The 72089-nt window shown below is 33.6% G+C and overlaps 4 protein-coding genes and 2 pseudogenes across 5 annotated transcripts; 2 read left to right on the top strand and 4 right to left on the bottom strand.

The window, feature by feature from the left end:
• Window positions 1-142: 142 nt before the first annotated feature.
• On the top strand, window positions 143-1316 carry LOC137835011 (putative glutathione S-transferase). The gene is made up of 2 exons (XM_068643301.2): window positions 143-614; window positions 699-1316. The coding sequence occupies exons 1-2, from the start codon at window positions 297-299 to the stop codon at window positions 1041-1043; spliced, it is 663 nt and encodes a 220-aa protein (XP_068499402.1). The 5' UTR covers window positions 143-296; the 3' UTR covers window positions 1044-1316.
• A 1202-nt stretch (window positions 1317-2518) lies between these two features.
• LOC137835012 (putative glutathione S-transferase) lies at window positions 2519-3858 on the bottom strand. The gene is made up of 2 exons (XM_068643302.2): window positions 3305-3858; window positions 2519-3143 (listed from the first exon to the last, which is right to left on the bottom strand). The coding sequence occupies exons 1-2, from the start codon at window positions 3617-3619 to the stop codon at window positions 2805-2807; spliced, it is 654 nt and encodes a 217-aa protein (XP_068499403.1). The 5' UTR covers window positions 3620-3858; the 3' UTR covers window positions 2519-2804.
• A 1959-nt stretch (window positions 3859-5817) lies between these two features.
• On the bottom strand, window positions 5818-9667 carry LOC137835013 (glutathione S-transferase U22). Its single transcript, XM_068643303.2, is given in 3 exon segments — window positions 5818-6040; window positions 6042-6304; window positions 9177-9667. Coding segments are annotated over 3 exon segments (654 nt in total). The 5' UTR covers window positions 9498-9667; the 3' UTR covers window positions 5818-5970.
• Window positions 9668-20891: 11224 nt separating this feature from the next.
• LOC137835010 (pentatricopeptide repeat-containing protein At1g20230 pseudogene) lies at window positions 20892-25707 on the bottom strand (annotated as a pseudogene). Its single transcript, XR_016520766.1, has 3 exons — window positions 25223-25707; window positions 25013-25085; window positions 20892-24762 (listed from the first exon to the last, which is right to left on the bottom strand). The product of XR_016520766.1 is annotated as a pentatricopeptide repeat-containing protein At1g20230 pseudogene (transcript).
• Window positions 23134-24397, top strand: LOC137833898 (pentatricopeptide repeat-containing protein At1g79080, chloroplastic-like; annotated as a pseudogene).
• Window positions 25708-35146: 9439 nt separating the features above from the next.
• LOC150027454 (putative pentatricopeptide repeat-containing protein At3g49142) lies at window positions 35147-57582 on the bottom strand. Its single transcript, XM_090302854.1, has 4 exons — window positions 57389-57582; window positions 50014-50497; window positions 35294-35304; window positions 35147-35213 (listed from the first exon to the last, which is right to left on the bottom strand). The coding sequence occupies exons 1-4, from the start codon at window positions 57580-57582 to the stop codon at window positions 35147-35149; spliced, it is 756 nt and encodes a 251-aa protein (XP_090158980.1).
• Between the last annotated feature and the right edge of the window lie 14507 nt (window positions 57583-72089).

Genomic DNA, 72089 nt, shown 5'->3' with positions numbered 1-72089 from the left:
TTCAATAATCGCAATGTTATAAAAGAGTTTATTTGAAGTTAAGGATATGGAATTTGTGATCATTCGATATATGAATTTCACTGGATTCATGCAAAATGTTTCTTAAAATAAGTATTATTAATTTATTACAATAAGTTTCAAAGTCAAGTTTAAGAAAGACATGTTGATGAATAAGTTTTGATTAAAGTATTCATTACACAGAACTAGTTTGACACCAGTATCTTTTCTATTGGTCCAAAGATAACCAAACTTTCAGATATTTGTTCACTTCAATTTCTTAGTGCAGTTGTTGCAACATGGAGGAGGCCAAGGTGGTTTTGTTAAGCTCAGGGTTCAGTATGTTTGGGATGAGAGCTAAGATAGCTTTAGCTGAGAAAGGAATCAAATATGAGTACATGGAAGAGGATCTCACCAACAAGAGCCCCTTGCTTCAAGAAATGAACCCAATTCACAAGAAAATTCCAGTTCTCATACATGGTGGAAGACCAATCTGTGAGTCCCTCATAATTGTTGAGTATATCGATATGGTTTGGCACAACAAATCTCCTTTGCTCCCCTTTGATCCGTACCTCAAAGCACAAGCCAAGTTCTGGGCTGATTTTGTAGATCAGAAGGTAGATTTCAAAATTTGAAGATAAGAACTAAGCATATATGTTCTAGAAAGCTGTTAATAACGATTTATGTGATAAATAATGCAGGTGTATCATTCTTCTAGAAGGGTGTGGATTTCAAAGGGAGATGAGCAAGAGGTGGCAAAGAAGGACTTCCTAGAGAGCCTAAAGCATTTGGAGGAGTTTCTTGGAGATAAACCTTATTTTGGTGGCGAAACATTTGGGTTTGTTGATGTTGCTCTCATTCCTTTCTATTGCTGGTTTTATACTTACGAGACCTTTGGCAATTTCAAAGTGGAACCTGTGTGTCCAAAACTTATCTCCTGGGCTAAGAGATGCATGCAGAAGGAAAGTGTATTTGAAACTCTTGCAGATGAGAAGGAGGTCTATGAGGGTGTTTTAGATTATAAGACAAAAAATTTATTGAATTAAGGAGACACTAGGTGTTTCTTAAAGCTGTAAGAATTTGCCTATGTGTGATAGACATAGCTTTTATTGTTATCACAGATTCTGCTATTTACTATTGCTTTAGTTAGGTAATCCTAATAAAATCTCCTTAGTTTGTATTGCCATTGTGCAGCAGATAGAGCACACATGTAACTAGAGGCAATGTTTTATTTTCTTATAGGCACACTACCTCCACTCTACTGTATGCTCAAATCTATTTCGCAGTGGAAGTTCAATCACAAATTTCACATTTTTCAAGGATTAATTGATAACAAGATAGAAGAGGACATATATACTTATTCATATGGTTAATGTAACAATAGATGAAAACTACAAACAAGAACAATAATAGTAGATGAAGGGGAAGCTGTTGGGTTGTGCTTCAGCAGGATAATAGTATGGCAGTATAGATGCTGGCGTCTAGGGATTTTGTATTATTTATGCAGAATTTGCTGCATAATCTGCAGTAATAGTCATTAGGAAATCTAGGCATATATTAGTCTCTACTGGTTGGTTATGTTTATGGGATGTAATGGTACTTGTATAAAGGTTGAGGCAATGTTTCTTTTAATTTATTTATTCTTTATTGATAAAAAAAATTAATAATAGTATTTACATTGTAAAAATCCTCAAATGGTTTTCTTATCATGTAGAAATGACTGTCAGGAAATGAACACTTTTAGTATTGGTTTATGCTCAAACTGAAGTTAAAGTTAGCATTTTCAAAGATGAAAAACCTGCATGCCTCAGAGGTTGATCTAGAAACAAAATAATGAAGTGGGAGAACTATTGGTGGTAGTCAAGAGGTTCAATTTTGCAGCATAAAATTTAGAACAAAATTCACATAAAACTGCTACTAAATACTCTTAAACCTTCCATAAGCATTAAAATCATCCTTTAGAGTAGCAAAACATGGCATATGTAACCGCCAAAAGGAAACTGTATAAATCCTTTTTGTTGAGTTCATACCATATATGTTTGAAGAACAAGTGTCTTTTTGATAATTAGCCGAAAATTGTAAAAGTACTCAACTCCGAGGTCAAAGGTAAATGGAACAATACCCACAAGCTGGTCACATGCAAGATGTTGCAAGCCTTAATGAAGTTCTGAACTCACAAATTTGTTTCTTCATTTTAATTATATTCCTATATCTGTTTCCCATTATAAGAATAAATTTATATTGAACTAAATCAAACTGTTTGTTAGAACTGCGAGAGAGAGTTTCTGTGAAAAACCTAACGTTTACACTAGATACAAATTCAGATACTTATTTTTTTCTGTTTTAATAAGCCAGTGTAATCCTTACAAAATCTAAATTATCATGACTGTAAGAACAAAACCACATTTTCTTTAATATATACATGCTTATTGCGGTTTCAAAACTTGTTATGAGTTTCCAAAATGAAGTTGTTTTTATGGAATTTGTTGTGGCTTTGTGCACATCCTTTTGCTGTCCGTAGTTTATGCCTAAAGAGATCATATATCTTTGACTTGCAAACCAATATCAGGACTTATATGACATCTTTATACAATTTGAGCTTAAAAGTGCTTGTTCTATTGAATCATAAATATCCATTAAAAAGAACATAAGTAGCAAAACCAAATATGCATCTTAAGTAATTCCTTTATTCAGAACACACAACACACAAAGTAACCAGAGGCAATATTTTCCTATAGGCATATACCTCTAGTCTACCCTCTGTTTCTCTTCTGGGAAACAGGCTCTTTGACCACCCTGCCTCTAATCTATCCTTTGTGTTGTCTCTTCTGGGATAAATACTCTTTGACCAACTCCTCTGAGGGAAAACTTTTGGACACACTCTCTTTTTGGGTGCACCTCTTAGCCCAAGAAATGATTTTGGGGTACTGTGCCTCGCTGATGAAATTGTCATACAAACTAAATGTATAAAAGTAACAGAACAAAGGAACAAGTGCAACATCAACGATGCCAAAGTTGTTTCCACCAAAATAAGGCTCATCCCCCAGTTGTTCTTCAAATAACTTTAGACACTCCAAAAATTCCTTCCTAGCACCTTCTCTCTCTTCTCCTTCAGTTGTCCAAAACCTCAAGGCATGCTTATATAACTATTGCACACAGGAAGTTCAGCTGGATATTATAAATTTTTCAAACATATATACGAATTTCAAAGAAAGCATGGAAGGTGTCAATGTAGTTTATTCAGGATAAAAATAAAAGAAAAAACAGTCAAAATCTAATAATGAAGCACCCGACAGAAGTAAAGTACCTCGGTGTCAACATAGTTAGCCCAGAATCTTGCTTGTGCTCTCTGGTAAGGATTAGAAGGCAACAAGGGAGATTGATCCTTCCAAACCTCGTCAATATACTCAACAGCAATTAGTGACTCACAAATGGGTTTGCCATTGTGGATGAGAACTGGTATTTTCTTATGAACTGGGTTCATCTGAAGGAGTAAAGGGCTCTTGTTGCGTAAGTCCTCTTCTCTATTCTCATACTTGATGCCCTTTTCCTCTAGTGCAATCCGGACCCTAATCCCGTAAGGGCTTAACCAAAAATTCAACAGAATCACCTCATCTCCCATTGCTGAAAGAAAACTAAAGTTGGAACCACAAGTGAGTGACACAGGAGTTGGAAAGTCAACTTAGAGAGAAGGTCGAATAGGATGATAATTGAGATGATAATAAACTATTCTAACAAAAAAAAGTCCCTATCACTGATGTTTTTGTGTATGTTGTTTCATTTGTGTGGCATTTCTTGAGAAGAGTATCAGATTCAGACGGCAATTGAGACATTAATTATAATAAACTGAAGCACTTTGTCAAGATCTGTACATAATGAGTTTAACGTAGAACACCCTCATGTAAAGATACAATTTTTTGTTTATTTTTGCTCATTTAATAACTACAATACATAGTATTTATATATGCTATGCAAAATAATAAATAAAATAAAGATTAAATTAAAAAATGTTCAATGATTATTAAACAAAGGAGAAAATTAGGGAATGTTGTTAAAGCACTTAAAAAATGGTATATTTTATTTCATTTTTTTATTGTCTTTTTAAAATTAAGTTTCTATTATATTAAAATGTTTTTATTTTGTAAAATAACTCAACTTTTTTAATAGCATAGTGAAAATATTTGTAACTTTCTTTTTACTAATATCATGTGGAGAGTATTACTATAAAATTTTAACATTTTAAATAGGTTGAGACTTTAAAGTTTTATTAATGATATATTCCATAAAAGTAAGAAAGAAAATAAAAAAAAAGTTATGAAAGGATGAAACCAAAACTTGTACAAAGAATAATTAGCCTCCAAACATTTAACCAAATCTAAACTTTGAGAGGCTTAAATGATTTCTAAAAAAAATAAAATGAAAACTAGAAGGTAAAGAATCAAACCATAGATAATCCAATATATTTAGAAGACCAATGTTAACAAAACCATCAACATATTTACCCAATTGAAAGATATAGGAGACTTCAAAACATATAGCTTAAGAAGCATTAAGAGTCTATTACCAATGAGATTTCAACCTCCACGAAACAATAACAAAATTTTGAAAAGCATGTCAAACTAAATAAGAGTCACATTCAAGCCAAACACATCTATAGTTTTTAACTATAAAAATCTTTATTACAACAATGACAATCATAAACTCAACGTCAATAGAGGACTTCATTCCTAGATAGGCAATAAATCCTTTAGCAAACTATCATCTACTACCTTTAAAAGTACCATCACTCACAACGTGACCGATACAACCTTTAGCAACACTATCAACATAACTTTTACCAACTAATTCTACATAAACCAATCTACCTTTTAAACTCTTATACTAAATTTTCTAGTCTGAACATTGAAAACCTTCAGAATGCAAAGGTCAATTATTTCATTATACATAAATTTAAAAGATTTTTCACTTATCATATGAATATTTCACTGGACCAAATGAAGCTTAGCATGAAAAAGGATAGGTTTTTCAAATCCCATCTATGATTTCTAGCTTTTTCAAATGATTCAAATAACGAATGTGGTAGCAATAGAAGATTTTTTTAAAAATATTATGGATTTGATTACAAATGGATTTTTTTTCTTTTGCATTTGCAACTTACATATCATCTTTTTTTAACCAACAAACTTACATATGAAAATTAGTAATGGAAAATTTCCTATTTCTATTACAAACAAATTTTATTTGTACGTGATATCACCGATGGAAAAGGAAAATTACACAAAGAGATAATTTCATATCTAATCTAACTACACCATTATATATATATATATATATATATATATATATATATATATTATTGATAGAAAAATATTTGCACGTAATGCACAAATAACTTTTTATATAATTGAAATACACCATTATCCAAGGATGGTACACCATTACCCATAGATGATACCTATATTCATTATTAATTTTTCTAAGTAATATTATATTAAAAGAAAATTAATTTTAAAAATAAAAAATAATTAATTAAATCAGATATTATCTTAAAAATTAAAAAAAAGTATTGATATATAAAATAATTTATATTATTAATAAAATTTATAAAATAATTTCTAAATTGATATCTATTTAACTATAAAAAATTAAATATTAATTATTTTAAATTCTACGATTAATAATTAAAAAATCTTAATAATTAATAATTTTCTAGTAATGTTAACAACAAACACCCATCTACTTATTGATGTTGCTAATGCCTATTTAACAATGGAATATTTCTTTCAAATATTCTTTTTAATTATGTATAAATAAAATTAATTAATTAATATACTTGCGCCATGATATATAACTTTTCTTTTAAATTATACTTTTACAGAAAGCAAGAATTTTGCACATCAAAATGTCTGCAAAAATATTATTTAATGGAAAGCTAAAATAAAACCAACACTTGCATACGTGGAACCTTTATACCTACTCAATGGCGAAGATCTTTCTTGTGAGCTCAGTGACCTTCTGTGGACCAGGAAGGTTATTGGCAACACTCTTTTTGGATGCACCTCTTGGCCCAATCAGTCAACTTGGGACACTCACCATCTATGTTTAGGGTCACAAAGGTTTCAAAGGATTTCCACCAAGGGTAGACTGGGACAAGTGCTATGTCCACAAAACCAAGATTCTCTCCTCCAAAATAAGTTTTATCTCCCAGTTCTTCCTCCAACAGTTTAAGGCCTTCTATCAACTCCTTCTTCGCAACTTCTCTTTCTTCTCCTTTTGACTTCGAAATCTTCTCCAAGTTATTAAATATCTATTTCACAATCACAATTGACACAAAGAGACACTTATGTTAAAGATAACAAAATATGTACTCATAAATACATAGAGATATTGTGTTAAAAGAGGTAGAAGATCCCACATCAACTAGAGATAAAAACATTTCATTATATATATAGGTGGGTGCAAACCTCACCCATGAGTCGGTTTTATGAAGTTGAGTTAGACTTAAAGTACACTTTGTAATAAAGATCATCATATACTTTGATGTTGTCAAAGTAAACATATACTTCTTTAAAAAAAATTCTTCACAAATTATTTTAAAAAAGAATTAAAAATAAAAAATTAAGAAAATTATATAAGAAAGAAATTAAGAAAAACTCAAAGCAACATTATTTACAAAGAAAAAAAAACGCGGAACACAAATCTTTCAAATAAGATTAACTAAACCACTTAATATAGGTGGTGAAGAATCTCGGTAAAACATATAAAGAAAAGATTTAATTAAGTTTTAAATCTCTTCTAAATTTAGGTATTTTTAATTGAATTTATATTAATACTAAAAAATTTATATTCTTAGATTTAGTCTCTGTCGTTTAATTTTTTCGTTAACTGAGTTACATGAGTTTGATATTTTCTATCATCTTGCTTAATTGTCTCCATGTATTAAAATAATATAAGGTTGGGTAATTAATATAGAAAGACATTATCTTTAATGTAAAACGATAAATGGTTTTATTATTTTTATTTAAAACATGTTCAATAATGAAGTTGTCATGCTCATCATGTTTTGTCATCACTTATAAGATAAATGGAATGTCTTTATCATCACCATACCACCATTGATATAGATGAAGGTGACACTCTCTTTTTATCCAATACCTTTTCGGTTAAATAATAAAAGTCATTTGATGTTTTATATTAATCATAACATCATTTTTATTAACTACATAATCTCAAATTTCTTAATAATGGAAACTAGTAAGCAAGAAAATAGAAGGAAAATGTAGCTACCTCACTTAGAGGATTCAATTGGAAAATATACAAATTTTAAGTATTTAATGGAAAAAAATTAAAATACAAAATTAAAAATATTTATATTAGGGACTTAACTAATCCTACACTACTAGAAAAATCATTAAATAGAAACTAAATTCAAAGAAAAAAAAATAATTAATTGTTAATATTGACTAAATTAGATACTAGAACAATATCTAAATTAGTTTCTATAATTAATAAATAACTTTTAAATTGGTATCTAATTAAGTGGTATCTAATTAGTTGCCAAGGTTTTAATTACCAATTAATTTGATATCAATTTAAAAATTATTTATTAATCACAACAAGTAATTTAGATATCAATGACTTTTTTAGTATCTAATTTAGATAATATAATGTTAGGACAAGCCCAATATCATAGACAAACCTAAACTCAAGCAACTATTTAGGTAACAAGGTCTCTCTGAATGAGAGAGAAGAGAAGATTTTGGTTTTATATTAGTCTTACTATAGCTTAAATTTAGTCTAAGTACAGGTAACCATTGTTCTGTCATTGGTGCTTTCATTACTTTTACCATGCCTCCCAAAACCCAAACAAAAGTTATAAATAAAATACTAAACTCCATCCAAAAATGCATATCTGCTATTGAAGCGCAGCTTGAGAACCATCACACCCGACAAGCGCTCATAGAAGCACATGTTCCCCCTCCTAGCAGGGTCCATTATTTTCAAACCACCAGCGCCATCCACACCTGCACCATGCCACCACCGTCGCCACACTGCTCCATACAGCCCCTAGAAAAACCTTTGTGCACACCATGTCGCATGCTGCAACACCCCCCGTTGCACCTTGAGCCACTCCACCACCAGCGCTCCAACCATCGCGTCGCCCAGTGCCACTTAAAACAACCTCCACGCACACCAGGCTTCACCCCACAACACCTCTACCAGCGCTTAGATCCGTTCAACTTCCAGCACCCCAACCGCCATTGCGTCGCTCAACGTTGCCTGCAACTACACCTCCCACATCCACCCCAAAGATTGTTTCTCCCGCTAACTTCATCTCTCCCGCGGATCACATCCAAATACAACCAAAAAAGAAAAAGCAACAACAATTGTACTTATTAATGAGCATTTCCATCCATAACCTTCCTTCAATCAAGTCCTGCTCCTCACTTACGTAATCCTAATTTTTAAACTACACAAACCCTACCCACCTATATTTCCACAGCCCAAATACCAACTATACTCCCATTTTCTTCCAACTCCACCACACCACGCATGCCCAATCCTAATTATGAAAAAGCACCTCCCACGCCTAAACCTAAATCACAAATGACATCCTCACATAACTTCCCCCACACTTAAACCTAATAATTATCCTACCCATTTCGAGCCTAATATTAACCATGAAGCCCATGAAAATAATACACCCTCATCTTCCTCCAATGACACCCCACCAACTAAACTTAATATTCAAAGTGTCCGGCTCCTAACCAATCACACTCATGTGACTCAATTGACTCCAAGATTCCACTTTGAAGACAAAATGTCTTCTACGACGGATAGTATTGTTAAGACAAGCCCAATACCATAGACCGACCCAAATTCAATCACCTATTTAGGTAACAGGATTTCTCTAAATGAGAAAGAAGAGAATAATTTGGTTTTATTAGTCTTCCTATAGCTTAAGTTTAGTCTAAGTATAGGTAGTCATTGTTCTATCATATAACAACTAATTATTTTTTATTTTTAAAATTAATTTTTATTTTGTTAATATTTTAGTACTTAACAAAATAAAGCACAATAATTTTAAACAAATAAATGGCTCATCATTCTATAATAAAAGCATAACACGCACAAAACAGTAAAGGAATTACAAGTAACAATGAAACAAAGAAGGGTACCTTGACGTCAACATAATCAGCCCAGAATATTGCTTGTGCTCTCTGGTAAGGGTCAGAAGGCAGCAAGGGGTTTGTGCCATTCCAAACCTCCTCAATGTACTGAACAACAATGAGAGACTCACAAATGGGCTTGCCCTTGTGGATGAGAACAGGAATCTTCTTGTGAACTGGATTCATTTGTAGGAGTAAAAAACTCTTGTTCCTCAAGTTCTCTTCTTTGCGCTCATACTTTATACCCTTTTCAGCAAGTGCAACTCTCACCCTCATCCCAAATGGACTTGGCCAGAAATCTAGCAGAACCACCTCATCTGCCATACTCATTCAACTTCAAGAACAGAAATGATCAAGAACATTGAAATACCAAACTCATTTGCATTACAAAACAACACTCGCACCTTCATATTTATAGCTAGATGTGAACTTTGAATCATTCAAATATCACTATATTACTCAACGTACCATTTGCATAATCAGAAAATCTCCTAGAGCTTAACTCCAAATAATACTATCACACGTTCTCTTTGGTTCAAAATTACGCGTATATTCTTTTGGATTTTCTCTGTTTTTACTTTAAAATCTTGACTTCTACACAAGCACGTTACTTTCAAAGTACACAGGAAAACACATATCTCAATAAACAATCAATTGCGTGTATCAAAATTGACTCAGTCGTTATGGATGCATACAATGACTTTTCATTTATTTATCATTCTTATCTTTTGGTATTACTATATTTATTTTTTCTTTAGACTCATTTCATCTCATTTTTTAACACTTATTTTTTATTTGCTTAAATTCATGTTCACACAAGCCCACCTGGTATCTGTTTTTGAAGATAATATATCACTATCCTATTATTTCGTTCGAGACTAATCTAACTCAACCAAAACATAAAGAGTCTGATTAAAAAATATCGGATCAGTATAAAAATTTATCAATTTTAAATATTTACTAATTTTAATGTTTTTAAGTCATGATCCTTATTTTTTTTCTTTAACATTAAAATAAAAAATTAATTAAGATAGTTAAAATAATTAAAATAAAAGCTAAATTAAGATAATTTAATTATTTTTAGATCTACAAATTAATTAATTTTATTAAATAATATAGATAACATAATTGTAAATGTTTATAATTTATTTTAAAGTCATTATATATTATGACCAAAAAAAAAATTATATTTGATTTTATCAGATAACCATTACTTTTTAATAAATTATATGTTTTTACTATTTTATACATGAAGACGGATTAACCATGTTTAATATATTACGAAAAAATATTATTTTTTAGTGTTTTTTTTACGTTACGAACTTTAAAATCTAAATAATTAGTATTTAAAATCTAGGTAGTTAATTAAATATCAATTTAGAAACTATTTATCAATAATAGAAACTAGTTTAGATACCAATAATTGTTTTGGCTCTAAAACAGTATCTAATTTAATCCATATAGCAACTAATTAATTTTTTATCTCTATAATTGGTTTCTATTTAATGATTTTCTAGTTGTGATCTTCCTGAATGGAATAGGTTCACATCTTTAATAAAAATATATGAGATTTTACATGCATTAGTCAACACCTCAATGACCATTACAAAACATACATATGGATCGAGATTGGATTAATTCAGCCCGCATAGGTGATGAGTACGAAAGAGGAGTAGAATAATTTATACAATTTGTGCAACATAATGCCAATAGAAGTGGTGATGGAGTAAATTTTAGGTGTCTGCGCATTAATTGTTTGAACGGGAGAAAATTGGATGTTAACAAAATTAGGGAGCACCTTTTATGTGACGAGTTTCTACGATCTTATACAACTTGGACATGGCATGGTGAATTATTACCTTTACCAAATGTGTTCGTATTCCAAGAATATGTTCAGTCCACCATTGATGATACAATGGATGATGATTGATTGGAGGACATGATTCGTGATATTGGAGCTGAGTCTTTTACAGAAGCACATGGTTACGAAAGTATGTTAATTGATGCGGAGACTCCATTATATCCTGAATCAACTAACTTCACACAGTTTTTGGTGATGTTAAGATTGATGAATTTGAAGGTAATAAATGGTTGGAAAAATAAAAGTTTCACATAATTGCTTCTGTTGTTGAAGGAAATTCTTCCAGAGGGAAATAATCTACCTAATCGTAATTATGAGGCAAAAAATATTTTTTGTCTAATGGATATGGAGTATAAAAATATACATGCATGTCCTAATGATTGCACATTATATAAGAAAAGAGTATGAATTGTTGAAAAAATGTCTGATGTATGGGTTATTGTGTTACAATTTGAAAGAAAAAAGATAAAGATAGTATAGGAAATGTGATGGCACGTACCGCCATCCAAGTGATTCTATTCAATGGAAGAAATGTGATGACGAGTTTCCCGATTTTGATAAGGAGTCAATAAATATCCGACTTGGTTTAGCTATAGATGGAATGAATATGTTTGGTAATTTGAGTATGAACCACAGTTCATGGCCTGTTTTACTAGTTATTTTCAGCTTACCTCCTGGATTGTGCATGAAGCGAAAATACATAATGTTGTTTATGAAGATTTAAAGTTACTATGGGATCAGGGTGTTGAAGTCTTTGACGATTTTTCTAATGATAATTTTGAGATGCATGCAATGTTATTTTGCACCATCAATGACTTTCTAGCATATGGGAACTTGTCAGAGTATAGTGTCATGGGTCATAAAGCATGTTCAATATCCAAAGAAGACACACTTCTCAACAGTTGAAACATGGAAGGAAAACAATATATCTTCGACATCGAAGATTTTTTAGAAGTCATCATCCTTACCGAAGGTTGAAAAAAGCCTTTAATGGACATCAAAAGACTGACAGTCCACCAACTTCATAGACTGGTATTCAGATTTATGAAAAGGTAAATAACATAGACCACACCTTAAGAAAGTAAAAAAAAAGAAGTCATTTGTGAAAAACATATGGGAGAAAAAATCAATCTTCTTTGATCTTCCGTATTGATCGAAGTTAAAATTCAGACATTGTATTGACATAATGCATGTGGAAAACAATGTGTGTGATAGTTTAATTGGTACACTTCTTAATATTAACGAGAAGACGAAGGATAGTCTAAATGCTCATTTGGATTTGATTGACATGAACATACAAGGCAATTTTGCACCAATAAAGGTGGGTAAGCGTACATATTTTTCCCTAGCCTATTACACCATGTCGAAAGATGAAAAAATAATTTTTTATCAATGTCTAAAGGGTGTGAAAGTTCCGCAAGGACATTCATCAAATGTGAAGAACCTAGAATCTATGCAACATTTGAATCTAGGTTGAAGTCTCATGATTGTCACATCTTGATGAAACAATTTCTACCAGTAGCTATTCATGGGATTTTACCGAATAATGTTAGACATGCCATAATCCATTTGTGTTCATCCTTCTCTTCCATTTGTTGTAAAGTCATTGATCTAGTAAAGTTAGGTGGAGATGTTTTTGCCTCCATCCTTTTTTGACATCATGGTTCATTTAGTTGTGCATCTAGTAAGAGAGATTAGATTGTGTAGACCGGTGTACCTAAGATTGATGTATTTTGTTGAACGGTATGTGAAAATTTTGAAAGGGTATATAAAAAAAATCATTATCGTCCAAAAGCTTCTATGATTGAAAGGTATATAAGTAGAACAAAGTATTGAGTTTAGTTCAGAGTACACATTAAAAACCAATCCAATAGGTCTTCCAGCCAACTCATGGCACAACAGGCATTCTATAAGTAACTCTTTATGTGGTTTACATGTGGTAACCAAATCTCGATCAAAAGTCTTGCAAGCATATTTGTATATACTGAATAACACTGATGAGGTTATACCTTACTTATCTGCTCATAAAGCCATTGTGAAGGCAAATAACCTAAGACAACCATAGAAATGGGTCTTAATGGAACATAATAGGACTTTCATGCCTTAGTTTAAAGATGAGGTGTTAAATAATTTAACGACATTCAAAACCTTGATTTTGTTGGAAAATGGGTTGAAGTTTGATGTCATTTATTGTACAGGTTACAAAGTTAACAAGTGTACATTTTACACCAAGTCTTTGGATGGAAAAAGTACAATTCAAAATTGTTAAGTCACTTTTGAGGTCGAGTCGATGCAATTTTCCACTTCCAAAGATGAAAATCTTGTAGTTGGATCAATGACATACTATCATGACAGAATAGATTTGAGATGTTAGTTATACTAAGTTTTTCCAACTAGTTTTCAAGTGTAAGTGAGTTGAAAATAAGAGTGGTGTAAAAATTGATGAATCAGGATTAACATTAGTTGACTTTCGAAAGATAGCTTATCGGGATGAGCCATTTATCATAGCTCATCAAGCATCTCAGGTCTTCTACTTCAAAGATCCTACGTCAAAACATTATTATGTTGTTTTAGACGGGGAAAAACAAGTGGAGGCTACTGATTATGAATTGTATAATATTGAAAAGCGACTCCCATTCATTTACACCAATGATAATGAATCAAGATGACGATGTACTTGATGATGTACATACAACCCGTAAAGACCACAAAAAAGAAATATACATATGAACATTGAATCCATTATGTATGAATTTAGTAATTCTGATAATTTTTTATATATTTCTTTTGTATGAACTTCTTCTTTTCGATTTTTTTAATGTTTGTTACCTTGTTTTTTTACACAAATATGGCTGACGATCAGACTTCATGCCCTTCTGACCACACTTCTGGAAGATTTACTAGAGACCCTATTAGACTTAAGCATCTCACATTGAGACGTGTTAGTGGTGACAGGACACCACTCACTATAGACATGATTACTAGTGTGGAATTTGGTCTTAATGTTGATATGTTGAAGAACAATCTTATAGTCTTGGCACGTGAGAAGATCCCCATCTTAATACCTTTCTGGGATCATGTGCCTGAGGTCGACCATACCATGATCTAAGAGGATATATTGGTAATGTATACATTATTATTGTTATCGTATATTTATTTTTTATATTAATTCATGAAATAAAACTTCATGGTATTTTCTTGTAGACACATTTTGATATCCCTAATGTGGAGACCTTCATATCAAAGGTTTTATCTTTGGTTGCCATTAAATTTTGTTAGTTTAAGTCAAAGCTGACATTGAAATATGTTTTTGGACCTTATAAAGGTAAAAATCATTGTCCAAGGTATGTCAATCTTGATTAGATGTATATTTATTGAAAGTCGTGAAGTTGACCAATGGACGATTAGTACAATTAGTTATTCATTTTATATATTGCTCATAGTTGAAATTATTTATTATTATCTAATTCAATTTGTTTGTTCCATTTGTCACAAGGTGTTTGGAAAAATGCTCAGGACATAGCAGTCCAGACTATGACCTCGCACCTACTGTCTTGGGAGTTTATCGTAAGCTTGAAGAAGCTATGATAAAGGAGAAGGAGAAATCACGGTTGAGAATTACTTATGAGGATGATACAGGGGTCATTGAACCTCCATCACCACCTATCCGCCACCAAAAATGGAAGCAAGCCCGTGTCAAAAGATCAGGTGCATATAGTTCTGAGAAATCACGAATAGTCATAGAAAAAATTGTAAGTTATTTTCTTTTTGCCATATTTTATGGTATTAGTTATATGAAAAACTTATATAATTTTGGGGCCTTGCAGGAATCCTTGTTTGAGCAAAGCTCCCAAGGTAATTTTGTCCCCCATACTCATGAAGATATACTTGTTGCAGCTATTGGAAAACCTGAACACCCTGACCGTGTGCGTGCTGTAAGAACAGGAGTTGGCATTTGTCAACTTTTCAGAACTGCACCACGACATTCATCCTCCTTTGAGCCTAGCCAAAAAATGATAAGTCAATTACGGCAACAAATCACTGAACATGTGACATAGGACGTGACAGACAAGGTTACTTAAAGGGTAACTCAACAAATTACTAAGCGATTGACTCAGTAGTTGAGGAAAGAGTTTCAGGAGTAGCTCCAGACCTTAAGTCTATCACAACAGATGGCTCTTGCCCAACCGCTTGTGGCTCCAACTCTCAATAACACAAAAGGGAGTTGTGCAGCTCCTACAGGATCAGGGAAAGACATTGGTGAGATAACCCAATGTGAGTTACTTGTAGAGGATTCATTCACTCCTCGAGTGGTGGTCTTAGGAAAAGTCTTTGAAGGGGTCACTACCTTACATAATGTGGCTCGCCCTCTGCTTACTGATGAGGTCACTACTGTTGTTGAGGCATTTCAGACATTCATAGCCTGGCCCTGGAACCTCTTTCAACTTATTCATGAACTCTTGGTAAAAAATTAATTTTTAATTATTAATTTATATTTATGTATTACATTAATTTAATGAAAATATTCTTTATTTTGTAGCAATCGAGTCGAAAACCAAGTCCATAAAGAAATAAGAAATTGGTTTACATTGATGACCCTATAGTTGCATACAGTTTTCAAGTGCTTTCATTGATATTTTGAAGTGAGTTTTTAGTTTTTGTAAGTTTTTCTTAAAAACTTCAACTGCTCTTGTGCTAGTGCCTTTGGCTTGAGATTCAAGGTTTTGTTAAGTGTTGCGGCTGTGAGGGTCTTGGTTCAAACTCTTGTATCTGCAATCAAGGTATTTTCCTTCCTAAACTTTTCCTTTTTGTAAAAGTGTTTGTGTTTGTACTTCTTGATAGAGTTTCTAGAAGTTAGTGTATTTCTAAAATAAAGTGTTTCAGCTTGTGATCTTGAAGGTATATTATCGACATAATCATTGTCTATAGTGGATCATTGACTATGATTTTAGATATAATCGTAGTCTATGATGACTTCATGTAGGTAAACATAGAAGACTCAAAAAAGGGTATTGGCGACGATTTTGTCCATAATTGCTACCTATACCCTCCTTTGGGTCTTCTCCGTTTTTATTTCTCTTACAATATAGGTAGCGATTCTGTTAATAACTCAGTCTATAGTTGTGTTATAGAGCATGGTTGTTTAGTTGTAGTTTATAATTCAAAATTTTATAGACGACATGCTCATAAACTATGATTCTAAAACCACTGTTTGAGGACTTTAAACATAGTTGTGTAAAAGCAATTTTAATGTAGTAAGGAAAGTAAAACTATAAAAGAACACCTAAAGATTAAGGAAAGTAAAACTAAAAAAAAAACACCTAAAGATTGACAAAGATTGATGTATTTGAGTTCTCATAGCATAAAAATTAAATTGCATTATTTGCTAAATTTCTTTGCACCTTAATTTTTGCTTTTGCGTATTGTAGCTCCACCAATTTCACCAATCATCAAATCATGTTGCCCCCACAAGAGTATTCAAAGCTTTTATTAATCAAAATCGTGTACACCACTACATGCGATTTGCAATCAACACCAAATTTTAAAGTCAATTGAACAATGCAAATTACGAGTCAATTTCCAATTTCCAAAATGCTATTGCATGTGATAAGAGGATTCAAAGACGAGGTCCAACTTGAATGGAATTTCTCTCAAATCACTTTTCCATGCATGCAAGCGACAACTCCACCAAATTAACTAAGATTGTGTTTGTTTTAAGGCTTCTACGATCGAGGAAGAAGAATCTAGGGGATATCTATGGTTTGGATTAAGGGTTGTACATGGAAAGGGAAGAGAGTGAATCCGCGTGAACAATGATTTCTCTCCCCCTAAGATACAAAGATTGAAAGGAAAGTCACGTAAGATGTTGAACATTTTCCATTTTTCCTTATTTTTCATTATGCATGGAGCATGTCACATGCTAAAATTTAGTGCATGATCGATTATGTTTGAAGAACAACTACACACATAATTGATTATGTGTATAAAAAAATAGGGATAATGGATTACGTTTGAATTACAATTACTCACATAATCGATTATGTGTATAAAAAAGTGAGGATAATCGATTATGCTTCAACTACACTACTCACATAATCAATTATGTGTATAAAAAAAATATGGATAATCGATTATGCTTGAATTACACTACTGACTTAATCAATTATGTGTATAATAAAAGTAGGCCGATTATGCTTGAATTACAACTACTCACATAATTGATTATGTGTATAAAAAATTAGGAATAATCGATTATCCCATTTGATAATCGATTAGGAGTTCTAGTTGTTGTTCTTTGTGCCAATTTAGTGGTGTGTTTAGTTGTTGTTGGGATGTGGTTAGTACTTGCAGGTGGTGTGGTATGGTTACTAACTATTGGGTGTTCTTACGATTAATAATATTATTTAAATTCAATATAAATTAATTTAATAATTATATTTTCGAAAATTATATTGATAATTTTTCTCCGAATATTTTTTACAATTATTAAAAGTTCAAAAAAAAAATTTAACACAAACATAATTATTTTCTGATAAATTTCTATTTTCTTAAAAATTGACATAATCTGGATTTTGTTACGGAGTAAGTTTCAATATAGTTTCGAAAATGATGTTTTAATTACAAACAAGTAAAACTCACAAATAAATAAATAGGGATGACAATACGGGACGGGCCATGCAGGCTAGTCTGCAACCCACCACCAAAAAGCGCAGGACTGACTCACTAGTCTAGCCCGCTGACCCATTACACATAACCTGCATCCCACACGGACCGGGGTGGGTTGGTCCGCTGATCCGCATAAATAAAAAATAATTATTATTTTATTTTTTTGCAAAAAAAAAATAAAATCATACCCCACTCACTTATCATGGCAGTGTGACCTTTATTGTATTTTATTTTAAAAAAAAAATTAATGTACTAAAAAATAGAATGTTTTATTTTAATCATCTAAAGGAATTAATATTAAGAGTGAGAGTGGGTCTAGTTATAAATAAAGTCTTATATTTAAATTTTTTTAATAAAAAAAATAATATAAAGAAGATATTTCAATAAGATATTCTTTAAAAAAATTAGTCATCTTCATTAAAATATTTTGTAGCAAAATTTTGATAAGATTTTTTGATACATTTATATACATATATAGGAAAAATAAATGCAAAACAAAATTTTAATTATTTTTAATCAAGCCTTCTAAGAACCCTCATACTTGAATTCATATTTTTATCTTAATTGAATGAATTGAAACATGGATAAAATTTTAATGTTTCAACAAGAGAAATAGGTTATTTTTATAATTAATAAAATTTTAATTTGTTTTAAAAAATACTTTCCTTACGTGGATTGGCATGCAAACTCGCATGCTACTTTTTATGTGGGGTGGGCCAGTAAAATGAACTCGCATTCCTAGTGCTGGGTTTGTGAAACGTGGGGCCTATGCGTAGCGGACCAACCCGCATTGTCCCCTATAAATAAATCATATTTTTTTAAATTATGTTTATGTGAATATGATTTTATGTTTTTCTTTATGACAACTTTCTATGTTCCACACTTCAACAAGAAACCCCAAAACACAATCTTTAAAACACGAACACCATACTTTAACCTCAAGAATCCTGAAAACGAGTAATTATATAACCAATTAATTTGTAAAGTATGCCTTACAAATTGTGAAACCATTGTCCTCTGCTCTCCTTTGTTGGCCTCTCCCTCGCCGACATAAATGGTTCTTCTTCTCTGATGCAATGTTATTTTAATCCTTGTTTGCCCGCCCCAATGATGGTGGAGTGCATGATGCGTGAAGATGAGACGGACACAAACGAAATGGAGATGAGAAGCCCAAAGAGTTTCAAAGGGAGAAGCCAAGGCTTAAGGACATAAGGTTATGCGATTCCGAGAGAAATGTAAATTTGAAATGAGAGTCTTGAAATGTTAACGGTGTCGATTTAAGGAATTAGTGGAAGGAATTTTTTTCTTTTCATTTTAATTTATAAAACTTTGAAGTAATTAATACTGGAAATAAAGAAAAAAATAATAAACATAATTTTTTAATTAGTTTTTCAAATGAAATTTAAAATTTGTGATAAGTTTATAAAATTATGAATAATTAGTTTAGTTAATTTTCATTCTTGTATGAACTGTTTTAAAATAGTTAGTTCAAATTTTTTGAAATATTTTAATAAAGTAAATTATTTTATTGTTGGTCGGTAAGTCTAATACTTTAACATTATTTAAAAGATAAGATCAAAAGACAATTTAAATATACATATTTTTCTCAATCATTTGAGACACTTTTTAATTAGACAATATATCAGAGGCAGTGATTAATCTTAATTATGTTATGTCAACAAATTTGGTGTTGCTTTTGAGAATAGAAAATGGTTCCAAAGACATTATTGTTCTCCTTTAGTCTTCGATTGAGAGGGTTATTCTGATACGCCTAATAGTCTCACGTCGCCTAGAAGTCAAAGGTCAAGGATAATTTAAATATACATTCATCTTTCAATCCTCTAAGACAACTTTTAAGGATAAAATCATGATGAAATTTCGAGCTTCAAATCAGATAATACCTCAATGCGATCTTAATAGACTTGATTGGGCCATACATTCTAACAAAAACCTTAATCGATGAGGCATGAAGAGTGCAACACGGTCACTGCAGACCTACAGTACATGGTCAAACAACAAGTGGAGGAACATTGGATCTTATAAACACTTAAAAAATTAAAGAGCAATGTGGGACTTGCATTGCATCTAGATCACTATGTGTATAGAGCTCATTTGGCTCTATCTCTTATATATAAATATATTTAGAGGTTATAGCTACAAAAATGATGTTCGAGTAGTGAATTTTGTTAAGTCTCATTTTTATTTTGCCCGTGTCTTGATCGAGCAATTATTAGTTATTAAGGGATTCACTTTTGTAATCACTCCATAGAGGCATTATTGAAGTATAGGGTGGTACATCAAGTTTCTACACTCACCCTCGGACTAATGGACGAGTAGAGCTCTCTAAAAGAGAGATCAAGCAAATTATGAAGAAGATGGTGTGATCCAATTCGAAGAATTTGAGTCACCGCCTTGATGATGCTCTTTGGGCTTATAAGACCATCTATAAAGCACCCTCTTGGGATATCTCCCTTTATATTGTTTGCTTACAAGGCGTACCACTTACATATGGAGATTGAGCGTATTGGGTAGTTAGAACTTGTAACTTAGCCTTTAACCAAGCGGGAGAGTAAATGAAGCTTAAGCTCACAAAGCTTGATGAGATTCGCTTGGAAGCCTTTGAGAACTATAGGTTCTACAAAGAAAAGAAAAGAAAAAAGGTTTTTTAATGTGGATTATTGCGGATGCGGGTTTAAACTGAGGGGCTCACCTACATACCCCGCTCTAATTGCATTGCTGCCTTTGAAAAGAAAGAAGGTATGGTTTCTACATATTCTGTTGTTGAAAGTAAGAAGATTCAAGAAGCAATCAAATGTGTAACTTTTCAATGTGCAATTTGCTGAGGATTAACAGTTTACATCAATTCACTTTGTACTAATGATTATTATTGGCATCATATGAATATATTTAATTCGTAATGTCCATGCATCAAATGAAATGAACCCAGCTGCCAGATTTTTTTTTTGTTTTTCATTTTAGCACAAGGTAGAAGGGGTGTTTCAAAATAAATAATTTCATGAATTTTGTCACCATGCTTTCCCTTCCACTGATTTTGTACAAATGAATTTCTTATTTTCCATATCTAAGTACGATGAAAGTTTTATATCAATTAAAGCAAAAAAAAAGGATAAATCAACTTATATTTATTCAGTCTATTCTATTCTATTCATAGAACTCAAACAATCAGCATAATTTTATCACAGATTAAAGGGAATAATCAGAAAAGGGTCCTCTGATATAGTTTTAACTGCATGATGAATGCACAGTGCAAGCAACCACATTGAGACATTTTCTTAGAGGAATTTGATTTTTTGCTAAGAATCTCTGACATGGGCATATGTTAGCTGACCAAACCGCTGTTGAACCTAAAAAGTTTTGAAGATCATATCCAACAAGTCTTGACAAGAAAACAACTGGATTCGAATAATCACCACAAGTCTTGCCAAGAACAATTTCCATTTCTGAAGTGATGAAACCTCAAGGAGTCTCTAACGATGATTGTCACGCCAACATCCCCAGAAATGTACTTAATGACATTGTGACAGTCACCACAAATTCCCAAATTCTTAAAATCCGTATAGATGACTGTCCATTCAAATTAAGAATCCCAAATGCCACAACAAGCCTCTCGCTGTGGTTGCAAAGGCTGGCAGCTTTTTCCTCTTGGTCAACATCTTGCAGAACATAGTCAATGTCAGGCTTATATCCAGCCAATTTCATTTTCTCATCTAACTCGTCCAAAAAAGTCATAGATTTTATCACTCTCCGTGTTATTTTTGTCTCCAACAACAAAAGTGTAAACTCTATTTCCCATTTGAAGCAAACGACAACCTGGAGTTTTTGTAATTCCTCTCTCCTTCATCAATATTTTGGTTTTTGAAGCTTCACTCCACAATTTGGCTGTGATAAGGATGTTGAATAGTGAAACATAATTTCCAGGGTTGTAGGGTTCAATCTCAAATAATTTACTGGCTAAAACTTTTGCCAACTCTACATTCTTATAAACTCTACAAGCACCAACAACTGCTCCCCAAGCACTGGCAGTTGGCTCCATAGTCATTCTCTGTATAAACTCGTATGCCTCATCAAGCCGACCAGCACGGCTAAAGACATCAACCATGCATGCATAGTGATTATCATCAGGTTCTACTTGGTGATCCCTGCCCATTGAATTAAAGATCTGGAGTCCTTCCTCTACTAGCCTTGAGTGGCTACAACCAGACAGAACACCAGTAAAAGTAACAGAATTTGAACTCATCCCTGACTGAAGCATGCTCTCAAACAGTAAAAGCACTTCTTTTCCATTCCCATGCATTGCATTAGCAATTATCATCGTGTTCCAAGCAACAACATCTTTTCTGTGCATCATACCAAATACATTCCTCGAAAGATTCAAGTCACCACATTTAGCATACATGTATACCACCGCCGTCAGGGTTGTTAAGTCCCAAACTAACCAATGCCTAAAGACATAGCAATATACCTCCTTGCCCATCCTCAAACTTTCTAAAATAGAGCAAGCCGGTAAGAAACTACTAATTGTAATTTGATTAGGTATAAATCTCATGCTTGGCATCTTCCTAAGCATCTCCACTGCCTCCTCCGTTTGCCCATTTTCCATGCAGCCCCCAATAACAGCATTCCATGTAGCTTCATCTGCTTTGATTCATTTGCTCCTCATTTGGGGAAATAGGGCAAGACCCCTTCTCATATTCTTTGTTTGTGAAGTATGTCGTTAAAACTCCATTCCAAGACACAACATCTGGATGAGGCATCAAATCAAATACTAGTCTAGCTGGTTTAACACTTAGCATACATGCTCACAAGAACACTGCAGACAAACACATTTTCCATCAACTCATATCTCATTGGAAATCCATGAATAGCCCTTCCAGACTTCAAATCAATTTCGAGCACGCTGGCAAAATGCTAGACAGTGTCACTGAATTTGGCTTCACCCCATTCCGTCCCATTTCGTGAAAAACAGCTAGGCCTTGTCTAGGAAATCCACAATTGACATAGCATGAAGACATGCAGGTCCAAGAAACCACATCTTTCACAACCAAATCATCAAAAACCCGCCTTGCACCTTCAGAGCATTTACACTTCCCATAGGAATGAATCAATGTATTGCCCAAGAAAACATCAGAAATCATCCCACATCGAATGGCATTGTCATGACCTCCTTGACTCCCAAGACATCACGAGAGGCACCAGAGGCCTTGGCAACAGCAAGAAGCACCGAGTTCTGGGATTTGATCCCACGTGCCCAAAGCGAGGCATAGATGGCCTCATGTGGAAGTCCACAAGTAGTGAGAGCTGAAATTAATGTATAACAAGTGGTCGGGTCTGGTTGAGGAATATTATCAAACAGTTGTTGGGCACGCCTGAAATCACCGACATTCAAAGCTGCATTGACGAGTCTGTGACCCAAGTGAGATGGGAGGTTAGTGGGCACAGACGGAGCCACCTTTTTTTGAAGGTGGCTGCTTCCACAAGGAGGAGGATTGAGTGTTTTATGAGTGTGAATACTGAACATAGGTAGCAAAACAGAGCAAATACTACAACTACACACTTAACACTTCATCACAGAGCAAATGCAGGCAATTTTTTGTATTCGGATTCAGCCCTCACGGATCGATAAATTTAAATCGTTTCTAATATTCTTCAATTATTAAGCTCCTTTCTTTATTTTAAAAAGGTAATTTCTTCTTCTTAAAACAAATTTCTGCAGAAAAAAAAACTACGAGGATATTGTGCAAGGAAGAGAGAACTGAAGATGCTATCAGGCTTTTCAGGGAATTGCCTGCAAAAGGGTTCACTCCTAGTGCTGTGAGTTACAACATTTTGCTGAGGAGTTTGTGCTATGAAGAGAGATGGGAGGATGCGAACGAACTTCTTGCAGAGATGGATAAACAAGGCCAGTCTCACTCGGTGGTTACTTATAACACATTGATTACTTCACTTTCATTTCATGGAAAAACAGAACAAGCTTTCCAGGTTTTGGATGAAATGACAAGGAGTGAGTTCCAGGTGAGTGCTACTAACTATAATCCGATTGTTGCCCGCCTCTGCAAGGAAGGGAAAGTGGATCTTGTTGTTCAATAGACCAATGATTCAACGACGCTGTAATCCTATTGGAACGTACTGTGCTGTTGCAATGCTGTGTGAGCAAGCTAAGGTGCAGGAGGCTTTCTTTATAATCCAAAGCTTGGGTAATAAACAGAGCAACCCTATGCATGACTTTTACAAAAACGTGATTGCAAGCCTGTGTAGGAAAGGGAACACATATGCAGCCTTTCAGATGTCATACGAAATTACAAAGTATGGATTTACTCCAGATTTCTTTACCTATTCATGTATGATAAGAGGAATATGTAGGGAAGGAATGCTAGATAAGATATTCAAGATTTTGGAAGAAAATGACGACATTCTTAATATTGATAACTATAACGCACTTATACTTGGATTTTGCAAAGCTCGGAGAACAGACTTGTCAATAGAGATATTTCTGATGATGGTTAACAAAGGATGTGTGCCTAATGAGAATACATATACCATTCTTGTTGGAGGGCTTGCTTTTGAAGAGGAGGAGACAGATATAGCAGCAGACCTGTTGAAAGAGTTGTGTGGGAAAGAGGTTCTGAGCCAAAGTACTGTTGAAAGGCTTTGTATGCAATTCAACTTCAAGGAATTAATTTGATTAGGTTGGAATTTTGATTGAATATTCGAGTAAACCAGGACGTATACAAAAAAACCATAATAACTTAATAGTCTTAATGTAAACTGAGTCATGATCATTCGGGCCAATAACAACCCAAAATGCCATGAAGATAGTAAGGAAATACAAAAAAAGTACATAATTAGATTCCTTACAAACAATCAGCATGACAACAGTCTTAATGCAGTAATCTTAAACTGAATCGTGAGATATGACTCCCTCCCTCCCAACACACCTCATGATCATTCGAGCCATAACAACCCAAAATGTCATGAACCACTCATCTAACTCCTGCTCAAGCACCTACTCATCTCTCGGCGCTTCCACCTCATGCGCTCTTTCGTTCACTGATACAAAAGGGCAACGCAAAACAATTACAAGTAATGTCTCCACACAACGATCTCAATTTACAAGTAACAAACAACGAATGAATCCATATAAATAATACATGCACAATTGTAAGAAACAAAACTAGTTAGCATCAAATTGACGAATAAAATTCAAGCATTAGTTGGGATTTTCAAGTTTTATGAAAGCAAGTGACCAACTGCCTTAATCAATAATGAATTTATTTCTGAAGTCAATGAAAATGCTTACCTGTAATATTTGTAACATTAATCTCCAGTGAACCACCTAGTAAGACAGCTGCCTGGATACACAAGCCCACTGTCTGGTTTGGGGAAATAAGATACAAATAGTTATATAAAATTCAGACAATTTCCGATAAAAAAATCATATATAAACTGAATCAGACCAGCTTTGAAAAATAAAGGACTAAAAAGGTAAAAAGCATTTATGTTGTTTTACCTCAAGAGATAAGTCTGATTCAAATCTACATCGATATCGAATAGAGACCACAAAAATCCTTTATAGAGTTATAAAGTAACGCACCGCAACGAAAGCATTGTGGTCGAAAGAATATAATATAATATATATAATGAAATAGACAGTCAAAACTAAAATTATATTATGTCTAAAGATTCAAATAATAATAATCGACGGCGGCGGCAGTCGGTGGTGGCGGCGGTCGGTGGCGGCGGTCAGTGGCGGCGGTCGGTGGCAGAGGTGACAGAGAGAGATAACAAATGGAAAATCCGCATCGCCAACGCCTCGTGGTGGCGGTGGTCAGAAAATCAGCTACCACCACTACCCAAGAAGGCACTTGCGAAAAACCAAAACCAACAAACAATATCCCCTTTTCAATTTCTACAATCAAACAGTCGAATTCCTTCAAATCAAATACAACAAAAAGCTGCGAATATCATAGACCATTTTACAGTAAAATAAACATGATGAAAGGAAATACGTTTAACCTTAGATCTCATATTGAAGAATTCTCTCAAAGGCGTCGACTTTGGGCAGAAGATGATTGTTCAAAATGAAACCGTCGGCGGCGATAAAAACTATTTTCTGTATTTACCCTAACTCTGTTCATGGGTCGGGTCGGGTTAAGTAAGGATATAATTGTAATGCTGAAAAATATATAAAGAAAATAATCATCTATACCATTATCTATACTATTATATAAAGAAAATAAATATATTTTTTAAATTGTGTAGTTTTTTAATTAATTATTCATAAAAATAATTAAATTATATATATTTTAATGTAATAAAATTGTTAAGATTTAATTAAAAATAATATTTTAGTCACTTTTAATTTATTTTAGACATTAATTTTTGTTAATAAAAATAATAAAATTAAAAACTACTTTTTTTTTCTAATTATCATATCATTATATACTTAAATTTTTTATCACTATTGTCTAGATACTTATTATATAAAACTAGATTTTGTAAAATTGTAAATTTTTTTTTTTCTCAATTTCAAATTTTAAATTTGTCTAGATACTCATTTTTTATTACTAGACTTATAAACTATTAAAAAGAAGTCCATATCACTGATTTTTCTGTGTATGTTCTTTCATTTGTGTGACAATAAGAATGTTTAGTGATTACTAAATAAAGGAGAAAATAAGAGAATGATGTTAAAACATTAAAAATTTGGTATATTTTAATTTGATTTTTTATTGTCTTTTTAAATTAAGTTTATATTATATTAAAATGTTTTTATTTTGTAAAATAACTCAACTCTTTTAATAGTATAATGAAAACATTTGTAAATTTGTTTGAGTATTACTAAAAAATTTAACATTTTAAATAGCTTTACACTTTAAAGTGTTATCAATAATATAATCCATAAAAGTAACAAAGAAAAAAAAAAGGAAGGATCAAACCAAATTCGTGAAAAGAGTAATTAGCCTCCAAACAATTAACAAAACCTAAACTCTAAGAGGTTTAAATGATTTTTAAAAAGATCAAAAATGAATATTGGAAGGTAAAGATGTAGAAACTAATTGAAGGAAATAATAGAAGGCAAAAGGTGGTAAAAACTGATTGAACGTAATTGCACGAAATTGCAAAACTACTGAATTGATTCATTCATTTTGATTTACTTCAATAATATATATAATAAAATTACAAAAACTAGAAGCTATAAAATAGAAATACTAACTGTCGGTAAACTGACCATTAATGCAATACTAACGATAAATAATTTAAGGGTAATAAAATCTGAATTAATAACCAACATTTAATGCTAATAAAATCTGAATTAATAACCAGCATCCTCCCTTAAGTCTGATTTGGAGGAACAACCTTTGTACCGACTAGGTCATCGGGTGTGATGACGTGTCTTGCACGTGCTCGGGTGGGGCGTGCTCAGTGGAATATGTAGGCTAGAAAAGATGGATGGTTCAGAGATGAGCGTGGTCGCCGGTTCTTGGAACTGGCGTTCTGCGATGAACATGGCCGGTTGTCGCCGGGTTGGCTTGTCATTGACGTATTTGGCGATTGGCGATCATGTAGCTTGACATCGTCGTAGGAAGCACGTCGCTAGATCTCCCGACAAGCCCAGATTGAGGCAGATGAAGGCCCAGAGGTGTAAGTTCAAGTGTACAACTCCAGTGAGGTGATTGTTGCGCCAGCATGGGGCGTGAAGGGTGTTTGGGTTGAGGGGACAGCTCGCCTATCAGCAACGGGATTCCCAGAGTGGACATTCGTTGATGGCGATGTTTCCTCAGCCAGAACATGCATGGCGCAGCGGTAGGGATGGTGCCATTAGGATAAGCGATATCACAGAGATGGTGCACTTTGCTGCACACGATACTCACCTTGTCAGGTGGTGTTCTAGAGCATGTCGCGCGCTAGCTCGCCCCTCGAATAAAGGACTTAGCCGCGCGACTGGTTACTTCACATGAATAACGTTCAAGTTGCCCCAGTCCAGATGACGACGCGTGTAGGGTTGGATGTTACCAGTTACTCCAACCCAGATGATGACACGTGTAGGGCTGGGTGCAATAGGGAAATGACGCTCGAGTTACCTTGGCTCAGATGATGACACGTGTAGGGCTGGGTGTTACCTGCTATCCCAGCCCAGATGGCGACACGTGCAGGGCTGGATGCGAGCCACGCGTCCAAAAGCATAACGGCCTGGAGAGAGAAGAAACCTAGCTATAAAGGTAACCTTAACAGAATTTGCAGAGGTACATTTTCACTACGGCTCATTCTGCTAGGGTTGTGTGCTTTTCAATACGGTCCTACAAAGCATATTTTCTCTCAGTTTTTTGGGTGTTCCTGTCACTGACTTGAGCGTCGGAGCGCCACCGGCCGCAGAGGCGCCATCGTGTGTTTTTCAGGTTCTCAGAAAGGCTATCTGTGGTGCGGACTTGGAGGGCACGTGGAGTCAAGCTGGTGAGGAAGACCGTGACGAGGCAACGCTCTTGTGCTAAGTCAACCGGCAGGATCAACCTTCATGCCCAACAGATCTCTTAACTTGATGTAAGCATCGATCATCAATGACTTAGTGAGAATATCTGCAATCTGATTTTCTGATCTACAGTATTCCAATTTGATCATGTTCTTCCCAACTTGGTCTCGCAGGAAGTGATATCGAATATCAATGTGTTTACTTGTTTGATGAAAAACCGGATTCTTTTCAAGATTAATTGCAAAGACATTGTCAACAAAAATCTTAATTGGAACATCTAGATTGAAACCAATTTGAGTTATGATATTGCTAAGTCAAACTGATTGACAAGCACTTGTTGTTGCTACATACTCAGCTTCACAAGTAGATAATGCAACAATTGACTGTTTCTTTGATGACCACAAGCAAACAGTCTTTCCGATCATAAAATAATTACCACTAGTGTTTTTCCTCTCGTCTGAATCTCCACCCCAATCACTGTCTGAGTATCTGACAATCTCAATTTTCTTAGATGAAGAGTAAAATAAACCAAAAGTTGTAGTACCTTTGATGTAGCGCATAATTCTCTTAACAACTTGTAAATGAACTTGTCGAGGTGACTTCATGTATCGACTGACCAATCTCACAGCATAGCATATGTCGGGTCTAGTACACGTGAGATATCTAAGGCTTCCAACAATCTGCTTAAAGTATGTTGCATCTACAGTTCGTCCATCCCCTTCCTTCGTAAGCTTAATTCCAATTTCAATTGGTGTCTTAACTGGGTTTGAATCCTCCATCTTAAATTTCTTTAAAAACTCAGCAACAAATTTCCTTTGACGAATGAAGATTCCATTGTCTCCTTATATGACTTCAATGCCCAAAACAAGGACATAAGACTGAGATCAATCATCTCAAATTCCTTCATCATGATATGCTTGAAGTCACCAATCATTTTGAGATTACTTCCTGTAAAAATCACATCATCAACATAAAAACATAAAAACATAAAATTAGCAAATCTCCATAATCATTAGTCTTTACATAAAGATTGATGGCATTCCTATGAGCTCTTCTTTGATTTTGATGATGATGGTTGCGGAAGCTTAGTGGAGGAGAGTGGAACAAGGCCTTCCTAGGAAGTATGGGTGCCTTGAAGGTGCATGAGGAGTAGTGAGGGTTGGAGTGGTTCGGCCATCTCCAATTGAGGGTGAAGGTTGAAGACTAAAAACCTAATTCTAGAGAGAATTTGGCAAGGGAGCAATTTGAATGGCACTTGGGCAGCATTTCATTACTCAAAATAGTCTTCCAAATACAAGGTGTTGGCTCCTCCTTTTATAGGCTAAGGAGGACCATAATGCAACCCTAATGCTAAACAAAATGAAATGCAAATTACATCACATGGCACATGGCCGGCCTAGTGGGGAATCCTTCTAGAACGTGACCAAATCTTTAGCAAATCTAGGTCAAGTCTCATGGAATCAAGTTTATGCTATTTACACCACAACTAATACCAAGCTACCCTTAATGGGCCTTCATGTAGCATATACAAATCTTCATGGATTCGCTTGGCTTAGACGCTCCTCCCTTTGGCCTAGACGCTCTTGGTTTGGCTTTGGATGCTCATGTCTTGGCTCTTGTCTTTTTATGTGAGGTTGTGCTTGACCCTCTTCCATCAAAGACCATGATCTGATGCACATTTTTTGAATCCAGTGGCTTGAGCAAATGAATCAATCCTTTTGTTCCAAGCTTTTGGTGCCTGTTTAAGACCATATAAAGCCTTAGTTAGTCTATACACCTTCTCCTCTTTGCCAGATTGTATGAAACCCGACGGCTACTTACATAAACTTCTTCATCAAGTGGGCCATTTAGAAACGCAAACTTGACGTCCATTTGGTGAATTTTCCATTGCCTTTGTGCAGCTAAAGCAATGATTAATCTCACTGTTTTCATTCGAGCTACAGGAAAAAATATTTCTTCGTAATCATAGCCTTCTCTTTGCTCGAATCCCTTTGCCACCAACCTTGCCTTGTATCTATCAATCTCAGCATTTGCTTTCACTTTAATCTTGTACACCCACTTCACATGAATTGCTTTGGGTCCTTTTGGAAGATCAGTGAGCTGCCATGTATTTTTTTTCTCAATCGCCATCAATTCTTCATTCATAGCCTCTTGCCATTTGGGGTGTTGAATGGCATCTGCAAGTCTCACGGGTTCTGAATCTGCAAGAAAAGCAAAGTGAACCAATTCTCCATTGTCATCAACTTCATCATCAAGATTTACTTCGCAATCTTGAAGGTGTACAGTTTGTTGTTGCTGCCTTCTTCGTTGCTCCATCATAGTTGCAATTGGAGTTGCAACTTTAGGTTGAACTGCAGGTGCTTCAAGAGTGACTCCATCTTCCGCGTCATCATTCAAAAAGTAAATATATCGTTTTTTCGAATCCATTTCAACTACTGCATTCCATTGTCATTCCTCATCTTCGAAAAATGTAACATCATGACTGACAATCACCTTCTTTGTCATTGGATTGTAGAGTTTGTATCCCCCATGCTTATATCTAATTAAAATGGTCTTCACTCCCTTATCATCCAACTTCGATCTTGCTGCCTTGGGGACATGAGCATAAGTAATTGACCCAAATACCTTCAAGTGTTTACATTGGGTTTGAATCCGCTCCATGCCTCAATCGGAGTTGTGTTAGGAACACTCCGAGTAGGTGATATGTTTATCAAATATACCGCACATGTTATGGCCTCAGTCCAAAAATAATTTGGCATACCTTTCGCTTTAAGCATGCTCCTCGCCATGTCCATGATTGTTTTATTCTTTCTCTTGGCAACTCCGTTGCGTTGAGGTGTGTAGGGACATGTTATGTTATGCTACAACCCAAGTTCTTCACAGTGCCTCTTGAACTCATTAGACTTGTACTCACCCCCTCCATCACTACGCACCATCTTAATTAGTCTGTCACTCTGTCTTTCAACAAATGCTTTAAATATTTTAAAGTAGTGGAATACCTCATCCTTGCTTTTCAATAGATAAATCCAGGTTTTCCTTGAGAAATCATCAATAAAGGTTAAAAAATACTTATTACCTATAATTGATGATATGTTCATCGGACCACAAACATCTGTATGAACAAGTTCCAAAGGAAATTTTGCACGCCAAGGCTCCTTAACAAAAGGTATCTTGTGATTCTTTCAAAAAATGCAAGCCTCACACAATTGATCAGGGTGATGAATATGGGGTAAACCATTCACAAAATTTCATTTGGAGAGATTTTCCAAACTCTGAAAATTTAAGTGCCCAAAGCGTAAATGCCACAACCATGTTTCATTATTCACTATTGCATTCAAGCACTTGAAATCACCCATATGAAAATCTACTGGAAACATGCAGTTTTTTGATAAAGAGGTTTTAAGAATCAAACTACATTTTTTTATCAAAAATTGAGAATTGATTTTCAACTATGTGCATCATGTAACCCTTTTCGGTCAGTTGTCCCCTACTCAACATATTAATTTTCATATCAGGTACATAGAAAACATCACAGATGTACTTGTGATCACTGTTCTTCAATGTGATAAGAATTCGCCCTTTTCCAGTCACCGGAACAAACCTACCATCACCGAATTTCACTTTTGTGCGAAATGAGTCATCCAAATATGCAAACAACTCCTTCTGACCACACATCTGATTTGTGCAACATGTATCCAAATACCAAGTCTGATTGTTTGGAGTTTTATTTGATGTGGTTGCCATTAGTACTGCATGATCCTCTTCATCTTGTTAGTGATTACTATCTTCTTGAGCATAATTGGCAGTATGATTATCACATTTTGATATCCACTCATTTCCATAATGGTCGCATTTATGGCAGTTATAACACTCTACATTTAATTTATTATTCATGCCTCCTCGTCCTCCACGACCACGTCCTCCGCGCCAAGAGTTATTTGAACTTCGATTGTGATTGGAACCAATGTTATTTTGCTCAGCGCCTCTATGATTCTGGCCACCACGACCTTTGTTGGAATAGCTACCACCATGTCCCCGTCCTTTGCCTTATGAACTACCGTGTTTATGATAGGAGCTACAAATGAGGTTTGTGCTTGTAAAGCTTGTTCAATTGGTTTTCCAGTCTTATTGTCATTCATCCACTGCTTATGCGCTCATAGGGAACTAGACAATAACCTTAGTGTCATTGTTGAAATGTCATTAGCCTCTTCAATTGCGGCAACATCATGTTCAAATTGTTAGAATGTATGGCTTTAAACTAGAGGGGGGTGAATGGTTTAAAGAGGGTTTTCGCAAACTTTTTAGTCTAGAATGAAATTCCTTTAAGAAAACTTGATTCAGAATTCAGTTTGCCAAAAACACAAAGCAATTTAGCACAACACCAGAAAAACAACCGGTTGTTTATACCAGTTCACAAATATAAACTGAAATTAAAGAGTTCAAGGGATAGAGGGATTGTACACAGAGGTTTATACTGGTTCACTCTTAAACCAAGAGCTACATCCAGTCTTCCCAGAAACCACTGGGAAATCCACTAAGCAATCAACCCTAGATTACTTACAACACCACCAAAGAAGTGACCTTGATCCCTCAAGACACACACTTCCTTTAGCTCAACACAAACACTACTAAGAATGTTGATCTTAACAACCTCAAGAGCACACAACACTTCTTAGCTTCACACACAAAGTTTTCTCAAAGTACAAAAGGATTACACTTGTTATAGAAAGATCTGAAATCAATACAAGATGAAAATTCTATTCCACACTCTCTTGATCAAAGCAATCTCAAAGCAAACTTCAACTCTTCAAAAGCAAAATTTGTGAAAAACTCAAATCTGTTTTTCTTTGATTAAATCTCAGTTCTTGTTTGTTACATAATCTGAACAAACTATTTATTGCTTTCAAAGACTGGTCAAAGCATTTAAAACTGGAGCGTATTCAGTTATAAAATCATTTAAAGCTTAGTCAAAGCACAAAACAATTTTCTGTTATGGTCCCAAAACAAACAATCGGTTGAATACTCAAATCAATCGGTTGTTTTGGTTTGACAGCAAGTCAACCATCAAAAGCAGTTTTCAACCTTTCTAAAAACACCTAAGTATAAAACAATCGGTTGTTTCGACAAAACAACATGTTGTTTTTCACTTAGTTTGAAAAACACTTTCAATTAAAAGGTTTAAGAATGCTTAAGCTTTGGATTCAATCAATAGTGGATTTACACAGATAATCTACCCCAGATCCTATTCTAAAACACCTCAGCAACATCAAGCACATCCAGCCTTCCATCAAACTTCAAAGGGTTTGGATTCTTCAAAGCTTGAACACACTTGATTCAACAATCTCCCCCTATTTGATGAAGACAAATCCCTGGTTGCTTGTGTTGGATTTGATTGAATCTGAAGAAGTTCCTGCAAGAAAAATTTTAAGAAAAGCACAATATCTCTGATAGAAGGTTAGAGCAAAAACAGAAACAGTATATCAGCAACATTAAAACCAGCAGAAATAAGGCTTACTTAAAAACTCATACATAACATAGAGTTTGTAGAAATAATAAAAGATAATGAAAGACAACACAACATAAAATCTCCCCCTATTTGTCTTCACAAATAGACAAAAAGAAGAGATAAAAAGATAATTGTTCCAGATTATACAAAAATAGAGAACAAAAGCACTTAAACTGATACAAGACCAAAAACAATCGGTTCTTTCGTGAATTCAACCGGTTGTTTTTCCTTTAATCATCCTTGCCATACTGGAGTTCAAAAATCTGATTCTGAACAGCTTCTATCTGTTCATCCAAGGTCATAAACCGTGTATCCATGTTGTTGAATCTGTTATATATACTCTGGAAGTTGCTTACACACAAATCATGAAGATTCCTTTGATTCTCGGCAAAACCATCAAGCCTATTTACCATGTATCTTTCAAAAGAAGACATGGATGGCATTTCATCTCCTTGATTTCTTGCCCTGGTTCCAGCACCTAGATTGGTTTCAGGTTGTTCTTTATGGTGAAAATCCATGTCAACAGCTTGATCTTCTTCATCAAAATCAGCAGTTGTAGCACTTGATGAAGCACCATGATCTCCTTCTTTGCTCACCCATTTTCCATTTATTTTGGTGAATCCCATCTTGTTAAGAGAGCCATTGTTCATCTCTTGTGTTGACTTAACCAACTCACATGACTCATCTTCAAGATTCACTTCAAAATAGAGCAAGAATTTAGAGATTTAAACAGCATAGGGATAGTGATAATCACTTAACCTCATGGTTTTTTGCATGTGTTCTTTAATGATGTGGATCCAGTTGATTTTGATCTTCTTCATGATGCAGTAGATGTATACAAGGTCTTCTTCTGTTAGGACAGAATGGTTGCTCCCCCTTGGAGTAAGAATCCAAGTTACAATAAGAGCAAACACCCTTTCATCTAGCTTTAAGCCTCCAACCGAACAAGTTCTCACTTGGGCATTTTGATTCTTCAAGCAACTCTTGTAGTATTGGACTTTGTTAAAATCCTCCACTACTCCAAGATTTTCCTTGTTGATTCTTAGACCAACATATTTCAGACCAGCAACAGCAGTCCACACATCATGAGTGATCTCCATGTCAACTCCCTTCACATGAGAAACAAGGTTGTTTTCCTCAAACTTGAGATTGGTGTAGAATACCCGAATCAAATCAGGGTATATGTTTCCCTTCATCTCCAAGAACCTTCTTAGTGATTGGTCCTTGAGCAATTTCCTCACATTGTCTAGCTTTTGGCTCTTTAGCCAATCAAAGGAAACAACTTTGGGGTTGTTGATCACCTTTGTGCTAGTTTCAAACCTATACCTTTCAATGAGCTCATTGTCTCCAGAAAACCAGCCCTCTAATCTCCCTCCAGACCTCACAGCTCTGGTTTTTACCCTCTTTGATGTAGGAGGAGTTGATTCCATGACAACAGAAAAAGGGGCAAAGAAGACTCACACAAGGAGAGCAAGAGATGTTGCAAGAGATGGCTCAATTGATTGTTCTTGTGAGGGAGAACAACTGCAACAAAATTTAAAGAAACACAGAACCAAACTGCATTCAATGATGTGAACGGGTTTCAGTCTTCAGAGAGAAAATACTTGACCAAGACCTGCACAGAAAACGTCAGAAAAAGCAGAAAATCACATGGTCATCACATGTGATCTTTGACTAGTCATAAAGTCTCTTAAATTTCCAAGATTTTGGAATATATTCCTTTATGACATGTTGTAACTTCCTCTAGAACGTGATCAGCTTTCAACACTGCTTTATTGACTAAGGATTCTTTCATAATTGAGATCTGCAACAGATAGAATTCAAAAAAGAATTAAATCCACTCTTTCACAGTGCTGTCAGAGAGGAAACAATAGGTTGTTTTGAGGAAACAATCGATTGTTTTTCTGCAGCAGCAAAATAAATTTTGAATTATCAAGAATGAGCATATAGGATTAAAAGTAGATGAAATTGAGCATTTAACCAGAGATATTAAGTATGAATATGAATTTAAAAAAACTTAAAGATAGAGATATGGAAGGTCTTATCCTTTATGATGTTCCTTCAATGAATCATATGCCTTTGATCAAGAAGCCTCTTTTGACTATTGAGAACCTTTGACTGATACATAACATTGATTCAGCTTCAATGTTAATATTTTCCTTCCAAGAACCTGATCAGATGACTCAGTTCCTCATATTCTTCTAGATTCCCTGCATGGACATGAATTCAAGCAACAAGGTTTGGTCCCCTTACAAATGTGGGTCTATTTGGTTTATTTTTATCATTTGAAACCTCAACCTTTGGGAATCCATTTCATAAAGCCTCTGGGAATAGAAAATTTCCTTATTTTGCAGAATCTAACAGAATGGACTTTCTTCATGCAATAAAAGCATGTAACAACCGGTTGTTTCGACTTAACAATCGGTTGTTTTACTAGCTGTTTTGAAAAAATCTTTGAAAACTTATCTTGCTTGTTTTGTGGATTAAAACGTAATCCAGCTCTTCCAAAAACACAGTTTTGAGATGCCAAGACATTCTCAAAGTTGGATTTTCCTTTTGAAAGCTTATCCACAGTACTAACAAGATAGTGCACTTTCTTTTCAAGATTTTCACAATTTTCACAAATGAAAGTGTCCAACTTGCAAGAAGAGTTTTTGCAATGAGTTTCTAGATTTTCAAAACTTTTTGATATTTCCAGCTCTTCTTCAAGTGCCTTAACTCTCTTTTCAAGCCAGCTGTTAAGCTCTTTCAATCGGTTGTTTGAAAGAACCAATCTATTAACTTCTTCATGTGTTTCTTGAAAAGCTTCAAGCAATTCACTATAATTAGAGAAGCACATGAACTTACATCACTTGAGCTGCATGACTCATCATCTCCTTCTGCAATCAAGCATATGTTTGCCTTTTCTTCTTCACTTGATGATGAGCTTGATGAGGAGACTTCATTCTCATCCCAAGCTATGTAGGCCCTTTTTGAATTTCCCTTATTTTCTTTGTAGCTTGACTTCTTCTCATTGCCTTCTTTATTTGGGTAATCTGCCTTTATGTGCCCTTGCTCACCACAACCAAAACTAGTATAGTTATTGGAATTAAAATCATTGGATTTTTTGTTCCATACCTTTCTTTGTTGGTGTCTTTGTTGCGGTTCCTTTTCAAGAATTTGCTAAACTTTCTAGATAGCAAACTAAGGTTCTCTTCATCACTGGATTCTTGCTTTCTTTTGTGCTTGATAGCTTTTAAGGCAATACTCCTTACATGCTTGTCTTCACTTTCTTGAACACTGAGTCTACTCATCTCCAACTCATGTTCCCTAAGCTTGCCAAACAAAGAAGCCATACTCAATGATGTTAGATCTTTTGATTTAGATATAACAATTACCTCAGGTTGCCACGACCTATCAAGACATTTGAGGATCTTGATGTTTAGCTCTTATTTTTCAAAGGTTTTCTCAAGGCTCATGAGGTGATTGATGATGTGAGTGAACCTCTTCTGAACTTCAGCAATGGTCTCACCCTTGAACATTCTGAACATTTCATACTCTTGGATTAGGGTATGCTTTCTGGCTCTTTTCACCTCATTGATACCTTCAGGAGTTACCTCCAAGGTGTCCCACATTTCCTTTGTTGATTTGCATTGAGAGACCCTGAAAAATTCATTTGAATTCAAGGCAGAAGTTATTATGTTTTTAGCAATGCAATCAAATTTGGCCTTCTTGCTTTCAGAATCAGTCCATTGAGACCAAGGTTTTTCAATGGAAGATCCATCTTTTTCAAATTTTGGAACAAAGGAGCCATTTTCAATTGCATCCCAAATACCTTTGTCAAGTGATTCCACAATGATTTTCATTCTGACTTTCCAAAATTGGTAGTTCAAACCACAAAACAGAGGTGGTCTGTTGATTGAAGCACCTTCCCCAAAAGGTAATCTATCAGCCATATAAAAACAGTTTTAGGATCACACTTGAATAAATTTCAAGAACCAAGCTCTTGATGCCAATTGTTAAAATGTATGGCTTTAAACTAGAGGGGGGGTGAATGGTTTAAAGAGGGTTTTCGCAAACTTTTTAGTCTAGAATGAAATTCCTTTAAGAAAACTTGATTCAGAATTCAGTTTGCCAAAAACACAAAGTAATTTAGCACAGCACCAGAAAAACAATCAGTTGTTTCGCAGAAACAATCAGTTGTTTATACCAGTTCACAAATATAAATTGAAATTAAAGAGTTCAAGAGATAGAGAGATTGTACACAAAGGTTTATACTGGTTCACTCTTAAACCAAGAGCTACATCCAGTCTTTCCAGAAACCACTAGGAAATCCACTAAGCAATCAACCCTAGATTACTTACAACACCACCAAAGAAGTGACCTTGATCCCTCAAGACACACACTTCCTTTAGCTCAACACAAACACTACTAAGAATGTTGATCTTAACAACCTCAAGAGCACACAACACTTCTTAGCTTCACACACAAAGTTTTCTCAAAGTACAAAAGGATTACACTTGTTATAGAAAGATCTGAAATCAATACAAGATGAAAATTCTATTCCACACTCTCTTGATCAAAGCAATCTCAAAGCAAACTTCAACTCTTCAAAAGCAAAATTTGTGAAAAACTCAAATATGTTTTTCTTTGGTTAAATCTCAGTTCTTGTTTGTTACATAATCTGAACAAACTATTTATTGCTTTCAAAGACTGGTCAAAGCATTTAAAACTGGAGTGTATTCAGTTATAAAATAATTTAAAGCTTAGTCAAAGCACAAAACAGTTTTCTGTTATGGTCCCAAAACAAACAATCGGCTGAATACTCGAATCAATCGGTTGTTTTGGTTTGACAGCAAGTCAACCATCAAAAACAATTTTCAACCTTTCTAAAAACACCTAAGTATAAAACAATCGGTTGTTTCGACAAAACAACAGGTTGTTTTTCACTTAGTTTGAAAAACACTTTCAATTAAAAGGTTTAAGAATGCTTAAGATTTGGATTCAATCAAGAGCGGATTTACACAGATAATCAACCCCATATCCTATTCTAAAACACCTCAGCAACAACAAACACATCCAGCCTTCCATCAAACTTCAAAGGGTTTGGATTCTTCAAAGCTTGAACACACTTGATTCAACACAAATATGGGAGTTAAAGACCTCAAAATCTTTTCCACCTTTGCTTGCTCCGAATGTGTTTCACCATTGGTCTTCATCTGATTTGTCAAGGCAAGAACTTTATTTATATAGACATCAACAATCTTTGTGGTTTCCATCTGCAACAGTTCATATTGGCGTCTTAGGATTTGAAGACGCACTCTTAGGGTTTGAAGGCTCACTTGCAGTTGTTGCTCCTTCTATCTGTTCAAATGTCTTGTCATTCATCCCTTGATGGATGAGATACAAAGCCTTCTTGTCCTTCTTCTTTTGGTCATGATGCGCTACTCGTTGCGCCTAAGTTGCATTATCAGCTAATGCAGACACTCCACTCTTAACGACATCCATAACTCATGATAATCAAACAAAACTTTCATCTGCACACACCACCGATTGTAATTTTTTCCATCAAGTATAGGGTTTGATAATTGGGTAGAGTTCATGATAACAAACTAGCTTTGATGCCTATTGTAGAAACTAATTGAAGGAAATAACAGAAGGTAAAAAGTTGTAGAAACTGATTGAACGTAATTGCATGAAATTGCAAAACTGCTGAACTGATTCATTCACTTTTATTTACTTCAATAATATATATAATAAAATTACAAATACCAGAAGCTATAAAATATGAATACTAACAGTCGGTAAACTGACCATTAATGCAATACTAACGATAAATAATTTAAGGGTAATAAAATATGAATTAATAACCATAATTTATTACTAATAAAATCTGAATTAATAACCAACAAAAGAATCAAACCAAAGATAATCCAGTATATTAATAAGACCAATGTTAGCAAAACCATCAACATATTTACTCAATCGAAAGATATATGGGAGACTTTAAAACTCATAGCTTAAGAAGTGTTAAAAGTTTTTTAGCAATGAGCTTTCAACCTTCCCGGAACAATACCAAAATTTTGGAAAACATGTCAAACTAAAGAGGAGTCACATTCAAGCCAGACTCATCTATAGTTTTTAACTATAAAGATCTTTATTACAACGATGACAACCATAAACTCAACATCAATAGAGGGCTTCATGCCTAGATAGGACATAAATCCTCTAACCAACTATCCTCTACTACCTCTAAAGGTACCATCACTCATAACATGACCGAGAAAACCTTTTGCAACACCATCAACACAACCTTTACCAGCTAACTCTAGACATAGACCAATCTACCTTTCAAACTCTCATATCAAAATTTTTAGTCTAAACATTGAAAAACTTCAAAATGCAAAGGTCAATTATATCATTATGCATAGATTTAAAAGATTTTTCACTTGCCATCTGAATATTTCACTAGACCAAATGAAGCGTCGACTGAAAAAGGATAGATTTTTAAAATCTCATTTGATTTCTAGCTTTTCCAAATGATTAAAAGAACGAAGGTGGTAGCAAGAAAACTAACGCATAAGTGATATGGCTAGTTCTTTCAGATAGAAAAGACAAAATATCATTAATAGAAGACCAAGACAAATTAGGAAAAACATGATTTAACCAGCCCAAACATTCATAGCAAAAAATGCATTCATAGAAGAGATGAATCAAACTTGCCTCATGATGATTGATTAAACTGGATTTGGAAGATAAACTAATGCCATATGAAAATTTTCATTAAATAGTAAATAATTATGCAACAACTTCAAAAAAAAAAAATAACGATTTAGCTTATGAGATGATATTAAACCAAATAATTTTCCCTCAATAATGAGAAATTCAATTGGTATGAATAATGGTAGAAGCAAACTTTATATTGAGTAAAATAGAATCATTCATCATCCAAACAGGTTCCTCAACCTAATCAATAATAACTATGAAATTGATGTTGTTAATATATCCTCAATATTCCTTAAAGAATTTGGTATGTACCAACCAATGCCATTCCAAACATCATAAACCTTAGACCTACACTAACATCTAAGGGTTTTTGGAATGCTAATATGCTAAGGCATAGAAATATCAAAAAGTCAAGCATCATTCTAGAAATTACCAGTGATTCATTTAAAATTTTGAAGAACTTAATCATGATAATCATTAATGTCAAGTCGAATAGACGAAGATTTATAAATAGCAACTCTTTGATTATATTTATTTAGAAAATATGCTCTCGTAACCCGAGACCAATTCAAATTACCATAACTAAAACTTTAAGCCAACTTAAGCATGTATATATTGTTTTCTTTTTTAAGATTGATCAAACCCAACTTACCATTGAATTCATCTAAATTTCTGCAACCTTCCTCCACCCCAATCTCCATCAAAAGTCAAGAAACAACACAATGCAAGAAGAAGGAGGCCATCAAAGCATAAGTCAAGGAAATTTACCTCTTCATTAGAGTTATCAAAGACGAAGTTGTCAAAGGAATTTGTGATAGTATTATCATGTATCGCCTCATCAGATTCTTTTGATGTTAGGTTATCTGTGGTGTCTTCCATGAAGCAAATGTGATCAGTCTTGGAGTGAGACGAGTTTGAATCTCCTTTTGATTCTCTATGAGATAGAGAAATAGTCTCTCACATTTCTTTGACACTTAAGGCAATAACATTGGATAGTTTTTCTTTAGACAATGCATACATAAGAATATGCCTAGCTTTGGTATTGACTTCATATTTGTTCTTTTCATGTTCATTCCAAAATTCTCCATAGGAGATAAGTAGAGAAGAAATACCTTCTTTAATAATAATCGACATATCTTCATTCATGTATTTCAAGAAATCAATCATTTACACTTTCCATAGTTTATTCTTCTCTCCTTTGAAAAAGGGTTGCAGGTTGATGGTTCTTGTCTCAAACAACATTTAGATCACCAGGATTACCTCAAGTCCTGTTAAGAACTAACCCCTGTGGTTATTTCTAATACCAATTGAAGGTGCATATAGCTCTAAAAAGGAGGGTTGAATGTATTGAAAGCGGGGGAGGGAGGTGAATTATACATAAAAAGATTTTTGCAAATAATTGTTTACAACAATTCAAACAGAACTTTAACAAATTGTTTTTCAAAACAACATATTGATTTTATAGTTGAAGTACACAGATAAAAAAAATGAATTTGTTTTATTAAAAAAATTGATTAAAATCTTTAATACATAGATCTTAAAACACAATCTTGTAAACCAAAAATTTGGTTTAAAAAGATTTAAATCTATTTCAAAGAAACAAATTTCTGAATTAATTTCAACTGATTATTTTTGGAATTAACTGATTTTTTTTTTCTGATTAAGAATTACATAAAAGAGATTTTTACAGATTACTTTATAAGTGCAAAATTCAGATATATCAAACAATGTTTTTAAGAAAACCTTTGTTTCAATTTATCTTGTTTAATGAGTAACAAATACAAATTGATACAGAATACATTAATATTCAATGTAACCGTCAATATTGCTTATCACAAATTTTTTAGTTATTACAGAGAATCAAACTAGTCTAGAGAGAACAAAAAACCACATATTGATTTTTACAAACAACCAATTGATTATACCAGTACAAAATATTATGCAGAAAAAATATAAAACAATGATAAAGAAAACATAAAAAAAACCAACATTTTATATTGGTTCACTCACAACAGAGCTACTCCAGTCTCACCTCACATCAAGGTGAATTTCATTAAAACAACATAATTCCTTTACAAGAAATACAAAAATAGTTCTTGAACACTATAAGAACAACACCATGTCACAGCAGTGATACACACCAAGAAATCCTATCTTGGCCCCAACAATTATAGAAATACAAAATAGTATGTAAGGGAACGAATAAACTTTGACCGTGAATCAAGAAATACAACAAGACTTCTCCAATTCACAGTTGCAATAAAATATCTTTGAACTTTATCTAGATGATGAAGATTTAGCTTCAAGAAAACTCAAAGATCTTTTAAAGATTATTTCTTTCAAAAAAGTTTTCACACAAAGGCTCTCACAGATATGAAAATGTAAGTTGTATGAGAAACTTTTTTCTGAAATAAAGCATACCCTTTTATAGAGATTTATCATAAACAATTTTTAATAACAAGGTGCAATTAAGTAAAATCAACCTGTTAAAAATCAAAACAACCAATTGATTTCACTTTAAAAAAATAATATACATGAAAACTGAATTTTCTTAAATAAAAAGTACTCAAATTGAAAACATTTCTTATGTTACATATTAAAATGTGATAGTGGTGACAGGACACCACTCACTATAAACTTGATTACTAGTATGGAATTTGGTCTTAATGTCGATATGTTGAACAATAATCTTAGAGTCTTGTTATGTGAGAAGATCCCCATCTTAGTACCTTTGTGGGATCATGTGCCTGAGGTCGACCAAACCATGATCTAAGAGGATATATTGGTAATGTATACATTATTATTGTTATCATATATTTATTTTTTATATTAGTTCATGAAATAAAACTTCATGGTATTTTCTTGTAGACACATTTTGATATCCCTAATGTGGAGTCCTTCAGATCAAAGGTTTTATCTTTGGTTGCCATTAAATTTTGTCATTGAAATATGTTTTTGGACCTTATAAAGGTAAAAATCATTGTCCAAAGTATGTCAATCTTGATTAGATGTATATTTATTGAAAGTCGTGAAGTTGACCAATGGACGATAAGTACTATTAGTTATTCATTTTATATATTGCTCATAGTTGAAATTATTTATTATTATCTAATTCAGTTTGTTCGATTTGTCACAAGGAGTTTGGAAAAATGCTCAGAACATAGCAATCCAGACTGTGACCCCGCACCTACTGTCTCGAGGGTTTATCGTAAGCTTGAAGAAGCTATGATAAAGGAGAAGGAGAAATCACAACCGAGAATTACTTATGAGGATGATACAGGGGTCATTTAACCTCTATCACCACCTACCCGCCACCGAAAATGGAAGCAAGCCCGTGTCAAAAGATTAACTGCATATAGTTTTGTGAAATCACGAATAGTCTTAGAAAAAATTGTAAGTTATTTTCTTGTTGTCATATTTTACGGTATTAGTTATATGAAAAACTTATATAATTTTGGGGCCTTGCAGGAATCCTTGGTTGAGCAAAGCTCCCAAGGTAATTTTGTTCCCCATAGTCATGAAGATATACTTATTTCAGCTATTGAACAACCTGAACACTCTGACCGTGTGCATGCTTCAAAAAACATGGGTTGGCATTTTTCAATTTTCCAGAACTGCACCATGACATTCATCCTCCTTTGAGCCTAGCCAAAACGTGATAAGTCAAATACGACACCAGATCACTAAACAGGTGACAGAGGACGTGACTAACAAGGTTACTTAGAGGGTAACTCAACAAGTTACTGAGCGATTGACTCAGTAGTTAAGGCAAGAGTTTCAGGAGAAGCTCCAGACCTTAAATCTATCACAACAAATGGCTCATGTCCAACCGCTTGCGGCTCCAACTCTCAAGAACACATAGGGGAGTTGTGCAACTCCTACAGGATCAGGGAAAGACATTGGCGAGATAACCCAATGTGAGTTACTTGTAGAGGATTCATTCACTCCTCCGGTAGTGGTCTTAGGGAAAGCCTTTGAAGGGGCCACTACCTTACATAATGTGGCTCGCCCTCTGATGTGGTGAAGGTCACAGTAGTGAAAGTACGAGTTGATGATGATCATGTTCCTCTGCCTACTAATTAGGTCACTACTGTTGTTGAAGCATTTCAGACATTCATAGCCAGGCCCATACACCTCTTTCGACTTATTCTTGAACTCCCGATAAGAAATAAATTTATAATTATTAATTTATATTTATGTATTATATTAATTTAATGAAAATATTCTTTATTTTGTAGCAATCGAGTCGAGAACCAAGTCCATAAAGAAATAAGAAATTGGTTTACATTGATGACCCTATAGTTGCATACACTTTTCAAGTGCTTTCATTGATATTTTGAAGTGAGTTTTTAGTTTTTTAAAGTTTTTCTTAAAAACTTCAAGTGCTTTTGTGCTGGTGCCTTTGGCTCTAAATTGAAGCTTCTATTAAGTGCTGCAGTTGTGAGGGTCCTGGTTTAAACTCTTGTATCTGGAATCAAGGTGTTTTCCTTCCTAAACGTTTCCTTTTTGTAAAAGTGTTTGTGTTTGTACTTTCTGATAGAGTTTCTAGAAGTTAGTGTGTTGCTAAAATAAAGAGTTTCAGCTTGTGATCTTGAAGGTATAGGCTGTGGTTATCGACATAATCACTGTCTATAGTGGATCATAGACTACGATTTTAGATATAATCATAGTTTATAATGACTTCATGTAGGTAAACATAGAAGACTCAAAAAAGGGTATTGACGACGATTTTGTCCATAACTGTTACCTATACCCTCCTTTGGGTCTTCTCCGTTTTTATTTCACTTACAATATTGTTAGTGATTATGTTAATAACTCTGCCTATAGTTATGTTATAGACCATGGTTGTTTAGTTGTAGTCTATAATTCAAAATTTTATAGACAACATGCTCATAAACTATGATTTTAAAACCACTGTTTGAGGACTTTAAAAACCGTTGTGTAAAAGCATTTTTACAGTAGTAAGGAAATTAAAACTAAAAAAGAGGACCTAAAGATTAAGGAAAGTAAAACTAAAAAAAACACCTAAAGATTGACAAAGATGGATGTATTCGAGTTCTCAAAGCATAAAAATTAAATTGCATTATTTGCTAAATTTCTCTGCACCTTCATTTTTTCTTTTGCGTACTGTAGCTCCACCAGTTTCACCAATCATCAATTCACGATTGCCCCACAAGAGTATTCAAAGCTTTTATTAATCAAAACCGTTTACTCCACTACATGCGATTTGCAATCAACACCAAATTTTAAAGCCAGTTGAACAATGCAAATTACGAGTCATTCCAATTTCCAATATCCAAAATGCTACTGCATGTGATAAGAGGATTCAAAGACGCGAGTCCAACTTGAATGGAATTTCTCTCAAATCACTTTTCCATACACACAAGTGACAACTCCACCAAATTAACTAAGGTTGTGTTTGTTTTAAGGCTTCTACTGCTTTCTATTGCCGAGGAAGACGAATCTGGGGGATATCCACGATTTGGATTAAGGGTTGTACATGAAAAGGGATGAGAGTCAATCCGCGTGAACAATGATTTCTCTCCCCTTGAGATACAAAGATTGAAAGGAAAGTCACATAGGATTTTGAACATTTTCCATTTCCCCTTATTTTCCATTATGCATGAAACATCTCACATGCTAAAGTTTAATGCATAATCGATTATGATTGAAGAACAACTACACACATAATTGGTTATGTGTATAAAAAAATAGGGATAATCGATTACGTTTGAATTACGATTACTTACATAATCGATTATGTGTATGAAAAAGTGAGGATAATCGATTATGCTTGAATTACACTACTCACATAATCAATTATGTGTATAAAAAAATATGGATAATCGATTATGCTTGAATTAGACTACTGACTTAATCAATTATGTGTATAAAAGTAAAGATGATCGATTATGCTTGAATTACAACTACCCACTTTGACAATCGACTATGTGTTCTAGTTGTTGTTCTCTGTGCCTCTTTGGTGGTGTGTTTAGTTGTTGTTGGAATGTGGTTAGTAGCTGCAGGTGGTGTGGTTAGTAACTGCTAGGGCATGGTTACTAATTGTTGGGTGTTCTTACCATTAATAATATTATTTAAAATCAATACAAATTAATTTAATAATTACATTTTAGAAAATTATATTGATAATTTTTCACCTAACATTTTTTAGAATTATTAAAAGTTCAAATTTTATTTTTAACGCAAACATAATTATTTTCTGATAAATTTCTATTTTCTTAAAAATTGACATAATCTGGATTTTTTTCCAGAGTAAGCTCCAATACAGTTTCGAAAATGATGTTTTAATTACAAACAAGTAAATTCACAAATAAATAAATAGGTATGACAATGCGGGGCGGGCCGCCACCAAAAACCACAGGACGGACTCACTAGTCTAGCCTGCTGACCCATCGTGCATAACCTACATCCTGCATGGACCGGGGTGGGTTGGTCCGCTAATCCACATAAATAAAAAATAATTATTTTATTTTTTCTGCAAGAAAAAAAAATCATAGCCCACTTACTTATCATGGCAGTGTGACCTTTATTGTATATTATTTAAAAAAAATTAAATTTAATGTACTAAAAAATAGAATATTTTATTTTAATCATTTAAAGGAATTAATGTTATGAGTTAGAGTGGATCTAGTTATAAGTAAAGTCTTATACTTAAATTTTTTTAATAAAAAAATAATATAAAGAAGAGATTTCAATAAGATACTCTTTAAAAAATTAGTCATCTTCATTAAAATATTTTGTAGCAAAATTTTGATAAGATTTTTTGATACATTTGCATACATATATAGGAAAAATAGATGCAAAACAAAACTTTAATTATTTTTAATCAAGCCTTCTAAGAATCCTCATACTTGAATTCATATTTTTATCTTAATTGAATGAATTGAAACATGGATAAAATTTTAAATTTTCAACCGGAAAAATAGGTTATTTTTATAATTAATGAAATTTTAATTTGTTTTAAAAAATACTTTCCTTATGTGGGTTTGCCCGCAAACCCGGAGGCTACCTCTTAGTGGGGCGGACCAGTAAAATGAACTCGCATTCCTTGTGCAGGGTTTGTGGGTCAAACGTGGGGCGGGCCTATGTGCAACGGGCCAGCTCGCATTGCCCCTCTACAAATAAATCATATTTTTTAAATTATGTTTATGTGAATATGATTTTGTGTTTTATTTTTATGACAACTTTCCATGTTCCACACTTCTACAAGAAACCCCAAAACACAATCTTTAAAACACAAACACTATACTTTAACCAATCCAGAAAATGAGTAATTATATAACCAATTAATTTGTAAAGTATGTCTTACAAATTGTGAAACCGTTTTCCTCTGCTCTCCTTCGTTTGCCTCTCCCTCACCGACATAAAGGGTTCTTCTTCTCTGACGCAACGTTATTGTAGTCCTTGTTTGTCTGCCCCGATGATGGTGGCGTGTGTGATGCGTGAAGATGAGACGAACGCAAACGAAATGGAGATGAGAAGCCCACAAGAGTTTCAAAGGGGGAAGCCAAGGCTTAAGGACAAAAGGTTATGTGATTCCAAGAGAAATATAAATTTGAAATGAGGATCTTGAAATGTTAAGGGTGTCGATTTAGGAAATTAGTTAGGAGGGATTTTTTTCTTTTCATTTTAATTTATAAAACTTTAAAGTAATTAATATTGGAAATAAAGAAAAAATAATAATAAGCAGAATTTTTTAATTAGTTTTTCGAATGAAATTTAAAATTTATGAAGTTTATAAAATTATGAATAATTAGTTTAGTTAATTTTTATTCTTGTATGAACTGCTTTAAAATAGTTAGTTCAAATTTTTTGAAATATTTTAATAAAGTAAATTATTTTATTGTTGGTCGGTAAGTTTATAGTTTAACATTATTTAAAAGTTAAGATCAAAAGACAATTTAAATATACATATTTTTCTTAATCATTTGAGACACTTTTTAAATAGACAATATATCGGAGACATTGATTAATCTTAATTATGTTATGTCAACAAATTTGATGTCGCTTTTGAGAATAGAAAAGTGGTTCCAAAGACAAACTATTGTTCTCCTTTAGTCTTCGATTAAGAGGGTTATTATGGTACGCCTAATAGTCTCACGTCGCCTAGAAGTCAAAGGTCAAGGATAATTTAAATATACATTCATCTTTTAATCCTCTAAGATGACTTTTAAGGATAAAATCATGATGAAATTTCGAGCTTCAAATCAGATAATACCTCAATGCGATCTTAATAGACTTGATTGGGCCATACATTCTAACAAAAAACCTGAATTGGTGAGGTATGGAGAGTGCAACACGACCACTGCACGCCTGCAATACATGGCCAAACAACAAGTGGAGGAACATTGGATCTTATAAACACTTAAAAAATTAAAGAACAATGTGGGACTTACATTACATCTAGATCATTATGTGTATAAAGCTCATTTGACTCTATCTCTTATATATAAATATATTTAGAGGTTATAGCTACAAAAATGATGTTCGACTAGTGAATTTTGTTAAGTCTCATATTTTTTTGCCCGTGTCTTGATCGAGCAATCATTAGTTATTAAGGGACTCACTTTTGTAATCACTCTATGGAGACATTATTGAAGTATAAGGTGGTGCATCAAGTTTCTACACTCACCCTCGGACTAATGGACGAGTAGAGCTTTCTAATAGAGAGATCAAGCGAATTATGAAGAAGATGGTGTGATCCAATTGGAAGAATTTGAGTCACCGCCTTGATGATGCTCTTTGGTCTTATAAGACCATCTATAAAGCACCTCTTGCGATATCTCCCTTTATATTGTTTTCTTACAAGGCGTACCACTTACGTATGGAGATTGAGCATAAGGTGTATTGGGTAGTTAGCACTTGTAACTTAGCCTTTAACCAAGCGGGAGAGTAAATGAAGCTTAAGCTCACAAAGCTTGATGAGATTCGCTTGGAGGCCTATGAGAACTGTAGGTTCTATACAAAGAAAAGACAAAAAGAAGGTTTTTTAATGTGGATTATTGCGGATGCGGGTTTAAACTGAGGGGCTCACCTACATACCCCGCTCTAATTGCATTCCTGCCTTTGAAAAGAAAGAAGGTATGGTTTCTACATATTCTGTTGTTGAGAGTAAGAAGATTCAAGAAGCAATCAAATGTCTAACTTTTCAATGTGCATTTTAATGAAGATTTTGAAGTATAATGTGAATGTCATTTGTTTGAGTTTAAGGTATTTTATGTAGACATATCCTTTCTTTGCTCATGCTCATAAGGAAAACAGAATGAGTGCCATCTAAGTATGTTTTCTCACGTCGAAGGAAAGATTTGAAGCGGAGACACACATTAGTCAGAAGTAGTTACAATGATTTAATTGGTAATGGTGAAGCAGACCGACTTGATAAGACGTGCAATGCTTTTTATGAAGTTGATTGAATAGGGGTAAATACTAATGTTGATTTCAGGAAAGTGATGAAATGGATTAATGACTTGAAAACTGAATTAAGTTGTAGAAAGATTTTTTTCTGCTTTTTATGCCGTCCCATTTCGTGAAAAACAGCTAGGCCTTGTCTAGGCAATCCACAATTGATATAGCATGAATACATGCAGGTCCAAGAAACCACATCTTTCACAGCCAAATCATCAAAAACCCACCTTCCACCTTCAGTGCATTTACACTTCCCATAGGCATGAATCAATGCATTGCCCAAGAAAACATCAGAAATCATCCCACATCGAATGGCATTGTCATTAACCTCCTTGAATCTCAAGACATCACGAGAGGCACCAGAGGCCTTGGCAACAGCAAGAAACACCGAGTTCTGGGGTTTGATCCCACGTGCCCAAAGCGAAGCATATATGGCCTCATGTGGAAGTCCACAAGTAGTGAGAGCAGAAATTAATGTATAACAAGTGGTCGGGTCTGGTTGAGGAATATTATCAAACAGTTGTTGGGCACGCCTGAAATCACCGACATTCAAAGCTGCATTGACGAGTCTGTGACCCAAGTGAGATGGGAGGTTAGTGGGCACAGACGGAGCCACCTCTTTTTGAAGGTGGCTGCTTCCACAAGGAGGAGGATTGAGTGTTTTATGAGTGTGAATACTGAACATAGGTAGCAAAACAGAGCAAATACTACAACTACACACTTCATCAGAGCAAATGCAGCCAATTTTTTGTATTCGGATTCAGCCCTCACGGATCGGATAAATTTAAATGGTTTCTAACATTCTTCAATTATTAAGCTCCTTTTTTTTTATTTTGAAAAGGTAATTTCTTCTTGTTAAAACAAATTTCTGCAGAAAAAAAAACTACGAGGATAGTCATTTTTAAAATAAATTAATATAAATTATGAAGTGAGAATGCTCTAATTAATTAGGGTCTCCTTAAAATATTCAGGTGTTAGTGTATAAAAAATTAAAGATAATCGATTATTCCGCTTTGATAATCGACTATGTGTTGTAGTTGTTGTTCTCTTTGTCTCTTTGGTGGTATGTTTAGTTGTTGTTGGGATGTGGTAGTAGCTGCAGGTGGTGTGGTTAGTAGGTGTTAGGGTATGGTTACTAACTCTTGGATGTTCTTACAATTAATAATATTATTTAAATTCAATACAAATTAATTTAATAATTATATTTTAGAAAATTATATTCATAATTTTTCACCTAACAGTTTTTATAATTATTTAAATTTCAAATTTTATTTTTAACGCAATTTGGATTTTGTTCTGGAATAAGTTTCAATACAGTTTAAAAAATGATGTTTTAATTACAAACAAGTAAAATTGACAAATAAATAAATAGGGATGACAATGCGAGCGGGCCATGCGGGTAGTTCGCAACCTGCCACCAAAAAGCGCAAAACGGACGCACTAGTCTATCTCGCTGACCCATCACGCATAACTTACATCCCGCACGGACTGGGGTGAGTTGGTCCGCTGATTTGCATAAATAAAAAAATAATTATTTTATTTTTTCTGAATAAAAAAAAATCATACCCCACTCACTTATCATGACAGTGTGACTTTTATTGTATTTTATTTAAAAAAATTAAATTTAATGTACTAAAAAATAGAATGTTTTATTTTTATCATCTAAAGGAATTAATATTAAGAGTGACAGTGGATCTAGTTATAAGGAAAATCTTATATTTAAATTTTTTTAATAAAAAAAATAATATAAAGAAGAGATTTCAATAATATACTCTTTAAAAAATTAGTCATCTTCATTAAAATATTTTGTAGCAAAATTTTAATAAGATTTTTTTATACATTTACATACATATATAGGAAAAATAGATGCAAAACAAAACTTTAATTATTTTTAATCAAGCCTTCTAAGAACCCTCATATTTGAATTCATATTTTTATCTTAATTGAATGAATTGAAACATGGATAAAATTTTAAATTTTCAACCAGAGAAATAGGTTATTTTTATAATTAACGAAATTTTAATTTTTTTTAAAAAATAATTTCCTTATGTGGGTTGACCCGCAAACCCGCAAGCTACCTTTTATGTGGGATGGGCCAGTAAAATGAACTCGCATTCCTTGTGCGGGGTTTGTGGGTCAAACGTGGGGTGGGCCTGTGTGCAGCGGGCCAGCTGGTATTGCCCCTCTATAAATAAATCTTATTTTTTAAATTATGTTTATGTGAATATGATTGTGTTTTATTTTTATGACAACTTTCCATGTTCCATACTTCTACAAGAAACCCCAAAACACAATCTTTAAAACACAAACACTATACTTTAACCAATCCAGAAAATGAGTAATTATATAACCAGTTAATTTGTAAAGTATGTCTTAAAAATTGTGAAACTGTTGTCCTTTGCTCTCCTTCGTTGGCCTCTCCCTCACCGACATAAAGGGTTCTTCTTCTCTGACGTAACGTTCTTTTAGTCCATGTTTTCCCGCCCCGATGATGGTGGCATGCGTTATGCGTGAAGATGAGATAGACGCAAACGAAATGGAGATGGGAAGCACACAAGAGTTTCAAAGGGAGAAGTCAAGGCTTAAGGACATAGGGTTATGTGATTCCGAGAGAAATGTAAATTTGAAATGAAGGTCTTGAAATGTTAAGAGTGTCGATTTAGGGAATTATTGAGAGAGATTTTTTTCTTTTCATTTTAATTTATAAAACTTTAAAGTAATTAATACTGGAAATAAAGAAAAAAAATAAGCATAAGTTTTTATTTAGTTTTTTTTGAATGAAATTTAAAATTTATGATAAGTTTATAAAATTATGAAAATTAGTTTAGTTAATTTTCATCCTTGTATCAACTGCTTTAAAATAGTTAGTTCAAATTTTTTGAAATATTTTAATAAACTAAATTATTTTATTGTTGGTCGGAGAGTTTAATAGTTTAACATTATTTAAAAGTTAAGATCAAAAGACAATTTAAATATATATATTTATCTTAATCATTTGAGACACTTTTTAAATAGACAATATATCAGAGACAATAATTAATCTTAATTATGTTATGTCAACAAATTTGGTGTCGCTTTTGAGAATAGAAAAGTGGTTCCAAAGACAAACTATTGTTCTCCTTTAGTCTTCGATTGAGAGGGTTATTCTGATACGCCTAATAGTCTCACGTCGCCTAGAAGTCAAAGGTCGTGGATAATTTAAATATAGATTCTTTTAATCCTTTAAGACGACTTTTAAGGATAAAATCATAATGAAATTTCGAGCTTCAAATCAGATAATACCTTAATGCGATCTTAATAGACTTGATTGGGCCATACATTCTAAAAAAAAACCTTAATTGGAGAGGCATGGAGAGTGCAACACGGCCACTACACACCTGCAGTACATGGCCAAACAACAAGTGAAGGAACATTGGAACTTATAAACACTTAAAAAATTAAAGAACAATGTGAGACTTGCATTGCATCTTGATTATTATGTGTATAGAGCTCATTTGGCTCTCTATCTTATATATAAATATATTTAGAGGTTATAGCTACAAAAATGATGCTCGAGTAGTGAATTTTGTTAAGTCTCATATTTTTTTGCCCGTGATCAAACAATCATTAGTTATTAAGGGACTCACTTTTGTAATCACTCCATGGAGGCATTTTTGAAGTATAGGGTGGTGCATCAAGTTTCTACACTCACCCTCGGACTAATGGATGAGTAGAGCTCTCTAATAGAGAGATCAAGCGAATTATGGAGAAGATGGTGTGATCCAATTGGAAGAATTTGAGTCACCGCCTTAATGATGCTCTTTGGGCTTATAAGACCATCTATAAAGCACCTCTTGGGATATCTCCCTTTATATTGTTTGCTTACAAAGCGTACCACTTACATATGGAGATTGAGCGTATTGGGTAGTTAGAACTTGTAACTTAGCCTTTAACCAAGCGGGAGAGTAAATGAAGCTTAAGCTCACAAAGCTTGATGAGATTCGCTTGGAAGCCTATGAGAACTATAGGTTCTACAAAGAAAAGACAAATAAAGGTTTTTTTAATGTGGATTATTACGGATGTGGGTTTAAACTGAGGGGCTCACCTACATACCCCGCTCTAATTTCGTTGCTGCCTTTGAAAAGAAAAAAGGTATGGTTTCTACATATTATGTTGTTAAAAGTAAGAAGATTCAAGAAGCAATCAAATGTGTAACTAAGTATGTTTTCTCATGCTCTTAAGGAAAACAGAATGAGTGCTTATCTAAGTATGTTTTCTCACATCGAAGGAAAGATTTGAAGCGGAGACACACATTAGTCAGAAGTAGTTACGATGATTTAATTGGTAATGGTGAAGCAGAACGACTTGATAAGACATGCAATGCTTTTCATGAGGTTGATTGAATAGGCGTAAATACTAATGTTGATTTCAGGAAAGTGATGAAATGGATTACTTGTTGGGTTTAACAGTGCCAAAGTTCAAGAGGGGGGGTGAATTGACCTTTTAAAACTTTCTCGCAGAAACAATGTTTAACCCAGTTTTACAGAAAATAAATCGATTTATGTGAAAATGAACAGATTTATTTCAGCACTGTTTTTTGTTTGAAACGCTTTTAATACAGCAAGGTTAATCACAAGACTATGCAGATAATTTTTCCAGATGTACACACACAGATATCAGATTGAAAAACAGTGAAACACCAAAACAGCCAACTTCAGTTTCAAGTAAGTGATTAAGGTTCAATTGATAGCATGCTAGTTAATTGAGTGACCTTTGCAAACAACCTGTTCCAGTGGCTTTTAACAGACTATGAGTGTTCTTCTTGATGTCAAACAATTTTCCAGAAATTAAGAACAATGAATCACAGAATAGCAAGCTTCAACTTTAAGCAATTGTTTAAGGTTCAATTAATAGCATTGACAGTTTCTTGTGCAACCTATCACAGTCAATCTGTTCCAATGGCTTTTAGCAGATTATATATGTTCTTATGAGATTTAAACAACTTTTTCAGAAATCAAGAACAGTATGCACAGTGCCCAAAAAGAACAGATTTATTTTCAATTGAACAGATTTATTTCTTTGCTGTTTTATCAATTATGCAGAAACGAAATTGCAGAGAGTGAGAGAGAATGAACACAAGCAATTATACTGGTTCACTCAACTGAGCTACATCCAGTCTTCACCAACAACAGGTGGAAATCACTAACACACAGTACAACCAAGTACAATTCCCACGGTTCTTGAAACCTACAAGAACTTAGGTACTCTTGCTGAAAAAACCTATTTCAGCATACACACACACCCACTCTTCAAGAACACCTATCAAGAAGAGTGTTCAACCAAACTATTACAAGAAATGAGATGTGAAACGACTACACCTGATTGAGGATACACAGATCTGCCTTAAAACAGTAGGCAAGATTGCTAGAACAGTAGCTGCACCTCACACCAAGCTTTTGGAACCAAACCAAGAACAAGCACTTTGTGATTTTTGAAATCTTTGAAGAACAAATGCTAATCCTTTGTAAACACTTAACTCTCTGCTGTCAAAACTTGTTTTTGCAAATGTATGAACTGTTATTAATCTCAGAAACAAGTTTGCATTTTATAGAAAGCCAACTTATAACAGATTTTTGAAAAACAGTTAAAGCTGTTATAAAATGAACAGATTGAAAATAAAATGAACAGATTTATTTTCAAAAGCAGTTAGAGAATTTGTTAAGTGAGGAGACTTAGTCAACCATTCTGGTGCTGAGATAAAACTGAAAAACGTTTAAGCTTGACATGGCACCAGAGACAAAAAGAATCTATTCATTTACAGATGAACAAATTTATTTTTCAAAACGAAAACAGAGAAAGTTTAACAATTTAAAACTCAGTCGTTTTGAAAAGAAGAAGACTTAGTCAAAATACCTGATGCACAAAAACTAATTTTTACAAGACTTAGCCAAGGCATCAGTGAAAAAAATGAATCTGTTTATTTAGAAAATAACATATTTATTTTTATGCAGTAAATGTGTTTTTGTGTAAAACATGTGAAAAACAGTTTAAGAAAACTTATGCTTGTTCTTATCACATGGCCAGTGGTTATGAGGTGAGTTACTCAGCAAAAAGCCCACTCTTAGACAACCTCTAAGCACTACCTAAGACATACTTAAAGCAAAGCAAAATACAAATGAAATGTACATATAAGTCTTCATCAAACACTACACATAAGTCAACATCAAACACAATCTTGAAGGGGCAGCAACCATCTTCAACATTAATGACTTGAAAACTGAATTAAGTTGTAGATGAAATAAATAATTACTTTTGCAACGTTTCCCCCTTTCTACAAAGATCTGTTTTGGATATGTTACATGTTGAATATGTATAATTCAATGTTAAATGCTACTATGAATTGCCAAACTTTAAAGGGAAAAATCTAATGACCTATTCCCCTTATTCTAGTTCCGTGGATGTATATATATAGATCAGAGCATGAGTATGATGCTTGTAGATGAAATGGAATTGATTGAATACAAGATTTTGGTTTAGAGGCACTATGAAAATATCATCCACTCTACATGAAGATTATGAAGTTGGGAAGAGTTTTGCAAGTTGGAACTAGCAAAAGAAAAATCTAGCAGTTTTCAAATGCTGCAGTTGTGAGGGTCTTGGTTCGAACTCTTGTATCTACAATCAAGGTATTTTCCTTTTTAAACTTTTCCTTTTTGTAAAAGTGTTTGTGTTTGTAGTTCTTGATAGAGTTTCTAGAAGTTAGTGTGTTGTTGAAATAGAGGATTTCAGCTTTTGATCTTGAAGGTATAGACAGTGGTTATGGACAGGATCATTATCTACAGTGGATCATTGACTATGATTTTAGATATAATTGTAGTCTATGATGACTCCATGTAGGTAAACATAGAAGATTCGAAAAAGGGTATTGGCTATGATTTTGTCCATAACTGCTCCCTATACCCTCCTCTGAGTCTTCTTCGTTTTTATTTCACTTACAATATAAACAACGATTCTGTTAATAACTCTGTCTATAGTTGTGTTATAGACCATGGTTGTTTAGTTGTAGTCTATAATTCAAAATTTTATAGACGACATGCTCATAAACTATGATTCTAAAACCACTGTTTGAGGACTTTAAAAACTTTTGTGTAAAAGCATTTTTACAATAGTGAGGAAAGTAAAACTAAAAAACAAAACACACAAAGATTAAGGAAAGTAAAACTAAAAAAAACACCTAAAGATTGACAAAGATTGATGTATTCGAGTTCTCAAAGCATAAAAATTAAATTGCATTATTTGTTAAATTTCTCTGCACCTTTGTTTTTGCTTTTGTGTACTGTAGCTCCACCAATTTAACCAATCATCAAATCACGGTTGTCCCCACAAGAGTATTCAAAGCTTTTATTAATCAAAATCGTGTACTTCATTACATGCAATTTGCAATCAACACCAAATTTTAAAGGCAGTTGAACAATGCAAATTACGAGTCAATTTTCAATTCCCAATTTCCAAAATGCTACTGCATGTTGCATGTGATAAGAGGATTCAAAGACGCGGGTCCAACTTGAATGGAATTTCTCTCAAATCACTTTTCCATGCTTGCAAGTGACAATGCCACCAAATTAACTAAGGCTGTGTTTGTTTTAAGGCTTCTCTTGCTTTCTATTGCCAAGGAAAACGAATCTGGGGGATATCCACGGTCAACATCTTGCAGAACATAATCAATGTCGGGCTTATATCCAGCCAATTTCATTTTCTCATTTAACTCGTCCAAAAAAGTCATAGATTTTATCACTCTCCATGTTATTTTTGTCTCGAACAACAAAAGTGTAAACTCTATTTCCCATTTGAAGCAAACTACAACCTAGAGTTTTTGTAATTCCTCTGTCTTTCATAAAAATTGTAGTATATTTAGTAACTGCTCAGAAAAATGACAAAATGACTGAAATATCAAAAATAAAATAATAAAATATATATTGAAATGAGGGTAAAATGGAGAAGTAATTTATGAAAAAAGAAAAACAGTTAAGGGGAGAATCCCCTTTATATATAGTTATAGAAGTTATAGACTATTCAATGTTTAAAATATTTGTTGATAAAATAAAATAAAATTCAAAGATTATAGTTTTTAATTTTTTTTTACCTAATAACTTCAATAAGAAAATTTTCCTAGGCAAGACAAACTATACACTACCGAGACTTTATTTGTTATTTTTTCTTTTTATTTCTACGATAACATATAACCAATTTCAAAGGAAAGACTTACTTGTTTTATCTGATTACTTTTCACCCAACCAATGAAGACATTACAACCATCTTTCTCAATTGATCCCAAGAATCCATGAATGCATTTATTTTGCCTGAGTGATGCATTGGGGTCATTTTCCAACCATAGGAGATCTATAAACTGAAAGGCAACCAAACCAGAAATCTAATAAGCACATACTGTCAAAACAACCCAACAGGGAAAACTGCTAACAAAACAAAACAGGTAGTTCTCCTTGTTCCTTTCTGTTTGTTTCAAACGATAAACTATGACTTTTTAAACTTATCATTCCAACATGTGTTTAACAAAAACTAAGTACAACTACAACAATCAAGGACAACAAAAATTGGCCACTTTCTCTTTGAGAAAGCTTTTGAAAGTCTCACATATTGCATCACTCTCATTTGATATTATAAACAAAAAGAAAAAAATATAATAATTAATTAGACAACAAGTACATAAAAAAATGTCGACAAAACAGAAAATGGAAAATCGTTGTTCATGGAATGGTTTTGCCAATTATTATAAGAAACAAAAAACAATAATTATATATATACTTACGAATTTGAGAGCGCCAACGGTGTAGAAGCCATTGAAAAACAATACTAATTGGTTGATTTCGTGGTTCCTGGAACGAAACTACTTATGATATTTTGAATATGAAAATAGAAAATGCAAAAGAGGCTTGATGGGTTTATATAGCCTTCAATTTAGTTTTAAACTTAAAAATATTTAAATTTTTTGAAAATATTTACTCCATTGAAAGATATATGGGAGACTTTAAAACTCATAGCTTAAGAAGTGTTAAAAGTTTTTTACCAATGAGCTTTCAACCTTCCCGGAACAATACGAAAATTTCGAAAAGCATGTCAAACTAAAGAGGAGTCACATTCAAGCCAGACTCATCTATAGTTTTTAACTATAGAGATCTTTATTACGACGATGACAACCATAAACTCAACATCAATAGAGGGCTTCACGCCTTGATAGAACATAAATCCTCTAATCAACTATCCTCTACTACCTCTAAAGGTACCATCACTCATAACGTGACCGAGAAAACCTTTTGCACCACCGTCAACACAACCTTTACCAGATAACTCTAGACATGGACCAATCTACCTTTCAAACTCTCATACCGAAATTTTTAGTCTCAACATTGAAAAACTTCAAAATGCAAAGGTCAATTATATCATTATGCACAGATTTAAAAGATTTTTCACTTGCCATCTGAATATTTCACAGGACCAAATGAAGTGTCGACTGAAAAATGATAGATTTTTCAAATCTCATATGATTTCTAGCTTTTCCAAATGATTGAAAGAACGAAGGTGGTAGCAAGAAACCTATTGCATAAATGATATGGCTAGTTCTTTTAGACAAAAAAGACAATGTATCATTAACAGAAGACCAAGACTATTAGAAAAAAACATTATTTAACCAGCCCAAACATTCATAGCAAAAAATGCATTCATAGAAGAGATGAATCAAACTTGCCTCGTGATGATTGAATAAACTGGATTTGGAAGATAAACTAATGCCATATGAAAATGTTCATTAAATAATAAATAATTATGCAACAAATTCCAAAAAACCTAAGGATTTAGCTTATGAGATGATATTAGACCAAATAATTTTTCCCCTAGAATGAGAAATAGACTTTATATTGAGTAAAATAGAATCATTCATCATCCAAACATGTTCCTCAACCTAATCAATAATAATTATGAAATTGATGTTGTTAATATATCTTCAATATTCCTTAAAGAATTTGTTATGTACCAACCAATGTCATTCCAAACATCATAAACCTTAGACCTACACTAACATCTAAGGGCTTTTGGAATACTAATATGCTAAGGCACAGAAATATCAAAAAGTCAAGCATCATTATAGAAATTACCAAATTATCCATTACCAATGATTCATTTAAAATCTTGAAGAACTTAATCATGATAATCATTAATGTCAAGTCAAACAGACGAAGATTTATAAAGAGAAACTCTTTGATTATATTTATTTAAAAAATATGCTCTCGTAACCCGAGACCAATTCAAATTACCATAACTAAAACTTTAAGCCAACTTAAGCATGTATATATTGTTTTCTTTTTTAAGATTGATCACACCCAACTTACCATTGAATTCATCTATGTTTCTGCAACCTTCCTCCACTCCAATCTCTATCAAAAGTCAAGAAACAAAACAATGAAAGAAAAAGGAGTCCATTAAAGCATAAGTCAAGGAAATTTATCTCTTCATTTAGTTATCAACGACGAAGTTTTCAAAGGAATTTGCGATAGTATTATCATGTATCGCCTCATCAGATTCTTTTGATGTTAGGTTGTCTGTGGTGTCTTCCATGAAGCAAATGAGATTAGTCTTGGAGTTAGACACGTTTGAATCTCCTTTTGATTCTCAATGAGATAGAGAAATAGTCTCCCACATTTCTTTGACACTTAAGGCAATAACATTGGATAGTTTTTCTTTAGACAATACACACATAAGAATATGCCTAGCTTTGGTATTGAGTTCATATTTGTTCTTTTCATGTTCATTCCAAAATTCTCCATTGTCGCTAAGTAGAGAAGAAATACCTTCTTCAATAATAATTGACATATCTTCATCCATGTATTTCAAGAAATCAATCATTTACACTTTCCATAGTTTAGTCTTCTCTGCTTTGAAAAAAGGTTGCATGTTGCTGGTTCTTGTCTCAAACTCCATTGAGTTCACCAGGATTACATAAAAAGATTTTCGCAAATAATTGTTTACAAAAATTCAAACAAAACTTTAACAAATTGTTCTTTAAAACAACATATTGATTTTATAGTTGAAGTACATAGATAAAATAATGAATTTGTTTTATTAAAAACAATTGATTAAAATCTTTAATACACAGATCTTAAAACACAATATTGTAAATCATAAATTTTGTTTAAAAAGATTTAAATCTATTTCAAAGAAACAAATTTCTAAATTAATTTCAATTGATTATTTTTGGAATTAACTGATTTTTTTTTCTAATTAAGAATTACATAAAAGATATTTTTACAGATTACATGATATGTGCAAAATTCAGATATATCAAACAATGTTTTTAAGAAAACCTTTGTTTCAATTTATCTTGTTTAATCAGTGATGAGCATATATTTATTCACACTTAATAGCCTTAATCATAGATTATTGGACTATAATAATTAATGAATCCATTGTTTTAATTAATATTCTTATAATTGGGTTTATTTAGGCCTTAACTATTATTATTGTTAATTTTATGTTTTTAGGGTAAATGATCTGAAGCATCTACCTTTGTGAATGGGCCAAATATGCAAAAGTCCAAGTTGCTTCTTTGAATCAAAATAGAAAACAAATTCTGTTGGAGAAGAAAGAGAAAATAAAAGCTACAAGATTCCAGAAACAGAATTGGAAGCAAATCTTCTGCAAAACAAAAGAATTACTAAGAAGAAAATAAACTAAGAAAACCCTATGAAGCTCTCTCCCTTTCTACTTGATGCTTGTGTCCTTTTATAAGGCTTTTCTGCTCCAAGGATCTTGGGAAAATATTGCAGTTTAGATTTTGTAAACAGTTTCCACTTTCCATAATTCTTTTTATCTTGTTTAATCAGTAACAAATACAAATTGATACAGAATATATTAATATTCAATGTAAAACTCAATATTGCTTATCACAATTGTTTTAGTTATTACAAAGAATCAAATTAGTCTATAGAGAACAAAAAACCACATATTGATTTTTACAAACAACCAAATGATTATACCAGTACAAAATATTATGCAGAAAAAATATAAAGCAATGATAAAGAAAACATAATAAAAAAAAGTTTTTATATGGGTTCACTCAGAACAGAGCTACTCCAGTCTCACCTCACATCAAAGTGGATTTCACTAAAACAACACAATTCTTTTACAAGAAATACAAAAATAGTTCTTGAACACTATAAGAACAAAACTACTCACTCTAACACCCTGTCACAGCAGTGATACACACCAAGAAAACCTATCCTGGCCCCAACAATTACAAAAATACAAAATAGTATCTAAGGGAGCGAATAAACTTTTACCGTGAATCGAGAAATACAACAGGATTTCTCCAATTCACAGTTGCAATAAAATATCTTTGAACTTTATCTAGATGATGAAGATTTAGCTTCAAGAAAACTCAAAGATCTTTCTAAGATTATTTCTTTCAAAAAAAAATTTCATACAAAGGCTCTCACAGATATAAAAATGTAAGTTGTATGAGAATTTTTTTTTCTAAAATAAAGCATACCCTTTTATAGAGATTTATCATAAACAGTTTTTAACAACAGGGTGCAATTAAGTAAAATCAACCCGTTAAAAAATCGAAACAACCAATTGATTTCACTTAAAAGAATTTAATATACATGAAAATTGAATTTTCTCAAATAGAAAGTACTCAAATTGAAAACATTTCTTATGTTACATATTAAAACGTGCTAGTAGTGACACGACACCACTCACTATAGACATGATTACTAGTATGGAATTTGGTCTTAATGTTGATATGTTGAAGAACAATCTTAGAGTCTTGGCACGTGAGAAGATCCCCATCTTAATACCTTTCTGGGATCATGTGCCCGAGGTCGACCAGACCATGATCTAAGAGGATATATTGGTAATGTATACATTATTATTGTTATCATATATTTATTTTTTATATTAATTCATGAAATAAAACTTCATGGTATTTTCTGGTAGGCACATTTTGATATCTCTAATGTGGAGACCTTCATATCAAAGGTTTTATCTTTGGTTGCCATAAAAAATTTTCAGTTTAAGTCAAAGCTGACATTGAAATATGTTTTTGGACCTTATAAAGGTAAAAATCATTGTCCAAAGTATGTTAATCTTGATTAGATGTATATTTATTGAAAGTTGTGAAGCTGACCAATGGATGATAAGTAAAATTAGTTATTCATTTTATATATTGCTCATAGTTGAAATTATTTATTATTATCTAATTCAATTTGTTTGTTCCATTTGTCACAAGGTGTTTGGAAAAATGCTCAGGACATAGCAGTCATACTGTGACCCCGCTGTTATAATGGTTGGCTTTAAACTAGAGGGGGAGTGAATTGTTTAAAGAGAGTTTTCGCAAACTTTTAAGCCAAGAATGAAATTACTTCGAGAAGCAAATGATAAGAAATTCAGTTTGCCAAAACACAAAGCAAAAACAACAGTACCAGAAAAACAATCGGTTGTTTCGCAGAAACAATCGGTTGTTTATACCAGTTTGCAATATTAAAACTGAATTTAAAGAGATTAAGGATAAAGATAATGCACACATATGTTTATACTGGTTCACTCTAAACCCAGAGCTACATCCAGTCTTCTCAGAAACCACTGAGGAAATCCACTAAGCAATCAAACCTAGATCACTTACACCACAACCAAAGAAGTGACCTTGATCCCCTCAAGACACACACTCCTCTTGGTCAACACACCAACACTAAGAATGCTGATCTTGATCCCCTCAAGAACACACAACACTTCTCAGCAAACACACAAGGTTTCTTTCAATAGATACAAGGATTACACTTGTTACAGAATGAATCTGAAATCAATACAAGAGAAAATCCTATCTCACACACTTTGATCAATCTCAATTTCTAAGCAATCTCAACTCTTTCAAAATCTGTAAAATCTCACAATCTATGAAAAACTGAAATCTATTTTTCTATTTGTAAAACAAAGATGTTGTTTGTTTATCAAATCTTAACAAACTATTAATTGCATTTAAAGATTGGTCAAAGCATTAAAAACTGGAGCGTAAACAGTTAGAAAATCATTTAATGCTCAGTCAAAGCACAAACCATTTTTCTGTTATGGTACCAAAACAAACAATCGGTTGTTTCCTCAAATCAATCGGTTGTTTTGGTTTTGACAAATCAACCATTTGAAAAACAGTTTTCAACCTTTTCTAAAAACACCTAAGTATAAAAGAATCGGTTGTTTCGACAAAACAACAGGTCGTTTTTCACTTAGCTTGAAAAACACTTTTCTTTTAAAAAGATTGAGAGTGCTTATGCTTTGGATTCAATCAAGAGTGGATTACATATTAAATCTACCCCAGATACTATCTAAAGGACAACTCAGCAACAGCAAGCACAACCAGCCTTCATCATCCTTCAAAGGATTTTGGATTCTTCAAAGCTTGAACACCACTTGGTTCAACAATCTCCCCCTATTTTGATGAAGACAAATCCCTGATGCTTGTGTTATACCAGATTGAATCTGAAGCAGTTCCTACAAGACACAATTTTAAGCAAAGCATAGAACTTCTGATATTTGGTTAGCACAGAAACAAAAACAGAAATTCAGAGCATAAAATTAGAGCAAAAACAAAAACAATAAAAGAGCAAAAACCTATAAGGTTTCACCCATACAAACTGTTTTGCAGAAAATAACTAAAACCAAACACAAACACAGCATAAATCTCCCCCTATTTGTCTTCACAAATAAACAAAAAGAAGAGATGAAAAAGATAATTGTTCTTAATACATCAAATTTAAAAGGCAGAAATAGAAAATAAGAGAAACTAATACAACCATCAAAAAAACAATCGGTTGTTTCGATACATCAACCGGTTGTTTTTCCTCTTCACTCATCATCAGCGTATTGAAGATCAAAGATCTGGTTCTAAACTGCCTCAATCTGTTCATCTAAGGTCATGAAGCGTGCATCCATGCCGTCAAACCTGTTATCAATCCTCTGGAAATTGTTGACACATAGATCATGGAGATTCCTTTGGTTCTCCGCAAAGCTATCAAGCCTATTAACCACGAGTCTCTCAAAAGGAGACATGGTTTGCATTCTTTCTTCTTGACTTCCAGCATCAGCACTTGGTCCAGCATCTTGATTTGCTTCAGGTTGATCTTCATGTTGAAAATCCATATCATCAGCATGTTCACCTTCTTCAAGATCAGCAACAACACTTGATGAGGCACCAAGATCACCATCTTTGCTAATCCATTTGCCACCTACTTTGGTGAATCCCATTTTACTGAGAGATTCATTGTTCAACTCTTGAGTTAACTTGACCAATTCAGATGTTTCATCCTCTAGGTTCACTTCAAAATAGAGTAGAAAATTAGAAACCAAAACAGCATATGGATAGTGATAGTCACTTAACCTCATTGCCTTTTGCATGTGCTCTTTGATGATGTGGATCCAATTTATTATGATCTTCTTCATAATGCAGAAGATGTACATCAGGTCCTCCTCTGTAAGAACAAAATGATTGCTCCCCCTTGGAGTTAGAATCCAAGTCACAATGAGGGCTAGCAACCTTTCATCAAGCCTTAAGCCACCAACCGAACAAGTCCTAACTTGAGCATTTTGGTTCTTCAAGCAGCTCTTGTAGTATTGGACTTTGTTGAAATCCTCTACTACTCCAAGGTTCCCCTTGTTGATTCTGAGGCCAGAGTACTTAAGACCAGCTACTGCAGTCCACACATCATATGTGATCTCCATATCTACACCTTTTACATGAGAAACAAGGTTGTTTCCCTCAAACTTGAGATTTGTGTAGAAAACTCTTATCAAATCTGGGTAGATATTGCCCTTCATCTCCAAGAACTTTCTGAGGGATTGATCTTTGAGGAACCTTCTGACATTGTCCAGCTTTTGGCTTTTCAGCCAATCAAAGCAAACAACCTTGGGGTTGTTTATCACTTTTGTGCTAGTCTCAAATTTATACCTCTCAATAAGATCATTATCATCAGAAAACCATCCTTCCAGCCTTCCTCCAAACCTTATTGATCTGGATTTGACTCTCTTTGAGATGGGAGGAGTTGAGTCCATGTTGGTAGAGAAGAAACAGAGAGAAGCTCACCCAAGAACTGCAAGAGATGTTGCAATTCGTTGTTCTTGTGGAAGAGATCAGCTGTAACAAATTTTATAGCAATAATAGAATAAAAAATCATTCAATGACATGAGTGGGTACCAGATTTTCAGAGAGAGAAGACTTGACCATGCCCTGCACTGAAAATGTCAGAAAAAGCAGAAAATCACATGGTCTTCACATGTTATCTTTGACTAGTCATAAAAGCTCTTAAATTTTCAAGATTGTGGAATATATTCTTTTATTACTGTTGTAACTTCCTTCTGAGCGTGATCAGCTTTCAACACAGGTTCAATGACCAAGGATTCTTTCTTTAATTTGATCTGCAATGGATAGAAATTCAAAAAAGAAATTAAATTGATTTCTTCACAGTTCTGTCAGACTCAAAACAATCTGTTGTTTCGAGGAAACAATCGGTTGCTTTTCTGCAGCAATTAAAACTGATTTTGAATTTTTTAACTATGAGCAGAAAGAGTTCAAAGCAGATGAAATCAAAAAATTTAAAGAAGATATTTAATCATGAAAAAGAACTTAAAAACAAGAATTAAGAACAGAGATAAGGAAGGTTTTATCCTTTATGTTTTTATTTCAATGAGCCATGTGCTTTGTGATCAAGAAGCCTTATTTAACTGTTGAGAGTCTTTGGACAGATGCAGAACATTGATTCAGCTTCAATGTTGGTCTTTTTCTTCCAAGAACTTGATTAGATGACTCAGTCCTTCACACTTCTTTAGAATTCCTGCACAAGCATGAGTTCAAGCAACAAGATTTGGCACCTTCACAAATGTGGGTCCAATTGATTTCTTTTTCTCATTTGGAACCTCACATCCTTTAGGAATCCATTTCATGAAGCCCCTGGGAACAGAAAACTTTCTTATTTTGCAGAATCTAACCGAATGGCCCTTTTTCATGCAATAAAAGCATGTAACAATCGGTTGTTTCGACTTAACAATCGGTTGTTTTACTGGCTTTCGTGAATTTTTTTTTTTTAAACTTATCTTGTTTGTTTTGTGGATTAAAGCCTAAACTAGCATTTCCAAAAACACAGCTTTGAGATGCCAAGACATTCTCAAAGTTAGATTTCCCTTTCGAAAGCTTGTCCACAATCTTAACAAGATAATGCACTTTTTTCTCAAGGTTTTCACAATTTTTGCAAATGAGAGTGTCACACTTGCAAGAAGAATTTTTGAAATGTGTTTCCAGATTTTTGAAATCATTTTTAGATTTTTCAATCTCATCTTCAAGTGATTTCACTATCTTTTCCAGCCAGCTGTTAAGTTCTTTCAATCGGTTGTTTGAAAGCACCAATCGATTAGCTTCATCGTGAGTTTCTTGAAAAGCTTCAAGCAATTCACTATAATTCTGTTCATTTAAAGAAGCACAAGAACTTACTTCACTTGAGCTGCTAGATTCATCATCATCTTTAGCAATCAAACAGATGTTTGTTTTCTCATCTTCACTTGATGATGATACCTCATTCTCATCCCAAGCTATGTAGGCTCTCTTTGTCTTGCTCTTCTTTTCCTTGTAGCTAGGCTTTTTCTCCTTGCTTTTGTTTGGGAAATCTGCCTTTATGTGACCTTGCTCACCACAACCAAAACAAGTAGAGTTATTGGAATTAAAATCATTAGATTTCTTATTTCCATACCTATCTTTGTTGTTGTCCTTGTTGCGATTCCTCTTCAAGAATTTGCTAAATTTTCTGGATAGCAAGCTAAGGTTTTCTTGTTTGCCTTTGTGCTTGGAAGCTTTTAAGGCTATACTCCTTACGTGCTTGTCTTCGCTTTCTTGAACGTTAAGTCGATTCATTTCTAACTCATGTTCTCTAAGCTTGCCAAACAAAGAAGCCATATTCAAGGATGTTAGATCTTTAGATTCGGATATAGCAGTTACCTTAGGTTGCCATGCTCTATCAAGACATTTCAAAATCTTGATGTTTAACTCTTCCTTTTCAAAGGTCTTGTCAAGGTTCATGAGATGATTGATGATGTGCGTGAATCTTTTCTGCACTTTAGCAATTGTTTCACCTTTGAGCATTCTGAACATCTCATACTCTTGGATTAGAGTATGCTTCCTAGCTATCTTCACCTCATTTGTACCTTCATGAGTTACCTCCAAGGTGTCCCACATTTCTTTTGCAGATTTGCATTGAGAGACCCTGAAAAACTCATCTGAATTCAAAGCAGAGGTTATTATGTTTTTAGCAATGCAATCAAATTTGGCCTTCTTGCTTTCAGAATCATTTCATTGAGACCAAGGCTTTTCAATGGAAGATCCATCTTTTTCAAACTTTGGGACAAAAGGACCATTTTCAATTGCATCCCAAATTCCTTTATCAAGAGATTCCACAAAGATTTCCATTCTCACTTTCCAAAATAGGTAGTTCAAACCACAAAACAGAGGTGGTCTGTTGATTGAAGCACCTTCCCCAAAAGGTAGTCTATCAGTCATTTAAAAACAGTTTTAGGATCAACTTGAATAACTTTCAAGAACCAAGCTATGATACCAATTGTTAGAATGGTTGGCTTTAAACTAGAGGGGAGTGAATTGTTTAAAGAGGATTTTCGCAAACTTTTAAGCCAAGAATGAAATTACTTCGAGAAGCAAATGATAAGAAATTCAGTTTGCCAAAACACAAAGTAAAAACAACAGCACCAGAAAAACAATCAGTTGTTTATACCAGTTTGCAAATATTAAAACTGAATTTAAAGAGATTAAGGATAGAGAGAATACACAAAGATGTTTATACTGGTTCACTCTAAACCCAGAGCTACATTCAGTCTTCTCATAAACCACTGAGGAAATCCACTAAGCAATCAAACCTAGATCACTTACACCACAACCAAAGAAGTGACCTTGAACCCCTCAAGACACACACTCCTCTTGGTCAACACACCAACACTAAGAATGCTGATCTTGATCCCCTCAAGAACACACAACACTTCTCAGCAAACACACAAGGTTTCTTTCAATAGATACAAGGATTACACTTGTTACAGAATGAATCTGAAATCAATACAAGAGAAAATCCTATCTCACACACTTTGATCAATCTCAATCTCTAAGCAATCTTAACTCTTTCAAAATCTGTAAAATCTCAAAATCTATGAAAAACTCAAATCTATTTTTCTATTTGTAAAACAAAGATGTTGTTTGTTATCAAATCTTAACAAACTATTAATTGCATTTAAAGATTGGTCAAAGCATTAAAAACTGGAGCGTAAACAGTTAGAAAATCATTTAATGCTCAGTCAAAGCACAAACCATTTTTTTGTTAAGGTACCAAAATAAACAATCGGTTGTTTCCTCGAATCAATCGGTTGTTTTGGTTTTGACAGCTCAACCATTTGAAAAACAGTTTTCAACCTTTTCTAAAAACACCTAAATATAAAACATTCGGTTGTTTCGACAAAACAACAGGTTTTTTTTCACTTAGCTTGAAAAACATTTTTCTTTTAAAAAGATTAAGAGTGTTTTTATGCTTTGGATTCAATCAAGAGTGGATTACATATTAAATCTACCCCATATCCTATCTAAAGGACAACTCAGCAACAGCAAGCACAACCAGCCTTCATCATCCTTCAAAGGGTTTTGGATTCTTCAAAGCTTGAACACCACTTGGTTCAACACCCGCACATACTGTCTTTGGGGTTTATCGTAAGCATGAAGAAGCTATGATAAAGGAGAAGGAGAAATCACGACCGAGAATTACTTATGAGGATGATATAGGGGTCATTTAACCTCCATCACCACCTACCCGCCACCGAAATTGGAAGCAAGCACGTGTCAAAAGATCAGGTGCATATAGTTATGAGAAATCACGAATAGTGTTAGAAAAATTTGTAAGTTATTTTCTTGTTGTCATATTTTATGGTATTAGTTATATGAAAAACTTATATAATTTTGGAGCCTTGTAGAAATCCTTGGTTGAGCAAAGCTCCCAAGGTAATTTTGTTCCCCATAGTCATGAGGATATACTTGTTGCAGTTATTGGCTGACCTAAACACCCTGACCGTGTGCGTGCTGCAAGAACATGGGTTGGCATTTGCCAGTTTTTCAGAACTGCAACACGACATTCATCCTCTTTTGAGCCTAGCCAAAAAGTGATAAGTCAATTACGACAGCAAATCACCGAACAGGTGACATAGGACGTGACTGACAAGGTTACTTATAGGGTAACTCAACAAGTTACTGAGCGGTTGACTCAGTAGTTAAGGCAAGAGTTTCAAGAGTAGCTTCAAACCTTAAGTATATCACAACAGATGGCTCCTGTCCAACCGCTTGTGGCTCCAACTCTCAGGAACACAAAGGGGAGTTGTGCAGCTCCTACTGGATCAAGGAAAGACATTGGCGAGATAACCCAATGTGAGTTACTTGTAGAGGATTCAATCACTCCTCGAGTGGTGGTCTTAGGGAAAGCCTTTGAAGGGGACACTACCTTACATAATGTGGCTTGCCCTCTGATGTGGTAAAGGTCACAGTAGAGAAAGTACGAGTTGATGATGATCATGTTCCTCAGCCTACTGATGAGGTCACTACTGTTGTTAAGGCATTTCAGACATTCATAGCCTGGCCTAGACACCTCTTTCGACTTATTCCTGAACTCTCAATAAGAAATTAATTTGTAATTATTAATTTTTATTTACGTATTATATTAATTTAATTAAAATATTCTTTATTTTGTAGCAATCGAGTCGAGAACCAAGTCCATAAAGAAATAAGAAATTGTTTTACATTAATGACCCTATAGTTGCATACAGTTTTTAAGTGCTTTCATTGATATTTTGAAGTGAGTTTTTAGTTTTTTAAAGTTTTTCTTAAACACTTCAAGTGTTCTTGTGCTGGTGCCTTTGACTTAAGATTCAAGGTTCTGTCAAGTGCTACAGCTGTGAGTTCCTGGTTCGAACTCTTGTATCTGGAATCAAGGTGTTTTGCTTCCTAAACTTTTTTGTTTTGTAAAAGTGTTTGTGTTTGTACTTCTTGATAGAGTTTCTAGAAGTTAGTGTGTTGTTGAAATAAAGTGTTTCAGCTTGTGATCTTGAAGGTATAGGCAGTGGTTATCGATAAAATCACTATCTATAGAGGATCATAGACTACTATTTTAGATATAATCGTATTCTATGATGACTCCATGTAGGTAAGCATAGAAGACTCAAAAAAAGGTATTGGCGACGGTTTTGTCCATAACTACTACCTATACCCTCTGGGTCTTCTTCGTTTTTATTTCACTTACAATATAGGCAGTAATTTTGTTAATAACTCTGCCTATAGTTGTGTTATAAACCATGGTTGTTTAGTTATAGTGTATAATTCAAAATTTTATAGACGACATGCTCATAAACTATGATTCTAAAACCATTGTTTGAGGACTTTAAAGACCGTTGTGTAAAAGCATTTTTACAAGGAAAGTGAAACTAAAAATAAACACCTAAAGATTAAGGAAAGTAAAACTTTAAAAAAAAAACTAAAGATTGATGATTCGAGTTCTCAAAGCATAAAAATTAAATTGCATTATTTGCTAAATTTCTCTGCACCTTCATTTTTTCTTTTGCGTACTGTAGCTCCACCAATTTCACCAATCATCAAATCACGGTTGCCCCCACAAGAGTATTCAAAGATTTTATTAATCAAAATCGTGTACTCCACTACATACGATTTGCAATCAACACCAAATTTTAAAGCCAATTGAAAGGAAAGTCACGTAGGATGTTGAACATTTTCCATTTTCCCTTATTTTCCATTATGCATGGAACATGTCACATGCTAAAATTTAGTGCATAATCGATTATGCTTGAAGAACAACTACACACATAATTGATTATGTGTATAAAAAAGTAGGGATAATCGATTATGTTTGAATTACAATTACTCATATAATCGATTATGTGTATAAAAAAGTGAGGATAATCAATTATGCTTGAATTACACTACTCACATAATCAGTTATGTGTATAAAAAAAATATGGATAATCGATTATGCTTGGATTACACTACTGACTTAATCAATTATATGTATAAAAAAAGTAGGAATAACCGATTATGCTTGAATTACAACTACTCACATAATTGATTATGTGTATAAAAAATTAGGGATAATTGATTATCCCGCTTTAATAATCGACTATGTGTTCTAATTG

The sequence above is a fragment of the Phaseolus vulgaris genome, chromosome 5, assembly GCF_051622355.1.
Source record: "Phaseolus vulgaris cultivar YP4 chromosome 5, ASM5162235v1, whole genome shotgun sequence".
Classification (NCBI taxonomy): domain Eukaryota; kingdom Viridiplantae; phylum Streptophyta; class Magnoliopsida; order Fabales; family Fabaceae; genus Phaseolus; species Phaseolus vulgaris.
This window is presented reverse-complemented; position numbering and strand designations above follow the sequence as displayed.

Bases quoted from the DNA above. Each gene is read 5' to 3' on its own strand.
- LOC137835011 (XM_068643301.2), top strand. From the start codon at position 297: ATGGAGGAGGCCAAGGTGGTTTTGTTAAGCTCAGGGTTCAGTATGTTT. The intron at 615-698 runs GTAGATTTCAAA...TAAATAATGCAG, and splicing joins CTGATTTTGTAGATCAGAAG to GTGTATCATTCTTCTAGAAG.
- LOC137835012 (XM_068643302.2), bottom strand. From the start codon at position 3,619: ATGGGAGATGAGGTGATTCTGTTGAATTTTTGGTTAAGCCCTTACGGG. The intron at 3,144-3,304 runs GTACTTTACTTC...TGTGTGCAATAG, and splicing joins CTAACTATGTTGACACCGAG to TTATATAAGCATGCCTTGAG.
- LOC150027454 (XM_090302854.1), bottom strand. From the start codon at position 57,582: ATGACTTTTTTGGACGAGTTAAATGAGAAAATGAAATTGGCTGGATAT. The intron at 50,498-57,388 runs GTGATTTGAGAG...ACCTATGTTCAG, and splicing joins TCACTTGCAAGCATGGAAAA to TATTCACACTCATAAAACAC.